At 43.9% G+C, this 72,089-nt stretch overlaps 2 protein-coding genes and 3 pseudogenes across 10 annotated transcripts in view; 4 read left to right on the forward strand and 1 right to left on the reverse strand.

The window, feature by feature from the left end:
* Nucleotides 1-21,730: 21,730 nt before the first annotated feature.
* On the forward strand, nucleotides 21,731-23,138 carry LOC125533184 (phospholipase A1-II 6-like). The gene is made up of 2 exons (XM_048696929.2): nucleotides 21,731-22,348; nucleotides 22,448-23,138. Exons 1-2 carry the CDS (start codon nucleotides 21,731-21,733, stop codon nucleotides 23,084-23,086), a joined length of 1,257 nt encoding a protein of 418 aa, XP_048552886.2. The 3' UTR covers nucleotides 23,087-23,138.
* Nucleotides 23,139-47,439: 24,301 nt separating this feature from the next.
* Nucleotides 47,440-48,414, forward strand: LOC147992846 (uncharacterized; annotated as a pseudogene).
* A 382-nt stretch (nucleotides 48,415-48,796) lies between these two features.
* LOC147992847 (uncharacterized) lies at nucleotides 48,797-50,490 on the forward strand (annotated as a pseudogene).
* Nucleotides 50,491-51,181: 691 nt separating this feature from the next.
* On the forward strand, nucleotides 51,182-53,559 carry LOC147992848 (uncharacterized). Its single transcript, XM_087539155.1, has 6 exons — nucleotides 51,182-51,691; nucleotides 51,849-52,035; nucleotides 52,124-52,247; nucleotides 52,375-52,571; nucleotides 52,688-52,908; nucleotides 53,323-53,559. Exons 1-6 carry the CDS (start codon nucleotides 51,182-51,184, stop codon nucleotides 53,557-53,559), a joined length of 1,476 nt encoding a protein of 491 aa, XP_087395281.1.
* A 17,227-nt stretch (nucleotides 53,560-70,786) lies between these two features.
* LOC147992849 (phospholipase A1-II 7 pseudogene) overlaps nucleotides 70,787-72,089 on the reverse strand; it is a 5,034-nt pseudogene continuing 3,731 nt past the window's right edge. For all 8 annotated transcript variants that reach the window (XR_015609746.1, XR_015609747.1, XR_015609743.1 and 5 more), the window contains one exon: nucleotides 70,787-72,062. The product of XR_015609746.1 is annotated as a phospholipase A1-II 7 pseudogene, transcript variant X3 (transcript). The remainder of the gene's footprint in view (nucleotides 72,063-72,089) is intronic.

Below are 72,089 nucleotides of genomic sequence, written 5' to 3' on the forward strand. Positions count from 1 at the left end.
CATGGATTTCAAGCCAAATGATCAATCTTATGGCCACATTCATGGCATAGTTTGTTCAAATGATCTCATATTGTGCACAAGGGTGCATATTGGAATGGCAAACAATGTTGCCTAAGGAAGTTTTCATTTTCTTTGGACGAAAAAACCATTTTCCATTTTTCGAGTGCCTGAAAGGAGGTTTTTTTGTAAAGGACCTCCCAAATAATTGTTGCAAAATTGGACCAACTCAATTTCATAAAATACTAGGACATATTTAATGCACAATTGACAAAATGGTTGGTTGTAAAAAGGTTTTTTCCACCTCTCGTGAAAAAGGAAAATTCCTGCCGATTCAGGTGGAAGCGGGTCAAATTTGAACTGCAGCTGCCTCATAGTTTGCTCTTTATTTTTTACAAAACTCATTTCTAGGTACATAAGTACCTATTTAATCAGAGAAACACCAAAAAAAATTCCAATATTCAACCACTAGCTAGGAACGGTCATTCCCGCCGTTTTGACCGCATTTTGAAACGGGCATAAAAAATTCAAAAAAAATCAAAAAATTGGGAAACCTTCTCATTGTGTCATCATATGTGACCAATATTTCAGGAAAAATAACAAACTTGTAATATGACAATTATTTAAAAAAAGTGTTCTCAGAAATGAGCTATCATGGGTGAAGATTCATGGATTTCAAGCCAAATGATCAATCTTATGGCCACATTCATGGCATAGTTTGTTCAAATGATCTCATACTGTGCACAAGGGTGCATATTGGAATGGCAAACAATGTTGCCTAAGGAAGTTTTCATTTTCTTTGGACGAAAAAGCCATTTTCCATTTTTCGAGTGCCTGAAAGGAGGTTTTTTTGTGAAGGACCTCCCAAATAATTGTTGCAAAATTGGACCAACTCAATTTTATAAAATACTAGGACATATTTAATGCACAATTGACAAAATGGTTGGTTGTAAAAAGGTTTGTTCCACCTCTTGTGAAAAAGGCAAATTTCCGCCGATTCAGTTGGAAGCGGGTAAAATTTGAACTGCAGCTGCCTCATAGTTTGCTCTTTATTTTTTACAAAAATCATTTCTAGGCACATAAGTACCTATTTAATCAGAGAAACACCAAAAAAATTCCAATATCCAACCACTAGCTAGGAACGGTCATTCCCGCCGTTTTGACCGCATTTTGAAATGGGCATAAAAAATTCAAAAAAATCAAAAAATTGGGAAACCTTCGCATTGTGTCATCATATGTGACCAAGCTTTCAGGAAAAATAACAAACTTGTAATACGACAATTATTTAAAAAAAGTGTTCTCAGAAATGAGCTATCATGGGTGAAGATTCATGGATTTCAAGCCAAATGATCAATCTTATGGCCACATTCATGGCATAGTTTGTTCAAATGATCTCATATTGTGCACAAGCGTGCATATTGGAATGGAAAACAATGTTGCCTAAGGAAGTTTTCATTTCCTTTGGACGAAAAAACCATTTTCCATTTTTTGAGTGCCTGAAAGGAGGTTTTTTTGTGAAGGACCTCCCAAATAATTGTTGCAAAATTGGACCAACTCAATTTTATAAAATACTAGGACATATTTAATGCACAATTGACAAAATGGTTGGTTGTAAAAAGGTTTGTTCCACCTCTCGTCAAAAAGGCAAATTTCCGCCGATTCAACTGGAAGCGGGTCAAATTTGAACTGCAGCTGCCTCATAGTTTGCTCTTTATTTTTTACAAAAATCATTTCTAGGCACATAAGTACCTATTTAATCAGAGAAACACCAAAAAAATTCCAATATTCAACCACTAGCTAGGAACGGTCAGTCCCGCCGTTTTGACCGCATTTTGAAACGGGCATAAAAAATTCAAAAAAAATCAAAAAATTGGGAAACCTTCGCATTGTGTCATCATATGTGACCAAGCTTTCAGGAAAAATAACAAACTTGTAATACGACAATTATTTAAAAAAAGTGTTCTCAGAAATGAGCTATCATGGGTGAAGATTTATGGATTTCAAGCCAAATGATCAATCTTATGGCCACATTAATGGCATAGTTTGTTCAAATCATCTCATATTGTGCACAAGCGTGCATATTGGAATGGCAAACAATGTTGCCTAAGGAAGTTTTCATTTTCTTTGGACGAAAAAACCATTTTCCATTTTTCGAGTGCCTGAAAGGAGGTTTTTTGTGAAGGACCTCCCAAATAATTGTTGCAAAATTGGACCAACTCAATTTTATAAAATACTAGGACATATTTAATGCACAATTGACAAAATGGTTGGTTGTAAAAAGGTTTGTTCCACCTCTCGTCAAAAAGGCAAATATCCGCCGATTCAATTGGAAGCGGGTCAAATTTGAACTGCAGCTGCCTCATAGTTTGCTCTTTATTTTTTACAAAAATCATTTCTAGGCACATAAGTACCTATTTAATCAGAGAAACACGAAAAAAATTCCAATATTCAACCACTAGCTAGGAACGGTCATTCCCGCCGTTTTGACCGCATTTTGAAACGGGCATAAAAAATTCAAAAAAAATCAAAAAATTGGGAAACCTTCGCATTGTGTCATCATATGTGACCAAGCTTTCAGGAAAAATAACAAACTTGTAATACGACAATTATTTAAAAAAAGTGTTCTCAGAAATGAGCTATCATGGGTGAAGATTCATGGATTTCAAGCCAAATGATCAATCTTATGGCCACATTCATGGCATAGTTTGTTCAAATGATCTCATATTGTGCACAAGGGTGCATATTGGAATGGAAAACAATGTTGCCTAAGGAAGTTTTCATTTTCTTTGGACGAAAAAACCATTTTCCATTTTTCGAGTGCCTGAAAGGAGGTTTTTTCGTGAAGGACCTCCCAAATAATTGTTGCAAAATTAGACCAACTCAATTTTATAAAATACTAGGACATATTTAATGCACAATTGACAAAATGGATGGTTGTAAAAAGGTTTGTTCCACCTCTCGTCAAAAAGGTAAATTTCCGCCGATTCAGTTGGAAGCGGGTCAAATTTGAACTGCAGCTACCGCATAGTTTGCTCTTTATTTTTTACAAAAATCATTTCTAGGTACATAAGTACCTATTTAATCAGAGAAACACCAAAAAAATTCCAATATTCAACCACTAGCTAGGAACGGTCATTCCCGCCGTTTTGAACGCATTTTGAAACGGGCATAAAAAATTCAAAAAAAAATCAAAAAATTGGGAAACCTTCGCATTGTGTCATCATATGTGACCAAACTTTCAGGAAAAATAACAAACTTGTAATACGACAATTATTTAAAAAAAGTGTTCTCAGAAATGAGCTATCATGGGTGAAGATTCATGGATTTCAAGCCAAATGATCAATCTTATGGCCACATTCATGGCATAGTTTGTTCAAATGGTCTCATATTGTGCACAAGGGTGCATATTGGAATGGCAAACAATGTTGCCTAAGGAAGTTTTCATTTTCTTTGGACGAAAAAACCATTTTCCATTTTTCGAGTGCCTGAAAGGAGGTTTTTTTTGTGAAGGACCTCCCAAATAATTGTTGCAAAATTGGACCAACTCAATTTTATAAAATACTAGGACATATTTAATGCACAATTGACAAAATGGTTGGTTGTAAAAAGGTTTGTTCCACCTCTCGTGAAAAGGCAAATTTCCGCCGATTCAACTGGAAGCGGGTCAAATTTGAACTGCAGCTGCCTCATAGTTTGCTCTTTATTTTTTACAAAAATCATTTCTAGGCACATAAGTACCTATTTAATCAGAGAAACACCAAAAAAATCCAATATTCAACCACTAGCTAGGAACGGTCACTCCCGCCCTTTTGACCGCATTTTGAAACGGGCATAAAAAATTCAAAAAAAATCAAAAAATTGGGAAACCTTCGCATTGTGTCATCATATGTGACCAAGCTTTCAGGAAAAATAACAAACTTGTAATACGACAATTATTTAAAAAAAGTGTTCTCAGAAATGAGCTATCATGGATGAAGATTCATGGATTTCAAGCCAAATGATCAATCTTATGGCCACATTCATGGCATAGTTTGTTCAAATGATCTCATACTGTGCACAAGGGTGCATATTGGAATGGCAAACAATGTTGCCTAAGGAAGTTTTCATTTTCTTTGGACAAAAAAGCCATTTTCCATTTTTCGAGTGCCTGAAAGGAGGTTTTTTTGTGAAGGACCTCCCAAATAATTGTTGCAAAATTGGACCAACTCAATTTTATAAAATACTAGGACATATTTAATGCACAATTGACAAAATGGTTGGTTGTAAAAAGGTTTGTTCCACCTCTTGTGAAAAAGGCAAATTTCCGCCGATTCAGTTGGAAGCGGGTAAAATTTGAACTGCAGCTGCCTCATAGTTTGCTCTTTATTTTTTACAAAAATCATTTCTAGGCACATAAGTACCTATTTAATCAGAGAAACACCAAAAAAATTCCAATATCCAACCACTAGCTAGGAACGGTCATTCCCGCCGTTTTGACCGCATTTTGAAATGGGCATAAAAAATTCAAAAAAATCAAAAAATTGGGAAACCTTCGCATTGTGTCATCATATGTGACCAAGCTTTCAGGAAAAATAACAAACTTGTAATACGACAATTATTTAAAAAAAGTGTTCTCAGAAATGAGCTATCATGGGTGAAGATTCATGGATTTCAAGCCAAATGATCAATCTTATGGCCACATTCATGGCATAGTTTGTTCAAATGATCTCATATTGTGCACAAGCGTGCATATTGGAATGGAAAACAATGTTGCCTAAGGAAGTTTTCATTTCCTTTGGACGAAAAAACCATTTTCCATTTTTTGAGTGCCTGAAAGGAGGTTTTTTTGTGAAGGACCTCCCAAATAATTGTTGCAAAATTGGACCAACTCAATTTTATAAAATACTAGGACATATTTAATGCACAATTGACAAAATGGTTGGTTGTAAAAAGGTTTGTTCCACCTCTCGTCAAAAAGGCAAATTTCCGCCGATTCAACTGGAAGCGGGTCAAATTTGAACTGCAGCTGCCTCATAGTTTGCTCTTTATTTTTTACAAAAATCATTTCTAGGCACATAAGTACCTATTTAATCAGAGAAACACCAAAAAAATTCCAATATTCAACCACTAGCTAGGAACGGTCAGTCCCGCCGTTTTGACCGCATTTTGAAACGGGCATAAAAAATTCAAAAAAAATCAAAAAATTGGGAAACCTTCGCATTGTGTCATCATATGTGACCAAGCTTTCAGGAAAAATAACAAACTTGTAATACGACAATTATTTAAAAAAAGTGTTCTCAGAAATGAGCTATCATGGGTGAAGATTTATGGATTTCAAGCCAAATGATCAATCTTATGGCCACATTAATGGCATAGTTTGTTCAAATCATCTCATATTGTGCACAAGCGTGCATATTGGAATGGCAAACAATGTTGCCTAAGGAAGTTTTCATTTTCTTTGGACGAAAAAACCATTTTCCATTTTTCGAGTGCCTGAAAGGAGGTTTTTTGTGAAGGACCTCCAAAATAATTGTTGCAAAATTGGACCAACTCAATTTTATAAAATACTAGGACATATTTAATGCACAATTGACAAAATGGTTGGTTGTAAAAAGGTTTGTTCCACCTCTCGTCAAAAAGGCAAATATCCGCCGATTCAATTGGAAGCGGGTCAAATTTGAACTGCAGCTGCCTCATAGTTTGCTCTTTATTTTTTACAAAAATCATTTCTAGGCACATAAGTACCTATTTAATCAGAGAAACACGAAAAAAATTCCAATATTCAACCACTAGCTAGGAACGGTCATTCCCGCCGTTTTGACCGCATTTTGAAACGGGCATAAAAAATTCAAAAAAAATCAAAAAATTGGGAAACCTTCGCATTGTGTCATCATATGTGACCAAGCTTTCAGGAAAAATAACAAACTTGTAATACGACAATTATTTAAAAAAAGTGTTCTCAGAAATGAGCTATCATGGGTGAAGATTCATGGATTTCAAGCCAAATGATCAATCTTATGGCCACATTCATGGCATAGTTTGTTCAAATGATCTCATATTGTGCACAAGGGTGCATATTGGAATGGAAAACAATGTTGCCTAAGGAAGTTTTCATTTTCTTTGGACGAAAAAACCATTTTCCATTTTTCGAGTGCCTGAAAGGAGGTTTTTTTGTGAAGGACCTCCCAAATAATTGTTGCAAAATTAGACCAACTCAATTTTATAAAATACTAGGACATATTTAATGCACAATTGACAAAATGGATGGTTGTAAAAAGGTTTGTTCCACCTCTCGTCAAAAAGGTAAATTTCCGCCGATTCAGTTGGAAGCGGGTCAAATTTGAACTGCAGCTACCGCATAGTTTGCTCTTTATTTTTTACAAAAATCATTTCTAGGTACATAAGTACCTATTTAATCAGAGAAACACCAAAAAAATTCCAATATTCAACCACTAGCTAGGAACGGTCATTCCCGCCGTTTTGAACGCATTTTGAAACGGGCATAAAAAATTCAAAAAAAAATCAAAAAATTGGGAAACCTTCGCATTGTGTCATCATATGTGACCAAACTTTCAGGAAAAATAACAAACTTGTAATACGACAATTATTTAAAAAAAGTGTTCTCAGAAATGAGCTATCATGGGTGAAGATTCATGGATTTCAAGCCAAATGATCAATCTTATGGCCACATTCATGGCATAGTTTGTTCAAATGATCTCATATTGTGCACAAGGGTGCATATTGGAATGGCAAACAATGTTGCCTAAGGAAGTTTTCATTTTCTTTGGACGAAAAAACCATTTTCCATTTTTCGAGTGCCTGAAAGGAGGTTTTTTTGTGAAGGACCTCCCAAATAATTGTTGCAAAATTGGACCAACTCAATTTTATAAAATACTAGGACATATTTAATGCACAATTGACAAAATGGTTGGTTGTAAAAAGGTTTGTTCCACCTCTCGTGAAAAGGCAAATTTCCGCCGATTCAACTGGAAGCGGGTCAAATTTGAACTGCAGCTGCCTCATAGTTTGCTCTTTATTTTTTACAAAAATCATTTCTAGGCACATAAGTACCTATTTAATCAGAGAAACACCAAAAAAATCCAATATTCAACCACTAGCTAGGAACGGTCACTCCCGCCCTTTTGACCGCATTTTGAAACGGGCATAAAAAATTCAAAAAAAATCAAAAAATTGGGAAACCTTCGCATTGTGTCATCATATGTGACCAAGCTTTCAGGAAAAATAACAAACTTGTAATACGACAATTATTTAAAAAAAGTGTTCTCAGAAATGAGCTATCATGGGTGAAGATTCATGGATTTCAAGCCAAATGATCAATCTTATGGCCATATTCATGGCATAGTTTGTTCAAATGATCTCATATTGTGCACAAGGGTGCATATTGGAATGGCAAACAATGTTGCCTAAGGAATTTTTCATTTTCTTTGGACGAAAAAACCATTTTCCATTTTTCGAGTGCCTGAAAGGAGGTTTTTTTTGTGAAGGACCTCCCAAATAATTATTGCAAAATTGGACCAACTCAATTTTATAAAATACTAGGACATATTTAATGCACAATTGACAAAATGGTTGGTTGTAAAAAGGTTTGTTCCACCTCTCGTGAAAAAGGTAAATTTCCGCCGATTCAACTGGAAGGGGGTCAAATTTGAACTGCAGCTGCCTCATAGTTTGCTCTTTATTTTTTACAAAAATCATTTCTAGGCACATAAGTACCTATTTAATCAGAGAAACACCAAAAAAATTCTAATATTCAACCACTAGCTAGGAACGGTCATTCCCGCCGTTTTGACCGCATTTTGAAACGGGCATAAAAAATTCAAAAAAATCAAAAAATTGGGAAACCTTCGCATTGTGTCATCATATGTGACCAAGATTTCAGGAAAAATAACAAACTTGTAATACGACAATTATTTAAAAAAAGTGTTCTCAGAAATGAGCTATCATGGGTGAAGATTCATGGATTTCAAGCCAAATGATCAATCTTATGGCCACATTCATGGCATAGTTTGTTCAAATGATCTCATATTGTGCACAAGGGTGCATATTGGAATGGCAAACAATGTTGCCTAAGGAAGTTTTCATTTTCTTTGGACGAAAAAACCATTTTCCATTTTTCGAGTGCCTGAAAGGAGGTTTTTTTGTGAAGGACCTCCCAAATAATTGTTGCAAAATTGGAACAACTCAATTTCATAAAATACTAGGACATATTTAATGCACAATTGACAAAATGGTTGGTTGTAAAAAGGTTTTTTCCACCTCTCGTGAAAAAGGAAAATTCCCGCCGATTCAGGTGGAAGCGGGTCAAATTTGAACTGCAGCTGCCTCATAGATTGCTCTTTATTTTTTACAAAACTCATTTCTAGGCACATAAGTACCTATTTAATCAGAGAAACACCAAAAAAAATTCCAATATTCAACCACTAGCTAGGAACGGTCATTCCCGCCGTTTTGACCGCATTTTGAAACGGGCATAAAAAATTCAAAAAAAATCAAAAAATTGGGAAACCTTCTCATTGTGTCATCATATGTGACCAAGATTTCAGGAAAAATAACAAACTTGTAATACGACAATTATTTAAAAAAAGTGTTCTCAGAAATGAGCTATCATGGGTGAAGATTCATGGATTTCAAGCCAAATGATCAATCTTATGGCCACATTCATGGCATAGTTTGTTCAAATCATCTCATATTGTGCACAAGGGTGCATATTGGAATGGCAAACAATGTTGCCTAAGGAAGTTTTCATTTTCTTTGGACGAAAAAGCCATTTTCCATTTTTCGAGTGCCTGAAAGGAGGTTTTTTTGTGAAGGACCTCCCAAATAATTGTTGCAAAATTGGACCAACTCAATTTTATAAAATACTAGGACATATTTAATGCACAATTGACAAAATGGTTGGTTGTAAAAAGGTTTGTTCCACCTCTTGTGAAAAAGGCAAATTTCCGCCGATTCAGTTGGAAGCGGGTCAAATTTGAACTGCAGCTGCCTCATAGTTTGCTCTTTATTTTTTACAAAAATCATTTCTAGGCACATAAGTACCTATTTAATCAGAGAAACACCAAAAAAATTCCAATATCCAACCACTAGCTAGGAACGGTCATTCCCGCCGTTTTGACCGCATTTTGAAACGGGCATAAAAAATTCAAAAAAATCAAAAAATTGGGAAACCTTAGCATTGTGTCATCATATGTGACCAAGCTTTCAGGAAAAATAACAAACTTGTAATACGACAATTATTTAAAAAAAGTGTTCTCAGAAATGAGCTATCATGGGTGAAGATTCATGGATTTCAAGCCAAATGATCAATCTTATGGCCACATTCATGGCGTAATTTGTTCAAATGATCTCATATTGTGCACAAGGGTGCATATTGGAATGGAAAACAATGTTGCCTAAGGAAGTTCTCATTTTCTTTGGACGAAAAAACCATTTTCCATTTTTTGAGTGCCTGAAAGGAGGTTTTTTTGTGAAGGACCTCCCAAATAATTGTTGCAAAATTAGACCAACTCAATTTTACAAAATACTAGGACATATTTAATGCACAATTGACAAAATGGTTGGTTGTAAAAAGGTTTGTTCCACCTCTCGTGAAAAAGGCAAATTTCCGCCAATTCAGTTGGAAGCGGGTCAAATTTGAACTGCAGCTACCTCATAGTTTGCTCTTTATTTTTTACAAAAATCATTTCTAGGCACATAAGTACCTATTTAATCAGAGAAACACCAAAAAAATTCCAATATTCAACCACTAGCTAGGAACGGTCATTCCCGCCGTTTTGACCGCATTTTGAAACGGGCATAAAAAATTCAAAAAAAATCAAAAAATTGGGAAACCTTCGCATTGTGTCATCATATGTGACCAAGCTTTCAGGAAAAATAACAAACTTGTAATACGACAATTATTTAAAAAAAGTGTTCTCAGAAATGAGCTATCATGGGTGAAGATTCATGGATTTCAAGCCAAATGATCAATCTTATGGCCACATTCATGGCATAGTTTGTTCAAATGATCTCATATTGTGCACAAGGGTGCATATTGGAATGGAAAACAATGTTGCCTAAGGAAGTTTTCATTTTCTTTGGACGAAAAAACCATTTTCCATTTTTCGAGTGCCTGAAAGGAGGTTTTTTTGTGAAGGACCTCCCAAATAATTGTTGCAAAATTGGACCAACTCAATTTTATAAAATACTAGGACATATTTAATGCACAATTGACAAAATGGTTGGTTGTAAAAAGGTTTGTTCCACCTCTCGTGAAAAAGGCAAATTTCCGCCAATTCAGTTGGAAGCGGGTCAAATTTGAACTGCAGCTACCTCATAGTTTGCTCTTTATTTTTTACAAAAATCATTTCTAGGTACATAAGTACCTATTTAATCAGAGAAACACCAAAAAAATTCCAATATTCAACCACTAGCTAGGAACGGTCGTTCCCGCCGTTTTGACCGCATTTTGAAACGGGCATAAAAAATTCAAAAAAAATCAAAAAATTGGGAAACCTTCGCATTGTGTCATCATATGTGACCAAGCTTTCAGGAAAAATAACAAACTTGTAATACGACAATTATTTAAAAAAAAATGTTCTCAGAAATGAGCTATCATGGGTGAAGATTCATGGATTTCAAGCCAAATGATCAATCTTATGGCCACATTCATGGCATAGTTTGTTCAAATGATCTCATATTGTGCACAAGGGTGCATATTGAAATGAAAAACAATGTTGCCTAAGGAAGTTCTCATTTTCTTTGGACGAAAAAACCATTTTCCATTTTTCGAGTGCCTGAAAGGAGGTTTTTTTGTGAAGGACCTCCCAAATAATTGTTGCAAAATTGGACCAACTCAATTTTATAAAATACTAGGACATATTTAATGCACAATTGACAAAATGGTTGGTTGTAAAAAGGTTTGTTCCACCTCTTGTCAAAAAGGCAAATATCCGCCGATTCAATTGGAAGCGGGTCGAATTTGAACTGCAGCTGCCTCATAGTTTGCTCTTTATTTTTTACAAAAATCATTTCTAGGCACATAAGTACCTATTTAATCAGAGAAACACGAAAAAAATTCCAATATTCAACCACTAGCTAGGAACGGTCATTCCCGCCGTTTTGACCGCATTTTGAAACGGGCATAAAAAATTCAAAAAAAATCAAAAAATTGGGAAACCTTCGCATTGTGTCATCATATGTGACCAAGCTTTCAGGAAAAATAACAAACTTGTAATACGACAATTATTTAAAAAAGTGTTCTCAGAAATGAGCTATCATGGGTGAAGATTCATGGATTTCAAGCCAAATGATCAATCTTATGGCCACATTCATGGCATAGTTTGTTCAAATGATCTCATATTGTGCACAAGGGTGCATATTGGAATGGAAAACAATGTTGCCTAAGGAAGTTTTCATTTTCTTTGGACGAAAAAACCATTTTCCATTTTTCGAGTGCCTGAAAGGAGGTTTTTTTGTGAAGGACCTCCCAAATAATTGTTGCAAAATTGGAACAACTCAATTTTATAAAATACTAGGACATATTTAATGCACAATTGACAAAATGGTTGGTTGTAAAAAGGTTTGTTCCACCTCTCGTCAAAAAGGCAAATTTCCGCCGATTCAGTTGGAAGCGGGTCAAATTTGAACTGCAGCTGCCTCATAGTTTGCTCTTTATTTTTTACAAAAATCATTTCTAGGCACATAAGTACCTATTTAATCAGAGAAACACCAAAAAAATTCCAATATTCAACCACAAGCTAGGAATGGTCATTCCCGCCGTTTTGACCGCATTTTGAAACGGGCATAAAAAATTCAAAAAAAATCAAAAAATTGGGAAACCTTCGCATTGTGTCATCATATGTGACCAAGCTTTCAGGAAAAATAACAAACTAGTAATACGACAATTATTTAAAAAAAGCGTTCTCAGAAATGAGCTATCATGGGTGAAGATTCATGGATTTCAAGCCAAATGATCAATCTTATGGCCACATTCATGGCATAGTTTGTTCAAATGATCACATATTGTGCACAAGCGTGCATATTGGAATGGCAAACAATGTTGCCTAAGGAAGTTTTCATTTTCTTTTGACGAAAAAACCATTTTCCATTTTTCGAGTGCCTGAAAGGAGGTTTTTTTGTGAAGGACCTCCCAAATAATTGTTGCAAAATTGGACCAACTCAATTTTATAAAATACTAGGACATATTTAATGCTCAATTGACAAAATGGTTGGTTGTAAAAACGTTTGTTCCACCTCTCGTCAAAAAGGCAAATTTCCGCCGATTCAGTTGGAAGCGGGTCAAATTTGAACTGCAGCTGCCTCATAGTTTGCTCTTTATTTTTTACAAAAATCATTTCTAGGTACATAAGTACCTATTTAATCAGAGAAACACCAAAAAAATTCCAATATTCAACCACTAGCTAGGAACGGTCGTTCCCGCCGTTTTGACCGCATTTTGAAACGGGCATAAAAAATTCAAAAAAATCAAAAAATTGGGAAACCTACGCATTGTGTCATCATATGTGACCAAGCTTTCAGGAAAAATAACAAACTTGTAATACGACAATTATTTAAAAAAAATGTTCTCAGAAATGAGCTATCATGGGTGAAGATTCATGGATTTCAAGCCAAATGATCAATCTTATGGCCACATTCATGGCATAGTTTGTTCAAATGATCTCATATTGTGCACAAGGGTGCATATTGAAATGGAAAACAATGTTGCCTAAGGAAGTTCTCATTTTCTTTGGACGAAAAAACCATTTTCCATTTTTCGAGTGCCTGAAAGGAGGTTTTTTGTGAAGGACCTCCCAAATAATTGTTGCAAAATTGGACCAACTCAATTTTATAAAATACTAGGACATATTTAATGCACAATTGACAAAATGGTTGGTTGTAAAAAGGTTTGTTCCACCTCTCGTGAAAAAGGCAAATTTCCGCCGATTCAACTGGAAGCTGGTCAAATTTGAACTTCAGCTGCCTCATAGTTTGCTCTTTATTTTTTACAAAAATCATTTCTAGGCACATAAGTACCTATTTAATCAGAGAAACACCAAAAAAATCCAATATTCAACCACTAGCTAGGAACGGTCATTCCCGCCGTTTTGACCGCATTTTGAAACGGGCATAAAAAATTCAAAAAAATCAAAAAATTGGGAAACCTTCGCATTGTGTCATCATATGTGACCAAGCTTTCAGGAAAAATAACAAACTTGTAATACGACAATTATTTAAAAAAAGTGTTCTCAGAAATGAGCTATCATGGGTGAAGATTCATGGATTTAAGCCAAATGATCAATCTTATGGCCACATTCATGGCATAGTTTGTTCAAATGATCTCATATTGTGCACAAGGGTGCATATTGGAATGGAAAACAATGTTGCCTAAGGAAGTTTTCATTTTCTTTGGACGAAAAAACCATTTTCCATTTTTCGAGTGCCTGAAAGGAGGTTTTTTTGTGAAGGACCTCCCAAATAATTGTTGCAAAATTGGACCAACTCAATTTTATAAAATACTAGGACATATTTAATGCACAATTGACAAAATGGTTGGTTGTAAAAAGGTTTGTTCCACCTCTCGTCAAAAAGGCAAATTTCCGCCGATTCAGTTGGAAGCGGGTCAAATTTGAACTGCAGCTGCCTCATAGTTTGCTCTTTATTTTTTACAAAAATCATTTCTAGGCACATAAGTACCTATTTAATCAGAGAAACACCAAAAAAATTCCAATATTCAACCACTAGCTAGGAACGGTCATTCCCGCCGTTTTGACCGCATTTTGAAACGGGCATAAAAAATTCAAAAAAAATCAAAAAATTGGGAAACCTTCGCATTGTGTCATCATATGTGACCAAGCTTTCAGGAAAAATAACAAACTAGTAATACGACAATTATTTAAAAAAAGCGTTCTCAGAAATGAGCTATCATGGGTGAAGATTCATGGATTTCAAGCCAAATGATCAATCTTATGGCCACATTCATGGCATAGTTTGTTCAAATGATCACATATTGTGCACAAGCGTGCATATTGGAATGGCAAACAATGTTGCCTAAGGAAGTTTTCATTTTCTTTGGACGAAAAAACCATTTTCCATTTTTCGAGTGCCTGAAAGGAGGTTTTTTTGTGAAGGACCTCCCAAATAATTGTTGCAAACTTGGACCAACTCAATTTTATAAAATACTAGGACATATTTAATGCACAATTGACAAAATGGTTGGTTGTAAAAAGGTTTGTTCCACCTCTCGTCAAAAAGGCAAATTTCCGCCGATTCAGTTGGAAGCGGGTCAAATTTGAACTGCAGCTGCCTCATAGTTTGCTCTTTATTTTTTACAAAAATCATTTCTAGGTACATAAGTACCTATTTAATCAGAGAAACACCAAAAAAATTCCAATATTCAACCACTAGCTAGGAACGGCCATTCCCGTCGTTTTGACCGCATTTTGAAACGGGCATAAAAAATTCAAAAAAAATCAAAAAAATTGGGAAACCTTCGCATTGTGTCATCATATGTGACCAAGCTTTCAGGAAAAATAACAAACTTGTAATACGACAATTATTTAAAAAAAGTGTTCTCAGAAATGAGCTATCATGGGTGAAGATTTATGGATTTCAAGCCAAATGATCAATCTTATGGCCACATTCATGGCATAGTTTGTTCAAATGATCTCATATTGTGCACAAGGGTGCATATTGGAATGGAAAACAATGTTGCCTAAGGAAGTTTTCATTTTCTTTGGACGAAAAAGCCATTTTCCATTTTTCGAGTGCCTGAAAGGAGGTTTTTTTGTGAAGGACCTCCCAAATAATTGTTGCAAAATTGGACCAACTCAATTTTATAAAATACTAGGACATATTTAATGCACAATTGACAAAATGGTTGGTTGTAAAAAGGTTTGTTCCACCTCTCGTAAAAAAGGCAAATTTCCGCCGATTCAGTTGGAAGCGGGTCAAATTTGAACTGCAGCTGCCTCATAGTTTGCTCTTTATTTTTTACAAAAATCATTTCTAGGTACATAAGTACCTATTTAATCAGAGAAACACCAAAAAAATTCCAATATTAAACCACTAGCTAGGAACGGCCATTCCCGTCGTTTTGACCGCATTTTGAAACGGGCATAAAAAATTCAAAAAAAATCAAAAAATTGGGAAACCTTCGCATTGTGTCATCATATGTGACCAAGCTTTCAGGAAAAATAACAAACTTGTAATACGACAATTATTTAAAAAAAGTGTTCTCAGAAATGAGCTATCATGGGTGAAGATTCATGGATTTCAAGCCAAATGATCAATCTTATGGCCACATTCATGGCATAGTTTGTTCAAATCATCTCATATTGTGCACAAGGGTGCATATTGGAATGGAAAACAATGTTTCCTAAGGAAGATTTCATTTTCTTTGGACGAAAAAGCCATTTTCCATTTTTCGAGTGCCTGAAAGGAGGTTTTTTTGTGAAGGACCTCCCAAATAATTGTTGCAAAATTGGACCAACTCAATTTTATAAAATACTAGGACATATTTAATGCACAATTGACAAAATGGTTGGTTGTAAAAAGGTTTGTTCCACCTCTCGTGAAAAAGGCAAATTTCCGCCGATTCAACTGGAAGGGGGTCAAATTTGAACTGCAGCTGCCTCATAGTTTGCTCTTTATTTTTTACAAAAATCATTTCTAGGCACATAAGTACCTATTTAATCAGAGAAACACCAAAAAAATTCCAATATTCAACCACTAGCTAGGAACGGTCGTTCCCGCCGTTTTGACCGCATTTTGAAACGGGCATAAAAAATTCAAAAAAAATCAAAAAATTGGGAAACCTTCGCATTGTGTCATCATATGTGACCAAGCTTTCAGGAAAAATAACAAACTTGTAATACGACAATTATTAAAAAAAAGTGTTCTCAGAAATGAGCTATCATGGGTGAAGATTCATGGATTTCAAGCCAAATGATCAATCTTATGGCCACATTCATGGCATAGTTTGTTCAAATGATCTCATATTGTGCACAAGGGTGCATATTGGAATGGCAAACAATGTTGCCTAAGGAAGTTTTCATTTTCTTTGGACGAAGAAACCATTTTCCATTTTTCGAGTGCCTCAAAGGAGGTTTTTTTGTGAAGGACCTCCCAAATAATTGTTGCAAAATTGGACCAACTCAATTTTATAAAATACTAGGACATATTTAATGCACAATTGACAAAATGGTTGGTTGTAAAAAGGTTTGTTCCACCTCTCGTCAAAAAGGCAAATTTCCGCCGATTCAGTTGGAAGCAGGTCAAATTTGAACTGCAGCTGCCTCATAGTTTGCTCTTTATTTTTTACAAAAATCATTTCTAGGTACATAAGTACCTATTTAATCAGAGAAACACCAAAAAATTCCAATATTCAACCACTAGCTAGGAACGGTCATTCCCGCCGTTTTGACCGCATTTTGAAACGGGCATAAAAAATTCAAAAAAAATCAAAAAATTGGGAAACCTTCGCATTGTGTTATCATATGTGACCAAGCTTTCAGGAAAAATAACAAACTTGTAATACGACAATTATTTAAAAAAAGTGTTCGCAGAAATGAGCTATCATGGGTGAAGATTCATGGATTTCAAGCCAAATGATCAATCTTATGGCCATATTCATGGCATAGTTTGTTCAAATGATCTCATATTGTGCACAAGGGTGCATATTGGAATGGCAAACAATGTTGCCTAAGGAAGTTTTCATTTTCTTTGGACGAAAAAACCATTTTCCATTTTTCGAGTGCCTGAAAGGAGGTTTTTTTGTGAAGGACCTCCCAAATAATTGTTGCAAAATTGGACCAACTCAATTTTATAAAATACTAGGACATATTTAATGCACAATTGACAAAATGGTTGGTTGTAAAAAGGTTTGTTCCACCTCTCGTCAAAAAGGCAAATTCCCGCCGATTCAGTTGGAAGCGGGTCAAATTCGAACTGCAGCTGCCTCATAGTTTGCTCTTTATTTTTTACAAAAATCATTTCTAGGCACATAAGTACCTATTTAATCAGAGAAACACCAAAAAAATTCCAATATTCAACCACTAGCTAGGAACGGTCATTCCCGCCGTTTTGACCGCATTTTGAAACGGGCATAAAAAATTCAAAAAAAATCAAAAAATTGGGAAACCTTCGCATTGTGTCATCATATGTGACCAAGCTTTCAGGAAAAATAACAAACTTGTAATACAACAATTATTTAAAAAAAGTGTTCTCAGAAATGAGCTATCATGGGTGAAGATTCATGGATTTCAAGTCAAATGATCAATCTTATGGCCACATTCATGGCATAGTTTGTTCAAATGATCTCATATTGTGCACAAGGGTGCATATTGGAATGGAAAACAATGTTGCCTAAGGAAGTTTTCATTTTCTTTGGACGAAAAAACCATTTTCCATTTTTCGAGTGCCTGAAAGGAGGTTTTTTTGTGAAGGACCTCCCAAATAATTGTTGCAAAATTGGACCAAATCATTTTTATAAAATACTAGGACATATTTAATGCACAATTGACAAAATGGTTGGTTGTAAAAAGGTTTGTTCCACCTCTCGTGAAAAAGGCAAATATCCGCCGATTCAGTAGGAAGCGGGTCAAATTTGAACTGCAGCCGCCTCATAGTTTACTATTTATTTTTTCCAAAAATCATTTATAGTTACATAAGTACCTATTTAATCATAAATACATGGTTTTATGGCGATACGTCGAGGTTTGGGCGGTGGCCAAGGCCCCCAACTCTAGAGCGCATAAACTCGCATGCCCGACACGTGGTCACCGCGTGACCGTGGCGTTGCCATGCGTTCTGGGCAGCCTAGGCATGTCTAGTGGGTTGGGCACTTCCTAGGTAGGTTCTAGGAAGAAAATTACAACATAAGATTCTCACGAGGAGACCGATCGATGCTCAAACATGAATTAGCAGTCAAGTGTTTGATTAGCGGTACGGGAAATGCACATGGCCAATGGGCGTGCGTTTTTGCTGAGGATGATCATCTACGAAGAAGAATGTCTTTGCAAATTTTCAGATCAAAAGGAGGATCCTAGGTGGTACTTGCTTTGCAAAGTACCACACTGGACAGAAATATGAATGTTGAAGCTGGGCTCGAAATAATGAATGGATTGAGCTGAAATTTGGTGGAGGATGGTTATTTGGGCATTGGAAAGCACCGTAGAAAATTGATACCATTTGGACATGCCAAAGTGGTACTTCCTTCACAATGCTCTTCTATGGACAGAAACTTGGGAAAACTAGTGAGAGAAATTGAATGAATGAAATGAGCTCAAATTTGGTGTAGGTAAGTTAAATAGGTATGGTTATGCCTTGGTAGATTTTCAGATCATTTGGATAAGCCTAGCTAGTACTTACTTCACAAAGCTTCTCTCAAGGTAGAAACTTTGAAAATTTCCTGAGAAAGATTGACTAGGAAAATGGAGCTGAATATTATCATGTGGCAATGATTTGGGTATGGAAGAGTGCCCAAAGAGTTTGAGATTAATAGGAGGGGTCTAGATAACACTTGCTTTGCAACGTGCCAATTTGGCCATGAAATATAAATTGAACCTGGGCTCACATAGATAATTTTCCTGAGCTGCAATTTGGAGGAGGGTGATAATTTGGGCATATGAAGAAACTGTATAAATTTCATGTCATTTGGATATATAGAAAAGGTACTTCCTTCAAAATGCTTCTAGGTGGACAAAAACTTTGGAAATTTGCCGAGGAAGATTTGCTAGGCAAGTGGAGCTGAATTTTGTCATGTGGTAATGATTTGGATAGGAAAGAGTACCCAAAAATTCCGAGGGCAATCAAGAATATATAAATAGCACTTCCTTCATAAAGTGCTCTCGTGAACAGAATAGGAAAATGAATATTGTTGAATTAGTTTTGAACTAGGCAAGGAAGGATTTTTACATATGTGATGAAGATATGACCCAAAGAATTTATGAGATTTTTTTGGGAATTTTGGGAATGACAGAAATATAGGTTGCTTCACAACCTAGGGCAAAAACTGCCACATGGACATGACACATAGGCAAAACTGATGAGGTGGCGCCTAGTCATAGCAACCCACCACAATTTACAAGGTTATGACCATCTATATTGGTCATGATCAGCTAGAAATAAGGCAGCAGACCAATGCTATCTGCTTTATGACCATTTCGTGTAAGGAAATTACGACCTTTCTGACCAAAATGGTCGTTATAGTTTAGGTTTTGGAGCCCCCCGAACAACTTTTGACCAATTGGTCTGAAATGGTCATAGATCTATGACCAATTCTTCCAGGGTCACTAACAGAAGGTCACAAGTTGACATATTTCTTGTAGTGATTGCTTTTAATATTGTACAAGTTAAGTGGCCGGATAGTGCTTTTAATATTGTACAAGTTAGGTGGCCAGATAGAAGTATTTTCTAGTCAGGGATCCTTTGAGGTAAAAATCTTCCTATGGTTAGCTGCTACTCCCTCCGTCCATGAATAAGTGTATATCTAGTTTTTGTCCTAAGTCAAAGTTTTAAAGTTTTAAAACTTTGACCAACTTTATAGGGGAAAGCAGTAGCATTTATGACACTAAATTAGTATTAATAGATCCGTTTTGAAATGTACTTTCATAATATACCAACTTGAGGTCATATATGTTACTACTCTTTTCTATATAGTTAGTCAAAATTTGAAAAGTTTGACTTAGGATAAAAGCTAGATGTATACTTATTCGTGGACGGGGGGAGTATTATAGTATTTTGACTAAACATCTTTTGATTAGAAGAGACCCGAAAGACAACAATAGTAAGTGCATCTTTTGTGATGTGTTGGAGAATCTAACTATGAGCTAGGTAGATACATCAGGGGAAGGGTTAGGTTCTCTATTCACTTAAATAGATGTGCCCATTTGTGGATCATAACCTTCCCTAGTAATGCAGGTGGCATTTTGTGGATGTTCCTGAACTGGTCCGGTCTATGGAGGACTATGAATACAACTTGTTTTGATCATGTTTAGCCGACTAATGTTGAGTATTCAATTTCACGGTAGATTGATTGTAGAAAACAGACGACAATATCTTTACAACCTGGCACTAACGCTACCAAGGGTGGCATTTGAATTCATCTCCATGTGTATGGGGTGGGTGCCGATGACTAAGTGACTCGGTGTTGGTTGAGGTTGATTTAGATGAATTTTTCGAGGTGGAGATGTCGAAGTGTCATATATACTCTTTTACAAGTCCTTAGTTATAGTTTTGCAACCACGTCTGTGTGATGACCATGTTCTATTTCCCGTGGTTTTGCTGAGTATAATGCCCCAGTCATAGCCACCAATCCTGGCTATTACGTCTAGCAGGATCTAGACTGACCCCACATACTAATAATAGTCTTTTTACGCACTTTGTCCTCACTTGTGCGCATCCAAGATCAACTTTCGGTCGGTCACCCATCCTCAAATCGCTCTAAGTCAAGCACACTTAACTTTGGAGTTCTTTGCGAATGAGCTCCCCAAAAATAAGGAATTCCTTATTGATATGAATAGTCTATGAGGAATGCCACGTCCACGTAAATTTTTACATTCGTTTACGTGCTTGTATGACTTGGCAATATTTGATTGGAACACGGGGGAGGGGGCCCACCCCCTGAAATTAGGGGGGTGGAGGGAGAGAATCAGAGGAAGATTGCGTAAGGCAACACGTAACAATTCGTAGGTGTAGGATTATCGATAGTCTATCATTTCTATTAAGCCAGACTCTTACATTGATGGTGTGCGTGGTTAAAAGTTGGAACGGTGTTGCGAGATGGTGAATGTAACCCTATTGACTTTGGTTTCATCTGAAGTGAAATCAGGAGCACTGAGTTCCTTAGTTAAAAATAAAGGCTTTTGAATTTCTCATATCAATTGTCTCATCTAGAGCTTTACAAGCTTGTCTAAACTCTTGTACCTGAAATTCATGGAATTTAAAAATTCGTTTTTATTTCTCATCCCAAATTGTAAAACAAAAATCATTAAGATTTCTTAATTCTTTCAAAATTTGAATTTTCCTCTACGACAAAATGTGTGGGTACCATTCATGAAATTAAATCTCCTGGGAAATTGCCGCTATAGCTCTGTTATAGCTGCTGGGGAGCCTCCACGTGACGCTATGGCCGCTGCCAAATGCTTCAGAAATCCCACTAAAACGGCTCAAAATTCAACAATAACCGACAAATATCTCCCCTCCTTGGATGTCAAAGTGCCCGCGAGAACCGAGATTGCCCACTATAGCGTTGCTATAACTGCGGAGAGAAGCCGCCTCGAAATCATTTCTCCCGCGATTAAAAACTTTTGTACCATGCCACGGCTGATTGTTCGCTTACATTGCAGACAAGATTTTTGTTTCTTAATTTCGTGAGTTGTATGCGCATGCAAATCATGAGTTTGCGAACCTACGGGCTACGGCTGAACCTAGAAGACAAGATTATGTTTTTTACCCCCCGGCACAAGTTTGTGTTAGAAATCATGAAATGTCGCTAACCGAATTCATGATGAACCCAAACAAGATGCCTATGCATGCCGCTCGCATGGCTTTCCAGCTCTCATCTTCGTCTCCGATCGTGGTATGCAGTTGCGCACGAATCAATGCGCGCTTGCGACATGGTGCTCCCATATCGAAATGTCACGCCGTGCAAGCAAGATGCAATGATTGCCGCCGTTGCCGCCTCCGTGTATAAACACCGACCAACAGAGCAAGCAGCCGCACAGAGCTAAGCTAGATCGAGCCAGAGAAAGAGATGGACATATCGGAGCAAGGGCGCATCGTCGGACCGATCACGGCGACGGCGGCGGCGAGTTGGAAGGAGCTCCACGGCGAGCGGTCGTGGGACGGGCTGTTGCGGCCGCTGGACCTGGACCTGAGGCGCACGTTGATCTGGTACGGTGAGATGGCGCAGGCAACGTACGACGCGTTCAACCACGAGAGGCACTCGCCGCACGCCGGACTCTCGAGGTTCGGCAGGAAGCGCTTCTTCGAGCGCGTGATGCTGCCGGGCCACGCCGCCGCGTACCGGGTCACCAGGTTCCTGTACGCCACGTCCTCCGCCCCCGCCGCTCCGGCCGCCGCGTTCGTGAGGAGCCGCCATCCGCGGCACCGGTGCAAGGAGTCCAACTGGATCGGGTACGTCGCGGTGACCACGGATGCGGGGAAGGCGGTGCTCGGGCGCCGGGACGTGGTCGTCGCGTGGCGCGGCACGATCCAGGCGCTGGAGTGGGTCGACGACCTCGAGTTCTCCATGGTGCATCCCAAGGGCATCCTTGGCGACGCCGATGCCATGGTGCACCGTGGCTGGTTCTCCATCTACACCTCCAACGACCCGGCCTCCACCCACAACAAGGAAAGCGCGAGAAGCCAGGTAATCTTGTGACTATATAAAGTCTAAACGGCATCATTGTCACGTTTACAGTATACTGTTCAGTGTTGAGCTCACCTGCAGCTTCATGCTGGATGCCAGGTGCTGGCCGAGGTGCGGAAGCTGGTAGACATGTACAAGGACGAGGAGGTGAGCATCACGGTGACCGGGCACAGCCTCGGAGCGGCGCTGGCTACCCTGAACGCCTTCGACATCGTCGAAAACGGCTACAACTGCACGGTCTCGGCGACGTTCCCCGTCACGGCGTTTGCGTTCGCCAGCCCGCGCGTGGGCGGCGCCGGATTCAAGAAGCGGTTCGACGCCGCGGCCGTGGCCGTCGGCCTCCGCGTCCTGCGCGTCCGCAACGCCCGGGACATCGTACCCAGGTACCCGGCGCTGCTGTACCACGACGTGGGCTCCGAACTGGCCATCGACACCGGCGCGTCGCCGTACCTGAGGGCGACCGGGGACAGGCGCGTGTGGCACAACCTGGAGTGCTACCTGCACGGTGTGGCGGGCGCGCCGACGGCGGCCGGAGGAGCGTTCGAGCTCGTGGTGGAACGGGACGTGGCCCTTGTGAACAAGTTGTACGATGCGCTGAGAGAGGAGCACGGGGTGCCTGCGGGGTGGTGGGTGCCGTGGAACAAGGGCATGGTGAAGGGGGACGACGGACGCTGGAGGCTGGTGGACTGCGAAGACGAGGATGGGGAGGACGCCGTCGTGCCGCCGGTGAACAAGTGAAGTGGACGCCTCCATATCAGGGTCGCGTCATGCATGCATGCACCAAAGTCAGTTGATTGTTAGTCTCTCCCAATATAAGTCGTTTTAGCAAGCTATAAAACGACCTATATATTGAAACAGAGGAAGTTTTTTTTTTGTTTCGTATTCGGGATGTCTATTATCTGGAGTATTATTTGGAAGCTTCGTAGTAAATTATACTCCCTCCGTCCCATAATATAAGAACACTTTTTACACTAGTGTAGTGTAAAAAACGTTCTTATATTATGGGACAGAGGGAGTAATTATGTTTTAATTGTGGGATTATAGCCCAGGACTTAATGTAATGTTATAATCTCTCAGTGTTTTAAAAGAAAAAGTCTGAGTACTTAATGTGGTAATGTGTTTTTTTAGGGAAAATGTGTTTTCTTTCAAGCAGTTACTTAAGAAATACTGCCTTTGTAACTTAATATACGATGTTTTTTGACACTAACATCTTATATTAAGTTGTGGAGGGACTACTATTATAGTAAGTACATTATAATTTTCCAATACACTAGCAGTATATGTCAATTCTTTTTTTTTTCGAAACCGAGGCAAAAGATTTGCCTCGTATATTAATTAAGGGAGAATAGAGTTTGAAATACACCTCGTAACTGAAAAAAACAAAAGAGTGTTACTCTCCCGGTATGATGTTGCCCAATTTTTTCGCCCCGGCGGTTACCCAAAGGATGGCCTCGGTCTTGATGTTGTTGAGCAAAACAGTTGGAGGCATACTCTTTTTATGGGTATGACATAATAGGACAAATGTGCATTGGGCACACCGAGCCCGTGTTCAACACAACATGTTCAAAGTTGAACTCATTTCGATATGAACCACACTTTTAAAATTTTGCAAAGAAAAATACTTTAGGGGTTTATCCTGTTCTAGAGTAAAACATAATGTTTCAATGCATGTCAATACAATTCCATTTGATTTGACATGCCAATTTTATAAACTTGTAAAAACAAATATTGCCTCCAATTCAAATTAATCGACACAACTTTAGTATCTTTAGTAAAAAAATAGTTTTGTCACCGTCTTTTTTGGTTGTTTAGTGTACCATTTTGTCTCGGTATGTAGCAATAAAGGATGCACACGCAGATCTTCAACACAATGGACAGTGTAGAAAAACATTTTTCTCTTGGAAGCGACACCCTTTGAAACATATTCTTCGCGAGGCTGAGGAAAAACTTATTTGTATTTAATATCTTATACGGATTAAGGAACTTTGCCCCACCCGATACCATTCACATGAGAACTGTGAACAACACATGTTTGTGCTTCCTTCTTTCTCACGGAATGCTTCTATTGTACATGCATTTCGCTATTCCTGATTCCAGTCGTGATTCTTCGATGTTGTAAATTTGAATTGTAGAATGCGCTATGAGCTGAGACCACACGGGCAAGCACTTGTCAATTGTACTATGAACGATCCAGAACTCACGACATGCGTCGAACTTGTCATTTATGCGGTGACTGTCACTACGTGGGCTGCGGCAATTACAAATAAGAAAGAAATCACGGGACTCATTCCATGGGACCCATGCACGAAAGAAATTACTGCAATGAACATTGTGCAATGAACTACTTTGGCTAGACCGAACAACTAGATCCCGCCACCGACAAGCTATGTAAAGATTAATGTCGACGCTGCGGTTTAAAGTGGGGAGTTCGGCTCAGTGGGGACAATATGTCGAGACCAAGCCTGGATGTTCATTGGAGCTTCAACTTTGTTCTTCCCTCGCATAGTTGATCCATCTACCCTCGAGGCACTTGCAACTCGGGAGGCGTTAGCTCTTGCAGATGACACCTAGTCTCAACGGATCTTCGTGGCCTCGGACTGCAAGACAGTAGTTGATGCTATCAGAAGTGAAAGTGCGCCTCCTTACAACACGGTGATTAATGAGATTAAAGATCATATGTCTATTTTTCATTCTTGTATCATTAGGCACGAGTTTCGAACCACGAATGTTTAGGCTCACAATCTCGCTAAGTATGGTCTTACTTTGGAGTTGGCTGCCATGTGTTGTTAGGCCAACCCGGGAACCTTCTTTTCGTCCCTATACATGTGGTGACAACATAATAAAGTTTAGTGGTGTCGTCTAAAAAAAATGAACCATCGAGAACTCACGGTGTGCGTAGAACTTGCCAATTTATGCGGTGATTGTCACTACGTGGGCTGCAGCAAAGTGAACATATTCTTGTAATAGTTTGTACTTGCAAAAAAAGGGAGTTGGATTTTTGTTCATCGGATAATTTGTTCTAATGGTTTGCCATTCTTGGTGTGCCTCCACGTGATTTTTACAAAGCTAATGTTTCTATTATAATCAATATTGTTCCCTTTACGACAAAATTTTGGTTCCTAAGATCATAAAAAATTCTTCCGTCGAACAATATGTTTGCGCCGCACCACAAAGCATACACTTCATTCAGTCAAAAGGAATGTCCCAGTAGCACAAAACCCATGTTCATGTCACATAAAAATGCATCCCAGGAAAACTATAATTTTTGAATGAGTCTTCCCTGACGCATACGCTTCCATCAGTCGAGATGAATGCTTCCACGCATTGGGCCAAGCCATGCTACTGCAGTAAAAAAACGTTGCATCTAAAAACATGATAATTGCACTGTTTTTCTTGAAACAGTCACAATTAACCAGAATATATATTAAAATATATTCTCTGAAGCGGTTTACTAATAAGAAAGAAATCACGGGATTCAATCCATGGGACCCATGCACCCATTATTCACAGAAGCAGTGGGTATCAGAAAATAAATCATAGCTGAGTATTAAATTACCAACCACTTGATAAGCGTGGTAAAAGCAATCTTGAAAAAAAAGTATTAAATTACCAACAGACCCATGCTAGAATCGGACGATCAGCATGATTTTAATGATTCTAATGCTACGTTAATCGACTGGTATGATAGGAAGCAATATATCAGTAGCCTGATCCCTAATGCTCCCTATATACGGAATATATTTGAATCTTCGGAAATACTACAATACACACGCGATGATTACCTATCACCTCCTCTCCCTTCCACGATCATCAGGCAATACCGGCGGCCACGGCAACTCGTGCGGGTACGCTGGCCCTTCATAGTTGTTTCTATCGTGCTCGCATTCTACCCTCATTGTGTCAAGCTCGATGGAGAACATCCACTTCTCCTTTGGTCTCACTAGGACGTATTTGGAATTTGCCGTGAGAATGGTGGCGCCTTGCTGAAAAAATCCTTCCTCACGACCTGGTAACTCGACAGTCGCCTCCTGCAGCCCCAGGGCCTTTTCCAGCACCCACTCGTCTTCTCCAGTTCCTTGATGGCGCCGGCGTGCAAAGACCTTGAGCTCGTTGCTCATCAGGCAGACGATGCACAAGACGCTGTCCTCACCGGCGACGACCCAAGTGGTACGGCCATCTTCATTATACAATCCCCATATGTTGTCTGGGAACTTGACAAGGGAGTAGTGCGGCATCGCTATGACGCTATCTCCTGTCCCTCCTCCCACTCCGCTTCAGCGTCGCTGGAGCACATCGCCACCGTCCGCCCTTTTCCATAACAGCTGCACCTAGTCACCTCGTCTCATCTCAAGATCTTTCATTGCGAGTTGCGAGATCAATTAACGCCTCCCCGCCAAAGGAACTGAGCTAAAGCGATCTAAATTGGGAGATTGGAGGTACGGAAGAGCGCCGCCGTGTTGTTCTCTTGCTCGGGCGAGATTCAATCGTCCTCTTGGGGTTCCACACATGCTGAAGTCCCTTAATATACACAGCACTTCGGCACTCTAGATCGAGACTCCTAATACTTCAAAGCCAAGGAACGGAAGCATTGTGCCCTCCTTCTTTGTTTCTGGGAGTATCGAGGGACCGAGGCAGCAAGACGATTTGTGTTAGACGCCGGCGACGGGTACTTCGTACCGGAGCGGAGTAGAAAAGCCGCAGAGCTACAGGCATCGTACAACAGCAGCAGGCCAATCGAGGAAGGAGACCCACGCAACAAGATGAAGGACGTAAAAAAAACAATCTATCTTTTTTGTTTTGTGGAAAAACTTCCAATCTATTCATCTTCAATCATGGCAGTACAACAAACACCAGAAATAATAAAAATTACACCCAAATTCGTAGAACAACTAGCGACGACTACAAACACTGAAGCGAGCCGAAGGCGCGCCGCCGTCATCTCCCCTCCCTCGCCGGAGTCGGACAAAACTTGTTGTAGTAGACAGTCGGGAAGTCGTCGTACTAAGGCCCCATAGAACCAGCGCAACGCACAACAACCGCCGCCAATGAAGAGTAGCGTAGATCAAAAGGATCCAACCTGAAAACACATGAACGTAGACGAACTACGACCAGATCCGAGCAAATCCACCAAAGACAGATCCGCCGGAGACACATCTCCACACGCCCACCGACGATGCTAGACACACCATCGGGACAGGGGCTAGGCGGGGAGAATCTTATTCCATCTTCAGGGAGCCGCCGCCGTCTCGTCTTCCTGAGCAGGGCACAAACCCTACCAAAACGTGAAAAAATAACTGAAAACAGTGCCCTCCCGCCGACAAGGGCCGAGATCCACTGCGCCGCCATGGCCCTAAGGCCACCGGAGACGAGGCGGACCGACGGCGGCACTAGCGGGAGGCAGGGAAACCCTAGACTTTTCTTGGGGAAGAGGCTCTGTTCAAAAAAAATCTATCTTAATTGAAGGTTCACTAGTAGAAAACAGGGCTTTGGTTCGAGCCTGCCAAGCCCATTAGTCCCGGTTCAGTCAAGAACCGGGACCCCTGGGGGGCATACGTCCCGGTTCGTGCGCGCAGGGGCCCGGTCGGGCCTCGGGAGGCATTTGTCCCGGTTTATGTGGACCCATTTATCTCGGTTCTAGGCACAAATCGGGACTAATGGCCCGGTTCGTGCCTAGAACCGGGACAGAAGGGGGGCCTTTAGTCCCGGTTCCAGCCACGAACCGGGACAAATGAGTTGCCTATATATACCCCCACACCGGCGAGCAGAGAAGTCCATACTGCTCTGTTTTTTTGGCCGGCGAGGGGAGGGCATTTGGGTGCTCTAGCTCACCTCCTATGCACATGAGGTGTTCGATGAAATGCCCGAGCCACGCTTGCTAAGTTTTCTCCTCTCGAAGCTCGACCTCCGAACTCCATTTTTCCCGAGATTTGTCCAGATTTAGCAGTCCGTCACGCCCCGTCCCCGTCTTCACCGCCGTCGATCGCCCGCGCCGATCTCGTCGCCGGCACCACCGTGGTGAGCCTCTTGTTCTTAACTACTTTCTGAAAGAAAAAAATTCTTACTTTAGATAGATACTTGTCTATTTTCTTACTTTTGACACACATATTATATATAATGTACGCAGACGAACCGACAATGGATGTACGGTGACATACACACCTCCGAGTACAATAAGGGCCTGCATAATTTTCTCGAAGTGGCTGAGTGAGGGAGTCCTGGATTAGGGGGTCCTCGGATAGCCGGACTATATACTTTGCCGGACTGTTGGACTATGAAGATACAAGATTGAAGACTTCGTCCCGTGTCCGGGTGGGACTCTCCTTTTCATGGAAGGCAAACTTGGCAATTCGGATATGTAGATCTCCTTCTTTGTAACCGACTCTGTGTAACCCTAGCCCCCTCCGATGTCTATATAAATCAGAGGGTTTAGTCCGTAGGACAACAACAATCAGAATCATAGGCTAGCTTCTAGGGTTTAGCCTCTACAATCTCGTGGTAGATCAACTCTTGTAATACTCATATCATCAAGATCAATCAAGCAGGAAGTAGGGTATTACCTCCATTGAGAGGGCCCGAACCTGGGTAAACACCGTGTCCCCTGCCTCCTGTTACCATCCGCCTTAGACGCACAGTTCGGGACCCCATACCCGAGATCCGCCGGTTTTGACACCGACATTGGTGCTTTCATTGAGAGTTCCACTGTGCCGTCACGATAAGGCTTGATGGCTCGTCTTGTTGTCAAGGACAACATTACCTCGGGGGAGCCCTGGCTATAGGCCAAACTCTCCGACTAGGCGGCTTCGTCATGACCGCCCCTCCGGCCGTCACGCCGACGATGACTTCTCGGGTCATCAAAAACAGCCTCCACATCGGCTCGGTATTCGCAGAGCTCTCTTCTCTGAACGAGATCTTGGATCGCATCGCCGCCCTGGGAGTCACAACGGACTATGATCGGATCGGGCTTAAACCCGACCTAAGGGAGATTAACTCTCCGCCGGTCACCCATCAGATAGCGGTGGTGGAGGAGCAGTGTAGCAATTCTTCCTCTATTTTGAGGACAAATTATGTCCGGATTCCCGAGCTCTCCGAGCCGGATACCCGTCCACGGGAGGACATGGCCCAAGCTTTGAACCTAGAATCAGACAGCGGGCCAGAACTATCGGGCAACATCCTGGAGTCCGAACTGCCAAGCTCGGAAACCCCTCCGCCTCTGGGTCTCAGATCGGGTCAGGGTTTGGACCTAAATCTACCCACCCACCCAGATTCAAGTGATCTTTCCCACATTAGATAAGAGCCCCAAGAGACAGTACATCACTATTGGGCCAGATTCCTCATTGTAATGAGCAAGGTCAAGGACTGTCGCGAGGAAGACGCAATTTCATTCTTTTGCAAAAATTGCATGGACAAGGGAATTCTCAACGCCATAAGTCGCCGTGACATAGCACACTTTGCCGACTTGGCGGCCATAGTACGGAAGTACTGTGCGATGGAAAGCGCCTGGAAAACCCAAACAAATTTCTAGGACCCTCCGGCTCTCACTAAACCCCCTGTCCGAACTAAAAGGGTGTACCGTCGTAAGTCACCTGATCCAACTACAAAGAAGCAAAAACCCACTACATGGCATAGAACTGTATTGGAGGGATGGCTCAATGAGCCATGCAAAATTCACAGTACAATAGATACCATGCCAACACATAGTCTTAGAGCATGTTGGATACTCCGACAGGTGGCCAAGAGTGGCGAGGATATCCTAATCAACAATATGGCAGAGCACCATCAGGTGGAAAACAACAATACCGTATTGACAGTCTTCGAGACCTTCGCCTCAAATAAGAGGCGCAAACGAACACTCCGCAGCCTTGCCGAAGTCTGCCACGTTGCAACAATAAATCCATGGAACGACACGACCATAACCTTCAACGCCAGTGACGAACCTCAATTCCGAACAGCCCGAGCACCCAGTGACGAACGCCAGTGACGAACGCTTTGGTCCTTAGTCTAATTGTGGACGGCTTCCGGCTTACTAAAGTGCTCATGGACGGTGGCAGCGGATTAAACCTCATATATGAGGAAAGTCTTAGAAAAATGGAAATAGACAAGAGCCGCATTGAGCAAAGCAACATGACCTTCAGAGGAATCATCCCTAGCCGGGAGGCACGATGTGCAGGAAAAATCACACTAGATGTGGTATTCGGTACACCGGAGAATTATAGGCTCGAAGAAATCATATTCCAAGTGGCCCCGTTCAGTAGCGGATACCACGCCCTTTTAGGGCGGGAAGCATTCACGATCTTCCAAGTTATACCCCATTACGGGTACATGAAGCTCAAAATGCCCGGGCCCAATGGAATCATCACTCTGGCTAGTGATCCGGACATAGCACTCCGCGCCGAAAATAAAACCGCCGCACTAGCCCTCGAGGCGTTATCCGAAGCCCTCGCGGCCGAAGAACTAACTGCGCTGCGCTCCATGGTGGACAGGGACGACGTGATACTCGACAAAAGACCTAAGTCCACCTCTTTTAAACCAGCGGACGAAATAGTCAAATTCCAGGTCCACCCAACGGACCCTACCAAAACAGCATCCATCGGGGCACATCTAAACCCCACAACAGACGCAGCACTGCGGGAGTTATTGCGTGAAAATTGGGACATCTTCGCCTGGCATCCTTCAGACATGCTAGGAATCCCATGCAGGCTGGCCGAGCATAGCCTTAACATCCTAAAGGGGTTCAAGCCGGTCAAGCAGACTCTTCGGCGTTTCTCTGAGCCTAAGCGACAAGCCATGGGAGAAGAGCTAGCCAAGTTACTCGAGGCCGGATTCATTAGAGAAATAAAACATTCAGACTGGCTAGCAAACCTGGTGATGGTACCAAAGAAGGACAAATCATGGCGCATGTGTGTCAATTTCAAGGACCTTAACAAGGCTTGCCCCAAGGATCCCTTCCCCCTCCCCTGCATCGATCAAATTATCGATGCTACCGCAGGACACGACTCATTGTGCTTCCTCGACGCATACTCTGCATACCATCAAATTAAGATGGAGGAGCCCGATCAAGCCGCAACGACATTCATCACTCCATACGGCCCCTTATGTTTCAACACGATGCCTTTTGGGCTGAAAAACACCGGTGCAACCTATCAACGCATGATTCATACATGCCTGGAAACACAAATCGGCAAAACAGTGGAGGCATACGTAGACGATGTGGTCATTAAAACAAGACACGTCGAATCCTTAATAGACGACTTGAGGCTCACATTCGACAACCTCCGAACATATGACATTAAGCTCAATCTGGAAAAATGTGTTTTTGGCGTGCCCGCCGGAAAGCTCTTGGGCTTCATCGTCTCCAATAGAGGAATTGAAGCAAATCCGGCTAAAATCCGAGCTTTGTCACAGTTGGCTATCCCAACAGACCTCAAGCAAATGCAGAAGTTAACTGGATGCGTGGCTGCCTTAAGCCGCTTCATCTCCCGATTAGGAGAAAAGGCACTACCTCTTTACCGCCTTCTTCGACGCACCCAACACTTCGAGTGGACGGATGCGGCCATGGCCGGATTGGAAGAAATAAAGGCCGTATTGGCCACCAACCCAATCTTGGCCGCGCCAAATGTCGGCGAACCAATGCTGTTATACATAGCGGCAACACACCAAGTTGTAAGCGCAGTGCTCGTCGTCGAACGAGAGACGGACGGACATAAGTTCCCGCTTCAAAAGCCGGTATACTACGTATCCACCGTCCTCACTCCATGCAAATCACGGTACCCACATTACCAAAAGATAGCATACGCGGTCTTCATGGCATTCTGAAAACTACGACACTACTTTCAAGAGTGTTCAATCACGGTGGCCTCCGAAGTACCACTCAACGACATAATAAATAACCGCGATGCCACGGGCCAGATTGCTAAATGGGCTATCGAGCTCCTCCCGTTCGACATAACATATAAACCACAGCTGGCCATTAAGTCGCAGGTACTGGCTGATTTCATCGCCGAATGGACAGAAGCCGAACTTCCTAAAGAGTACGGCGCGTGCTCCAATTGGATCATGCACTTTGACGGCTCTAAGATGCTTGCTGGTCTGGGGGCAGGCGTCGTCCTAACATCCCCCACCGGAGATACAATCCAGTACGTACTCCAAATATTGTACACAGACTCCAACAGTGCAGCAGAATATGAGGCCCTGTTGCATGGTCTCCGGATGGCAGTCTCCATGGGCATTCAATGCCTTGAGGTGCTGGGGGATTCAAACCTCGCAATATCTCAAATAAACGGGGACTTTGACGCCAAGGACCCAAAAATGGCGGCTTACCGCAATGCCGTCCTCAAAATGTCAGCTCGGCTCGACGGCCTCGAATTCCACCATGTGGTTCGAGAAAACAATCAAGCGGCGGATATCCTCGCCCGCATCGGCGCTAAGCGTGACCCTGTCCCACCTAATATCTTCTTGGAAAGGCTGTTTAAGCCATCCGTGGTGTGGGATGGGGAGTCCGGCAGTAACAGTCCGGATCTGGCCACAACACCAGACCCCGAACACTCTAACGTAATCGGGGGCTCTGCCACCGAAATAATACCTTCGGCCCACGTGATTATGGTCGTCATCGCCCCATTGACAGAACCCTTCTTGGCTTATCAAACTAGGCAAGAACTCCCTGATGACCCAAACGAGGTACGTTGCATTGTGCGGCGGTCTAAAGCCTACAAGGTCCACGAGGGAGAGCTTTATAAGAAAAGCGCTACCGGAGTACTTCAAAGGTGCATCTCCGAAGAGGAAGGACGCCAACTTTTGGCAGAAATTCATGCTAGACTTGGCGGCCACCACGCCGCTGCTCGGGCCCTTGTAAGCAAGGCCTTCCGTACAGGTTTTTACTGGCCGGCAGCCCGAGCGGACGCAGAGGACCTCGTTTAACGTTGCGTCGGCTGCCAGCTTTTTGCAAACCAAAGCCACATGCCGCCTACCGCTCTCCAAACAATCCCCATTACTTGGCCCTTTGCGGTCTGGGGGCTTGATATGGAAGCCATAAGAAAAAATACCTCTTGGTTATGGTGGATAAATTCACCAAATGGATAGAGGCCAAACCAGTTAAAACGGCTGAGTCTAGACCAGTGATAGACTTCATATCCGGGGTTGTACACCTTACGGTGTCCCCCACAACATCATCACCGATAACGGCTCGAACTTTACAGCCGACGATGTAAAAACTTGGTGCAGCAAAATGGGCATTAAGCTCGATTACGTCTCTGTCTATCACCCGCAAACTAACGGTCAAGTCGAGCGAGCAAATGGTCTTATCATGAGCGGCATTAAACCCAGATTAGTGCGATCCTTGAAGGAATCAGACACGCACTGGGTGGAGGAGCTTGACTCCATACTATGGGGGCTGCGGACCATGCCAAATCGCACTACCGGATACACAACGTTCTTTATGGTGTACGGCGCAGAGGCGGTATTGCCCTGCGACATTATTCATGACTCACCTCGAGTGCGCATGTATGAAGAGAAAGAAGCCGAGCTTGATCGACAGGACAGTTTGGACGCCCTGGAAGAGGAGCGTGACGAGGCAAAAGCCCTGAGGGAGTCCTGGATTAGGGGGTGTCCGGATGGCCGGACTATACCTTCGGTCGGACTCCTGGACTATGAAGATACAAGATTGAAGACTTCGTCCCATGTCCGGAAGGGACTTTCCTTGGCGTGGAAGGCAAGCTTGGCGATATGGATATGTAGATCTCCTACCATTGTAACCGACTCTGTGTAACCCTAGCCCTCTCCGGTGTCTATATAAACCGGAGAGTTTTAGTCCGTAGGACGAACAACAATCATACCATAGGCTAGCTTCTAGGGTTTAGCCTCTCTGATCTCGTGGTAGATCTACTCTTGTACTACCCATATCATCAATATTAATCAAGCAGGACGTAGGGTTTTACCTCCATCAAGAGGGCCCGAACCTGGGTAAAACATCATGTCCCCTACCTCCTGTTACCATCCGACCTAGACGCACAGTTCGGGACCCCCTACCCGAGATCCGCCGGTTTTGACACCGACATTGGTGCTTTCATTGAGAGTTCCTCTGTGTCGTCACTTTTAGGCCCGATGGCTTCTCCGATCATCAACAGCAATGCGATCCAGGGTGAGACTTTTCTCTCTGGACAGATCTTCGTATTCGGCGGCTTTGCACTGCGGGCCAATTCACTTGATCATCTGGAGCAGATCGAAAGCTACGCCCCTGGCCATCACGTCAGATTTGGAAGTTTGAAGTACACGGCCGATATCCGAGGAGACTTGATCTTCGACTGATTCGAGCCACAGCCGAGCGCGCCGCACTGTCATGATGGGAATGATTTAGCTCTGCCGCCGAACAGTGCCCTGGAGGCCGCACCTGTGTCCGCTCCGACCCCTAGCTCGGAGCCGATCACACCAACCGAGGATGGGTGGTTAGACACCGCCTCGGAGCTGCAATTTCTACGGCGATCGAGCCGAACACCAGCCCTATTCTCTGCGAAGCCCGTGACTCCAAGGAGCCGGACTCCTCTCCAGACTCCGAGCCCACCGCACCCCGATCGATCGAACCCGATTGGGCGCCGATCATGGAGTTCACCGCCGCGGACATCTTTCAGCACTTGCCCTTCGGCGATATTCTGAAGTCACTAAAGTCTCTCTCTTTGTTAGGAGAGCCCTGGCCGGACTATGGTCGGCAAGGTTGGGATGCGGATGATGAAGAAATTCAAAGCCCACCCACCACCCACTTCGTAGCCATTGTCGATGATTTAACCGACATGCTCGACTTCGACTCCGAAGACATCGACGGTATGGACGCCGATGCAGGAGACGATCAAGAACCAGCGCCTATAGGGCACTGGAAAGCCACCTCGTCGTATGATATATACATGGTGGACACCCCAAAAGAAGGCAATGGCGATGGAACAGCGGAGGATGACCCCTCCAAGAAGCAGCCTAAGCGCCGGCGTCAGCGGCGCCGCTCTAAATCCCGTCAAAACAAAAACGGTGATTCCGGCACGAGGGATAATAACACCCCGGACAGTGCCGAAGACAACCACCTCCAGCAAGATTCAGCACAGGAGGATAGAGAAGCCAACCCTCATGAGAGAGCGGCAGACAGAGAGGTCGAGGACGATAATTATATGCCTCCCTCCGAAGAAGAGGAAAGCCTCGACGACGACGAATTTTTAGTGCCGGAGGATCCTGTCGAACAAGAGCGTTTCAAACGCAGGCTTATGGCCACTGCGAGCAGCCTCAAGAAAAAACTGCAACAACTTAGAGCTGATCAAGATTTGCTAGCCGACAGATGGACTGAAGTCCTTGCGGCCGAAGAGTATGAACTCGAACGCCCCTCCAAGAGCTACCCAAAGCGCAGGTTGCTACCCCAATTAGAGGAGGAAGCACCTAAACCTACATCACCAACGCATGATGCGGCCGACCGGCCACCCCGTGGCCGCGACAGAGAGGCCTCTCGGCCCTCCACTCAAGCTGCACCCCGGCGCCGCTCAAAAACTACCAAGGCATGGGAAAATGCGCCAGACCTGCGAGATATATTGGAGGATAAGGCAAGGCAAACAAGATCGATCTACGGATCACGTGGGCGCCCCACGGCACGAGACGGTACTCGTCACGCCGGATACAGTAAATCCGGCCGGGCCGAACACAGTAGACAAAGCTCGTTTGAGCTGTGTCGTGATGTAGCCCAATACAGAGGCGCCACACACCCACTATGCTTCACAGATGAAGTAATGGATCATCAAATCCCCAAGGGTTTCAAACCCGTGAACATCGAATCATACGATGGCACAACAGATCCTGCGGTATGGACCGAGGACTATCTCCTTCATATCCACATGGCCCGCGGTGATGACCTACACGCCATCAAATACCTCCCACTCAAGCTTAAAGGACCAGCCCAGCATTGGCTTAACAGCTTGCCAGCAGAATCAATTGGTTGTTGGGAGGACCTGGAAGCTGCATTCCTCGACAATTTCCAGGGCACTTATGTGCGACCACCAGACGCCGATGACCTAAGCCACATAGTTCAGCAGCTAGAGGAATCGGCCAGACAATTCTGGACATGGTTCCTAACCAAGAAAAATCAAATCGTCGACTGTCCGGACGCAGAGGCCCTAGCAACCTTCAAGCATAACATCCGCGATGAGTGGCTTGCACGACACCTAGGACAGGAAAAGCCGAAATCTATGGCAGCCCTCACGACACTTATGACCCGCTTTTGCGCGGGAGAAGACAGCTGGCTAGCTCGCAGCAATAACATGACCAAGAGCCCTGGTAATTCGGATACCAAGGACAGCAGTGGCAGGTCGCGTCGCAACAAGCAAAAGCGCCGCATTAACGGCGACAATGCTGAGGATACGGCAGTTAACGCCGGATTCAGAGGCTCTAAACCCGGTCAGCGGAAAAAGCCATTCAAAAGAAATACTCCGGGCTCGTCCAGTTTGGACCGAATACTCGACCGCTCATGCCAGATACATGGCACCCCCGAAAAACCAGCCAATCACACCAACAGGGATTGTTGGGTGTTCAAGCAGGCAGGCAAGTTAAATGCCGAAAGCAGAGACAGGGGGCTGCATAGCGATGACGAGGAGGAGCCCCGGCCGCCGAACAACAGTGGACAGAAAGGTTTTCCCCCACAAGTGCGGACGGTGAACATGATATACGCAACCCACGTCCCCAAGAGGGAGCGGAAGCATGTGCAAAGGGACGTATACGTGATGGAGCCAGTCGCCCCAAAGTTCAACCCATGGTCTTCCCGCCCGATCACTTTTGATCGAAGGGACCACCCCACTAGCATCCATCATGGCGGATTTGCCGCATTGGTTCTAGACCCAATTATTGATGGATTTCACCTCACTAGAGTCCTTATGGATGATGGCAGCAGCCTGAACCTGCTTTATCAGGATATAGTGCGGAAAATGGGCATCGATCCCTCGAGGATTAAACCCACCAGAACGACCTTTAAAGGTGTCATACCAGGTGTAGAAGCCAACTGTACAGGCTCAGTTACACTTGAAGTGGTCTTCGGATCTCCGGATAATTTCCGAAGCGAGGATTTAATCTTTGACATAGTCCCGTTCTGCAGTGGCTATCACGCCCTGCTCGGGCGAACCGCATTTGCCAAGTTCAATGCGGTGCCGCACTACGCATACCTCAAGCTCAAGATGCCAGGCCCTCGAGGCGTCATCACGGTCAATGGAAACACTGAACGCTCTCTCCGAACGGAGGAGCATACGGCGGCTATCGCAGCGGAAGTACAAAGCAGCCTCTCAAGGCAATTCTCCAGTCCGGCCATTAAACGTCCGGACACCGTCAAGCGCGCCTGGAGTAACCTACAACAAGACCGCCTAGCATGTTCCGAGCAAGCGTAGCAATGCGGCCCCAACCCCAGCCCTCGCGAACTTGCGAAACCAGTGTTGCGCGTACATAACTACGCTCTAGAAATACCATGGGCACAGGGGGAGGGGCACCATCACGGCACGCTCGAAACGCGGCTTAAACCGCACTAGGGGCTGCCGATTTCTTAATTTTCTCTTATTTTCAGAACTCCATTCTTCGGAAGGCTTGTCCGGCAGTACAATTGCCGCACAAACGATACAACCAGGGAAGCAGAAAGCTACGCCGCATAGGATGGAGATGGCTTCTAGGCCTTTTGGATTGATGATTGGTAGACATATTTTTGAATTTGGCATCCCCGGTAGTTCCGGATCTGTCCACAGCAGTAGTGAGCCGCCGTTCCCCGTCTGGAGCGGTACTACCGCTCTTCGAGCACGGCACTACCGCTCCAGCGGTACTGCCGCGGTGGGGTCGCAGTACTACCGCTGGATGCCCAATTCCACTATTTCCTACCACTCTTTGATCTGTGTTGTCTTGTTTGGAGGCTTATGCTCTTTCTTTCGTGTTGTTTCTTCTACTCGTGTGTTTGGTTCCACGTGATGAACATCCTGAGCAGCAAGTCCGCCGTGTCAACCCCGAACGTGCAACGTCCAAGTTCTACCGCACCTCTAAGACAACGGCGGCCTCTTCAAGTGCTCCGCCAAGTGTTCCGCCTCAAATGAAGAAGATGAGTGCGTCCAAGCCCACGCCAAGGGCCAAGTTTGTGACAGAGATGTATGACAAGGAATTGGGAGAAGCGTCGGTGCAACCCCTATGAGGTCGAGCAAGAGCCTGCCTTGGTCACCCGCTTGTTCTGGATCCGCTTTCAGTATGTTGTCTACTTTGATGTGATCAAGGACAAATAGAACCTTTTTGTTGACGTTCGCTCCATCGACGTTGCCTTTATGGAGAAGGATCCGGACTACTTTGGGGAGGCACTTCAGATGTGCTCTCAGTTGAACATCCTCAGGATCATGCAGTTCAACGAGGATTTTGATGCAGATTTAGTGGCTCAGTTTTATGCCACCGTTCATCTTGGGACCGATGCGGACAGGACTCTGACCTGGATGACAAATGGCAGGCTGCTTACTGTCAAGTGGAAGGTCTTCATGGAGCTTCTTGAAGTTGAGGATCAAGGTCTTGAGAACCCAGTTGGCTTTCGCCCTCATCGCAATACTACCTCCACTCACAAGCAATCTCTTTGGCCATACTATACCATGAAGGTTAACCAAGTGACTAAGAAGGAGACCTATGAGCTGCCATCATTTCTGGATATTCTCCATCGCATCTTCAGGGAGACACTCTTCCCTCGCATCGGCAACTTGGATATGGTACACTCTTGTGGACATGCCTCTTTTCTGTCAACATGAGAAGGAAGAAAACTCTGGAGACTCTTTGGATATCTCTCATGTCATGTGGTATGAGTTGGTTTCCGCCGTCTCTGGGCGCAAGTGCCCAATCTATGGACCGTTTATCATGTTGCTCATTGAGAAGGCCCGGGAGCGTGTGTATCCGAGGGTGGTGCTGGAGACTGGAGATCTAGTTTCTCATGAGATCAAGCGTCTGAGGAAGAAGGAGAACTGGGGCACAACTGCTCCGAGTTCTGGCGTTCCGCCTGAAGCTGCTAACATGGAGACCGAGGCTGATGCTGATGATGATGATGACTATGAGCCATCTGGAGCAGAACCCTCTTGGGCAAAGAAGCTCAAGCGCAAGATGAAGAAACTCTTCTGCATGGAGTCTCACGGTCAGTACATGACTCATGTGGCTCACAAGCAGGCCAGGAGTCGTCACAAGAGCTCATGCGTCAGTTGGGTGCGACCGTTGCCAGCGGATCTGATGGCAAGATCACTGATGAGGAGGAGTGGATTCAGCAGCACTGTCCGTGGACCGACTCAGACAACGAGCAGTTTCCGACCGATGACGGCGGTGCAGACGATCTCGCTGGGATATGATGTTCGAGATCCTCAGTTGGCTATCACTTGGAGCCGTAGCTTCGCTCTTTGCCTTTTTGGTGTCTCGATGCCAAAGGAGGAGAGAGTTTAGGGATTTGTGCCTTTGTTTGAGTTGCGAGCTTGTGTTTGTGTGGCGTGGTTGTCTTGCCTGTCTTTCTCGTGTTTGAACCTTTCGTGTGTTGGTTTGAGTGTGCTCGTGAGTCTTTCTGTCATATGGTGTAAGACATATGCACTCTATCGCATCGTTTTGAGCTTAAGTTATCTTGTGCTAGTTATGCTTTGCTCTTATCTTATCCTGCTTAGTGTTAGCCTTATTCGTTGCAAGATATGCTATGTCTATAAAATATATGGGGGGGTGTTGATCCTAGTATGTGTGCAGTGCAGTCCAAAGCACTTTCATAAGATAGCACACATCTAGGGGGAGCCCATCTATATTTTAGAGATGTGGGGTTTGCTTATGTCATATATTTTTTCCCTTTGTGCAAATCCCGTATTGTCATCAATCCACCAAAAAGGGGGAGATTATTAGGGCATATTTATCCCTAAGGTGTTTTGGTGATTGATGACAATGCTTTTGCAGACTAATCATGTGCTTTGAGCTTTTAAGGGATTCATCCTTTGGAACGAGACGATTCTTTACCCTCGGAGTTTGTTATTCAAGACGGTGTAGCTCTTTCGTTTCTAGTTTTGTGGTCTTGTCTCGTAGGAGTCTCCGTACTATCAAGAGGGGGTCCGCTTTGGTAAGGCTTGGGTGGAATCTTCACGTATACTTCCTTTTCGCACCCTCTGAGCCTTCCCGCGTCGATGGAGATCTCTTTTCTTGCGTTTTAAGCATGCTGTGGTCCAAGCGGTAGTACCGTGGTACCCAGCGGTAGTACCGCAGTACCCAGCGGTAGTACCGCTTGTGGGTTCTCAGCCACAGTACCGCGGTACCCAGCGGTAGTACTGCTTGTTGGTTCACAGCCGCAGTACTGCTACGGTACAGGGCTCCTACTACGTCGACTCGAGGGGGTCGCCTCTCGTGTCGGGTTGTGCGGCACTTCGCAGTGGCAGTAGAAACGGTAGTACCGCTTGAGAGCGGTAGTACCACCCTACCACCGCAGCAGTGCCGCACTGGGCATGGTTCCTGCTCTTTCTTCAAGCCCTCCCAGACTGCACGGTTGTACCGCGAGGGGGAGCGGTAGTACCATTGGGTCCAGCGGTAGTACCGCTGCCACCTGCGGTAGTACCGCCCTCTGCGGGACTGTTTTGGGGGTAATGGTTGGATGGTTTCTCTTGTATAAAAGGGGGTCCTCTTCTTCTTCGTTGACTTACCTCTTCCCCCAAAAGCTCCATTAATGCTCCAAGCTCCATTTTCGCCCGATCTCTCTCCCTAGCAAATCAAACTTGTTGATTTGCTCGGGATTGGTTGAGAAGGCCCCGATCCACACTTCCACCAAAAGAAATTTAATTCCCCCCACTAATCCCTAGCGGATCTTGTTACTCTTGGGTGTTTGAGCACCCTAGATGGTTGAGGTCACCACGGAGCCATATTCCATTGTGGTGAAGCTTCGTGGTATTGTTGGGAGCCTCCGATTAAGTTGTGGAGATTGCCCCAAGCTTGTTTGTAAAGGTCTGGTCGCCGCCTATAAGGGCACCAATAGTGGAATCACGACACCTCGCATTGTGTGAGGGCGTGAGGAGAATACAGTGGCCCTAGTGGCTTCTTGGGGAGCATTGTGCCTCCACACCGCTCCAAAGGAGACGTACTTCCTTTCAAAAGTAAGGAACTTCGGTAACACATCCTCGTCTCCACCGGCTCCACTCTTGGTTATCTCGTACCTTTACTTGTGCAAGCTTATTTGTGTTATTTCCCTAGCTTGCTTGTGTGCTTGTTGTTGTTGCATCATATAGGTTACTCACCTAGTTGCATGTCTAGACAACCTACTTTGATGCAAAGTTTAATTTGGTAAAGAGAAGTTAAAAATTGTTAGTTGCCTATTCACCCCCCCTCTAGTCAACCATATCGATCCTTTCAGCGTAGTACTTTTTTCGATAACTAATAGATTTTTTGCAATAAGTATGTGAGTTCTTTATGACTAATGTTGAGTCAATGGATTATACACACTCTCACCCTTCCACCATTGCTAGCCTCTCTAGTACCGCACAACTTTCGCCGGTACCATAAACCCACCATATACCTTCCTCAAAACGGCCACCATACCTACCTATTATGGCATTTCCATAGCCATTTCGAGATATATTGCCATGCAACTTTCCACCGTTCCGTTTGTTATGACACGCTTCATCATTGTCATATTGCTTTGCATGATCATGTAGTTGACATCGTATTTGTGGCAAAGCCACCGTTCATAATTCTTTCATACATGTCACTCATGAGTCATTGCATATCCTGGTACACCGCCGAAGGCATTCACATAGAGTCATATTTTAGTTCTAAGAATTGAGTTGTAAGTAAATAAAGTGTGATGATCATCATTATTAGAGCATTGTCCCAAGTGAGGAAAGGATGATGGAGACTATAATTCCCCCACAAGTCGGGATGAGACTCCAGACGAAAAAAAGAGGCCATAAAAAAGACAAGAGAAGGCCCCAAAAAATGAGAGAAAAAGAGAGAAGGGACAATGTTACTATCCTTTTTCCACACATGTGCTTCAAAGTAGCACCATGATCTTCATGATAGAGAGTCTCTTATGTTATCACTTTCATATACTAGTGGGAATTTTACATTATAGAACTTGGCTTGTATATTCCAATGATGGGCTTCCTCAAAATGCCCTAGGTCTTCGTGAGCGAGCAAGTTGGATGCACACCCACTTAGTTTCTTTTTGAGCTTTCATACACTTATAGCTCTAGTGCATCCGTTGCATGGCAATCCCTACTCACTCACATTGATATCTATTGATGGGCATCTCCATAGCCCATTGATACACCTAGTTGATGTGAGACTATCTTCTCCTTTTTGTCTTCTCCACAACCACCATTCTATTCCACATATAGTGTTATGTCCATGGCTCACGCTCATGTATTGCATGAAGATTGAAAAAGTTTGAGAACATCAAAAGTATGAAACAATTGCTTGGCTTGTCATCGGGGTTGTGCATGATTTAAATACTTTGTGTGGTGAAGATAGAGCATAGCCAGACTATATGATTTTGTAGGAATAACTTTCTTTGCCCATGTTATTTTGAGAAGACATAATTGCTTAGTTATTATGCTTGAAGTATTATTATTTTTATGTCAATATTAAAATTTTGTCTTGAATCTTTTGGATCTGAACATTCATGCCACAACAAAGAAAATTACATTAAATACGCTAGGTAGCATTCCACATCAAAAATTCTGTTTTTATCATTTACCTACTCGAGGACGAGCAGCAATTACGCTTGCGGATGCTTGATACGTCTCCAACGTATCTATAATTTTTTATTGTTCCATGCTATTATATTATATGTTTTGGATGTTAATGGGCTTTATTTTACACTTCCATGTTATTTTTGGGACTAACCTACTAACCCAAAGCCCAGTGCAAATTGCTGTTTTTTTGCCTATTTGAGTGTTTCGCAGAAAAGGAATATCAAACAGAATCCAAACGGAACGAAACCTTCGGGAGAGTTATTTTTGGAACAAACATGATCCATAGGACTTGGAGTGGACGTCAAAAAACAAACGAGGAGTCCACGAGGCAGGGGGCGCGCCTACCCCCCTGGGCGTGCCCTCCCCCCTCGTGGCTCAACCGGCCTACTTCTTCCTCCTATATATACTCATATACCCTGAAAACATCCAGGAGCACCAGGAAACCCTATTTTCACCGCCGCAACCTTCTGTACACAAGAGATCCCATCTAGGGGCCTTTTCCGGAGCTCCACCGGAGGGGGCTACGATTATGGAGGGCCTCTACATCAACTCCATGGCCTCTCCGGTGATGTGTGAGTAGTTTACTTCAGACCTTCGGGTCCATAGTTATTAGCTAGATGGCGTCTTCTCTCTCTTTGGATCTCAGTACAAAGTTCTCCTCAATCTTCTTGGAGATCTATTCGATGTAACTCTTTTTGTGGTGTGTTTGTTGAGATCCGATGAATTGTGGGTTTATGATCAAGTCTATCTATGAACAATATTTGATTCTTCTCTGAAATCTTTTATGTATGATTGGTTATCTTTGCAAGTCTCTTCAAATTATCAGTTTGGTTTGGCCTACTAGATTGATCTTTCTTGCAATGGGAGAAGTGCTTAGCTTTGGGTTCAATCTTGCGGTGCTCAATCCCAGTGACAGAAAGGGAAACGACACGTATTGTATTGTTGCCATCGAGGATAAAAAGATGGGGTTTATATCATATTGCTTGAGTTTATCCCTCTACATCATGTCATAGTGATGTGCATTACCGAGAGGGCCCAGAGATACCTCTCCAATATACGGAGTGACAAATCCTAATCTCAATCTATGCCAACTCAACAAACACCATCAAAGACACATGTAGAGCATCTTTATAATCACCCAGTTACGTTGTGACGTTTGATAGCACATAAGGTGTTCCTCTGGTATTTGGGAGTTGCATAATCTCATAGTCAGAGGAACATGTATAAGTCATGAAGAAAGCAATAGCAATAAATTAAACGATCATAGTGCTAAGCTAACAGATGGGTCTTGTCCATCACATCATTCTCTAATGATGTGATCCCGTTCATCAAATGACAACACATGTCTATGGCTAGGAAACTTAACCATCTTTGATTAACGAGCTAGTCTAGTAGAGGCATACTAGGGACACTCTGTTTGTCTATGTATTCACACATGTACTAAGTTTCCGGTTAATATATTTCTAGCATGAATAATAAACATTTATCATGATATAAAGAAATATAAATAACAACTTTATTATTGCCTCTAGGGCATATTTCCTTCAAGTTCTTCAACGTGAGCGTTGCACGCGTAGGTTGGTGACCCGTCACCATGCACCACCACGGGGCCACCCGCCGCTGAGTTGCAGGTGCAAGCGAACTCCTCTGAGGGCGCTGGGAGCGTCCCCATCCTCTGCAGCTTCGACTGCATCTAGGCCATTATTGACAACAGATCTGCTACGCGCTCCGTGTCTTCCTACACGACGCCCACGACGCAGAGGTGATGTCTTTGTTTCCCTTCTCCTCGCCAAGGCTCTCACTCGCCGCCGCCGACACCTATCTGCTACTGCCCTGAGCAATGGGTGCACGCCCGCCACAGTGACAGATGGGGACATGATCACTACGGAGAGGGTGCTACCATGGGAGGGCAAATGAGCTAGGTGGAGGGGCGCCCCATTGACGGGGAAGGCGGCAGGAGGAGGAGGAGCGCGACTACCAAAGGGCACTCGCCGCTTGTTGACGACGTGCTCGCGCTCGAGAATGAGGGGGTTGGGATAGATAGAGGGGGAGGGGGAATAGAGGAAGAAAATTCACCTTACACATAAAAACTGCCAACTAAGCACTAACAGATGGATCCCACCTATCATAAACACACTCAAATAACCCTAATCCATCAATTAGAGCTATCTACAAAGACTTTACTTTAGGCAGGGTGTTTTCAGCCAAAAATTATAGAAGTGTCCCTCAATGTGGTGGGTTCTTGCAATTAGCTCTCCTCCTGAGCATTATGTGTCCGACTTCCGTTGTATGGGGTTTGACCAAGGTTGTCAGAATCGCGATCCTATTATACGATTTTACGACTTTACGATCCAAACTAACCCCTATGATTCTACGATTTTAGTTCATAGAATCTACGTTTCTACGATCCTGATAGTGAAGATTCTATGATTTGCGATCCTACCATCAGAGCTCCGAACCGATTCAAAATCACGATTCTGAGAACCTTGGGTTTGACCCTTAGCTTATTTAATATTTTTTAACACAATACAAACACAGACGCTCAAACGTATGCATATACACTTCCCCATATGAACATGCACAGACACCCTACCTCTATGAGCACTTTTAGAGACTGAGCCGGCATATCTTCTTGAGATTGATGAAATCATCACACGCGCATCCGTAGTCAACGAGAACGTCTCCTCCCATTAAACGAGCATCGCCGAAAAACCTGAAATAAATTCAGGGAAATGCGAGAACCACCAAGTCTAGAACTTGAACCCTATTGGGCTGATTTCCACCACAATGAATATAACTATCTATGACGAGTTTTACTAGACCTACGTAAATATTCTTACTGAACTTACAAATGAGCTGACCTGGCCTAATTTGGTTGAAAGGAAAAGAGGCCTAGGCCCACCCTGTAGAATTCAGGAGGGGTGATTGGCTGAGGAAGCTAAATATAAGTGTAAACTAATATATAATCTTTTAGATCACTACATAATCTTATATTAGTTTAAAGAAGGAGTAGAGCTTTTACGTGGCAGGTTATGTGTAGCATTTTTTTTATTTGAGCTAGGCTCAGTTTGCACCCTCAGCTTATTTATAATGTGTTAGTTTGCTTTATATAATGTGTTGGTCTATTTAGAGTGAGAGCTTGGTTACCTGATCGGTCTGGTTTTATACTACTCCCTTCATTCCTAAATATTCGTCTTTCTAGAGATTTCAACAAATGACTACATACGAAGCAAAATGAGTGAATCTACACTTTAAAATATGTCTATATACATCCGTATATGGTAGCCCATTTGAAATCTCTAAAAATATAAATATTTAGGAACGGAGGGAGTATATGTGAAAAGAAAAGGCGTGGCTAGATCTCAGTCGATTAAGAATTAAACAAGTCTCAGGCTGTGTTTGGTTGGACAGATTGTCCCAACTTCTGCTTTTTAGAAGCTAAAAGTTAACCAAAGGGATAAATTATCGAAGTAGCTTCTAATAATCTGTAGCTTTTACGTAGTATAAATTTCGCAGCTGGGGTACCCCCAACTTTTACAGCTTCTAAACCAATCACTTTCAGCTGTCCCCATAATAATTGATGGTATTTACCCACCAATGCCACTCCCAAGTCATACCTGTTCGATCTCTTCTTCTCAACTCTCGCAGGAGGCATGAACGAAGCAACATACCACAAGAACTAGGGTTGGCCGCCGCCGCCGCCCCTGCCGCCACCGCCCGCCAACGCCGCCGGCTCTGGCGATCCTCCACCGCTGCCTGCTCCGGCGAACCTCCGCTGCCGCCCGCTCCATTCCAAGGTAGAATTTCTACAACCTCCTCCCTCCTCCATGCTCCTCCCTTCCCTTACTGTTACCGGCGGCCCAGCTCAGGCCGGCCGTCCTCGCCGGCGCACCGGCCACTCCTAGTACCCCCAAGTCCCTCCTCCCTCCTCCCTCGTCCCCACTTTCTCCATCCTTCGCCCCTTTCAGCACTATCCTGCTCGCCCCTTCCGGCCCACCTGTTCCTGGCGGCCTAGGTCCGGCCGGCCGACCGGCCTCATTCCTCCTAGCCCTCTCCCCAATTCCCTGCTCCCTCCCCCTCTCTCCTTCCTCCTCACCCTCCCTGTTTAGGTTTCCTTTGAATTTTTTGCACAATTTTATTTCTGTAATGTTTAATTGCTTGTATACATGATATGTACAGAAGTTGAACATGCTATACCTATTCTTTTGTTTGATGTATAAGCTTGTATGACATGCCATCTAAAAAGACAACAAACAACATTCACAAAAAATTCTTGTACATAGATATTATCTTTGCTACTTGTACATACTATTTGAGTACTTGCTGTTATTATGTAATGCATTGTTCTTGATACGTGCTTTTCTCATATTGCTTTATTGAAGTATGACTGAGAAGGCGGTGTGGGATGATGCTCATCTCAAGAAACTCATTGAAATATTGAGAGAAGAGGTTGAAAAAGGGAATAGGCCATTAGGTTATTTAAACAAGAAGGGTTGGGAAAACGTTTTGGAGAAATGGGAAGCTAGAACGGGAAAGAAGTATCCCAAGGATAAATTCAAGAACAAGTGGGATGCCATAAAAAATGAGTACACTTGGTTCATGGAGTTGAAAAATGAAGCAACTGGGCTTGGATGGGATGATGCAAAGAGAACCGTTGATTGCTATAAAGAATGGTGGGATGAACATATCAAGGTAGGACTAGCCATTTTGTTTTTCATCTGGCATGGTTCTATATGACTGCATTATCTCACTTGTACATTAAAATCCATTTCAGAGATGTCAAGAGAGTACAGGAAAGAAATGCAATCATATGAAGTTCAAAAAACAGGGACCAAAGCACCTTGAAGATTTGCACATCATATTTGACAAAGTACATGTTACTGGGGCTAGTGCTTCTTGTGCTGGAGATATATCTTCGGATGAATCAAGTGATGATAATGCGGTTCCTTTCGAGAAACCCGATGATAGTGCTGAAATGAAGTTGGCATCTTCGAAGAAACCAAAACCAAGCAAGAAGCGCAAGCAACCTTCTAACGCAAATGAGGAGAAGGAAGAGAAGACTCCATTCTTACGATTGTACAAGCAGACATGCGAGAAAATAGAAAGTGGAGTGGAGAAGATAACTTCAAGTGTTGAAGCATCATCTGCTCCTCTCACAAACCATGTCCCACCATTTCAGAAGTAATGAAGATGGTCAAAGAATGTGGTGTGAAGGAAAAAACTGCTCTCATGCACACAACCCTCACTCTTATAGTGAAGCCCGAGTTTAGGGAAATCTTCAATGTTCTTGAAACAAAAGAAGGGAGGTTTGATTTTTTGGAGAGGGAGCATGAGAAGGAGATGTTGAAGCACGTGTAGTGAATCATATTTTTTTATGTTATAGACCTATATTTGCTTTCATTGTGGATCAAATTTGGTTATTTGTGGACCATATTTGCTTTCGTTGTGGATGTAATTGCTTTTGTCGTGGACCATTTTGCTTATGTTGGTTTACCATATTTATGTTGTGAGAAATATTTACTCATGTTGTTTACCATATTTATGTTGTGAGAAATATGTGCTCGTGTTGTTTGACCTTACTTATGTTGTGAGAAATATTTGCTCGTGTTGTTTACTATATTTATGTTGTTTGCTTGTGTTGTTTTACAATATTTATGTTGCAAGAAATAACTGCTCGTGTAGTCTGATCATATTTATGTGATGACCATGAATATTTTAACATTTTTATATTGTTATGTAGATGGACGCAAGAATGGAAGAAGTGGCCATAAAGGGACAGGAGGGAATGAAACTTCTAGCTGAACTTGCGAATCAGGCTGCTATCATGGGAAACCCAGGTAACCTCTATGTTGAGCGATACTTGAACAAAACATACAGAGTGCCTCAGCAAACAGGACTTCAATGGGTCATGGAGTGTTACAGTCGACCTAGATACTTTTATAAAATGTTTCGAATGGGCACTGATGTTTTCATGGCACTTCATGATTTGCTTGTCTCTGCATATGGTTTGACGTCAACCACTAATGTTTCATCAATTGAGTCACTGGCCATGTTCTTATGGATTGTTGGAGGCCCTCAATCATTTGCTCAAGCTGAGAACCGTTTTGTACGATCACTTTGGACAGTTCATACAAAGTTTAAGGAAGTTTTGTTATGTTTGCGCAAGTTAGCGAAAGATAACATCAAACCAACAGATCCTACTTTTAGGCATGAGCATGAAAAGATTAAGGAAGAGCGTTTCTGGCCTCATTTCAAAGGCGCTATTGGTGCCATAGATGGATCACATGTGCCAGTTTCAGTGCCTGCAGATGATGCGGTTAACCATAGATGTCGACATGGTTTCACATCTCAGAATGTGCTTGCAGTATGTGACTTTGACATGAGGTTTACCTTTGTGGTTGCAGGTTGGCCGGGTTGTGCACATGATACAAGGGTCTTGAATCATGCATTAGCACACTTCCCTTCATTTCCTATACCACCCAAAGGTATAATGTAGTAACTGATGTCATCATTAATTATATTCTTATGTGTGACGCTAACTTGGTGTTCTTTTTCAGGGAAATACTATCTTGTCGACTCTGGGTATCCAAACCGAACGGGATACCTTGCTCCTTTTAAGGGGAGTACATACCATCTGCCAGAATTTCGCCTTCGCCGTCATCGTCCACCTGAAGGGAAGTACGAGTTGTTTAACTTTTCACATTCATCCCTTTGAAATGTCGTTGAGCGTGCTTTCGGGGTACTCAAGCAGAAATGGCGCATCTTGAAAGGGGTCCCAAGTTTCTCACCTCGTACACAGAAGCATACCATCATTGCTTGCATGGCATTGCACAATTTCATTCGTGATAGCAAGTTGAGTGACAAAGTTTTTGATAAATGTGATGCCGATGATGAGTATGTACCTCTAGTGCTACGAAAGGAGGTGGCACCAACACAGGCGGATCCCGTTGAAGAAGAGGAGAACGAAGATAGCATGAACAATATTCGTAGTAGGATAGCTGATGCTTGTCTTGCGATGGCAAGATAAGTTAGTTATGTCGATGAAGGTCATCATCATGTGAACCATATGTGTTTTCTCTATGCTCCACATCTTCCATAATAATATTATGGTGTAACTATCTGTTTGGATATATGAAACATCAAACCATACTCGTTAAATTGCATATGTGTTACCTATGAATCATCTTAATTGTCATAATTTTCCTTTGCAAAATGGACGTTCAATTGCCTCCCATATATGTATCACTGCTCTACGGTCATCTAGGAATTTAACATATTTCACTATGGCCTAAGGGGCATTACAGAACATTCACAGTCAAATCTACAGTTTCACAGTTGTTTCAGCCAAACGACTTCCAGCTTTTCCACAGCGGAAAGTTCACAGCAGCTTTTTCACAGCTCACAGCTCACAGCAGCTTTTACAGAATCTGCAGCTCAACCAAACACAGCCTCAGTCAAGTGACATAGTATATAAAAAAGAAAAAGAAAAAAATTGTACCAATGTCCATGCAAAATCAAAGAAATATAGCATCAACTAAGACATAATAAAGTCTCAGTCGACTGAGACTTAACAAAACTTTTTTAAAGCACTTGGAAAACCATCAACGGAGTTGCTAAATCTGAGTCAATGCTACATCCATGGGATCTTATATGGAGATCCGTGAAAAAAATTATTTTTATTTTTCCTTTTCTTTCTTACATGTATGTTATGTTACTTGATTTAGACTTGGTTAAGTCTCAATCAACTGAGATCTAGCCACACCCAATGTTGCTTCAGATAATCACCACGCGCGCGTGCTTTTGCTACTCTGCAAATGCAAATGCATAAGCATACGCGTCCCAGTCCATTTTACCCGATATGCATCAGACGGCTACGAACTGATCGCCCCTCAAACCGCCGGCGCCTTCCCGCCGTCTCCTCCAACCGTCGGCACGTGATGCAAAACGTGGGCGTGCGCGAACCGCCACGCCCACTCCAACCGTCCCGTCCCTTGGCGCCGCATATATACCTACTCTGCGCGCTGTAACTGCACACCGCACATACCCAGTCCACGACACCGCCACCATCCCGCCGGCGACTTCACGCACGTACGTCTCCATTCGCCACTCCATCGATCGATCCTCCATGGCCGGCGAGCCCTACACCGAGGACGAGGTCACCCGCTTTCTCAAGCATGACCCGACCGTCCCGGCCGCTGAGCAACAGCCGCCGGCGGCTCACGTCGACGTCCAGGCGGACGTTCAGCCCATCGTCTGTGATGAGCGGATGATGGCCGACACGCTGTCGGCGTCGGCGATGCAACTCGAACTCCAGGAGGCGCCTCCCATGGTCGGCGTGCGGCACCCTCCACCGGAGGCGCCGATGCCACTCTATTATCAAACGATGCCTGGCGAATCGATGGGGACGATGCCACTCCACCCTGGCGATCACATGGTGAACGAGTTGATGCCGGTAGTGCAACAAAAGCTTGGCGAATCGCCGGCAATAACACCGCCACTTTTTGAAGGCCAGGGCCAGCACATGGTGGGCGAGTCACCGTCGGCGATGGCACTCCCTCATCAGCAGATGCTGAGCGACACGCCTGCCACAATGCCACGCCATCCTCACTCTCACATGATCAACGAGTTGTTGCAGGTATTGGAACAAAGGCTTGGCGAAACGACGGCAGCAATGCCGCAAGATGACGGACATGGCGAGCACATGATGGGCGAGCCGTCGGTAAGGATTCCACTCCAGTACCAACAGATGATGGTGGATCATCCGCCCGTGGCCTACGGCTTCACGGACCTAGACGGCGATCTGGGTCTCCATGGGCTTTTCCTGGAAAACGAAGAACACCTCCCGGCCGGGCGGCAATGGCGTCACTGGCATGCCGGAACCGCCCGCGGTGCCTTCAGTCGTGCCGCTGGCACCAGCGCCAGAGCAACAACCATCATGCCAAGACTGTCATGTCGTCCAACTGGCCAGGAGCCACAACGGTAAGTATGTGGAAACCCTACCTACGTTATACAGTAGTTTCAATCAATCGCTATGCATGATCCTTACCTGTGATATATTTTTCTGCAGCGGCGATAGGAATGGTGACGACCTTGTCTCTGCACCTCACGTCCGACGGAACATATACGCACACAGTCCTCGAAATCACCGGCGCCCAAGGGCCAAACTCCGGCAGCCAACTAATATACGAGAGGTAAATGTGTCTAGAACACTTGTGTGCGTGTGCACTCGTGCTACATGCAATCAATGGCATCCCCAGATTGATATATATATAGGAGTAGTTTACCACAATAGAATGTTGTTTTTTCTCTTTGTTTCAGCCTGCGTGACTGCGCGCAAGAGGATGTGGCTAGAATTGTTGACTCCTTGATTGGGACGATGAGGAGCATAGTCGGCCCGGTGGAAGAGGTCATCATCGCCGAGAGCGGAGCAGCCGCAGACGCAGAGGTAGCCATGAGCTCTGGCATGGTGGACGCGGCCGGTCCGTCCAGCGCGCCAGAGATGGACACGCTGCGCGGTACATTTTCTATCTTAATCTCTACCACCTCCGTTAATCGTCAGTATATTAACCAATCTGTGCACACATGTTTAGTGACACTAGTCTAAATTTCCTCCACGCATCGATTCGTGCAGCTGCACCGGTTGTGCCACCGCCTCCACGGACCCAAAGGCAGTGGCCGCAGCAACCGGCGAGGGTGTTGAGCCCTGCGGAGCAAGAGGACGAGGAGACCCGGCAGTACTTACAGCACGTCCGAGAGCAGGTCGAGAAGGAGATGAGCTCGCTGCCGCTCGCGCTCAAGCGATTCTGCCGCGACACAAAAAATCCAGACAAACGCAGCCTGATCTTACGCCGGGTAATGAAGTTATTTTAGACTGCACTTGTCATTTTGGGCTGGTTATGTAATTCCGACTAATGATCCTATGTAGAGTACTTCATCATTCATTTATATTGCTGAAATCACTTCGGTACCCAACAGGGAAAAGGTGATTATATGGATATAATTCCCTAATCATATAATCAACTAATACATTAAGAATATGTAAAATAGAAAACGGCTGATTTCCCCTCTAGGGTGTCATTTCCATGGCAAATACTATGTGTTATTAAACAAGGAGTAAATAGGATTGTTTACAACACTTTTGTTAGTGATGATCACCATCGTACTTAAACTTATGGTATTGGTCAATATTATTTTACGCATATTATACTTATTTATATATTCAATTGATAATGATTTATTTCATGTGTCATTTGGGTTTTGATGTAGATAAAACAACTCAATAACAAGATCAAAGACTCTCCGAAGGAGGGCTGGGGTGTGGGGAGTGAATTGACCAAGATCAGAAGGTGGGTGGATGGTTTAGTGACAGAGAAAACGCGGCTGTACGCTACTCTTGTGGAGCTGATGGAGAAGGAAGGCAAAAGCTGCCATGTTGTCCCTCCCCGCCGAGACGACGATGAAACCGGTGGCAGTGGCGGCGCCGCTGGTGCTGCTGTGTCATAAGATTGTAGTATATGTAATGTAATCGTATGTAGTGGGACATTTTACTTATATTTCACCGATGTTTGCATGGTGTGCTCTGTTTATTTATGTAATAAACATATATATATATATATATATATATATATATATATATTTGTTGGTATGGTTGTCACTTGCTAGGTATGTAGAATCGAACAATTTGTGTAATAAACATATATGTTGTTAGTGTGGTTGTAAAATAATTAGGTAGGTACGCAGAACATTCAAGCGTTGGATGTATTGTAGGCCATGCAATGGCATAAAAGTGCATGCCTAGCAAAGTTTAGATGTTCGTTTGGAGGGTACAACACATTCACTGGCTCTTCGGATAAATCTGATCAGAAGAGGTATGAAGTTGGATGATGTGAAATGTCTATTTTGTGGTAGGGCTGACGAATATGATGGCCACTTATTTGTCAAGTGCAAAGTTGTGCAGATGAACTAGAGAGGTCTTGACCTTGAGGAGAGTCGGCAGAAGTTGGAAAATATTGGATCATCACATCAAATGCTAGACCAGATTTGGTCTCTTGATGAGAGAAGAGTGACGATACTCACCTTCTGGTGGCAATGGTGGTCCATGAGGAACAAGCTCCGGGAAGGAGAACTTCCAACGAGTGTTGACTAGCTGATACAGAGCACGAAATCTCACACCATAGAGTATCTTGCGAAGTTCAGTCCCAAGGAGAAGAGGATAGCAAACAAATGGGCGCCGCTTGGATAGAACATGATCAAGCTGCACTACTGGGCTCTTCACCGAGAACCAAATCACGGTCACTTGGAAATGCGAAGTACGCTGAAAGGGAGACTCGGCAATAGCTGCCGCATTGCAAACACAGGTATTTGCCAATACAATGCGAAAAAAATACTCGCCAAATGATCTGTTTGCCGAAGCCAAGCGGTGACCACACAGCAGAGTGGAGCCACGTGGCAAGCCTGGAAGTGATTAACGGCTCGGTGACGGTGGCACTTCTTTGCCAGGAGCCCGTGACTTGGCTCTCCGCAAAGCGTTGTTTCCTTGCCTTATTGATTTGGACTTTTTCATCTATGTGGGAGCCGAGTTTAGTCCCACCTTGCTAAAGGATGAGCGTCAAGACCAGTTTAAATATGATAGTCCAGATGTAGTAAGCTTCGATCTTCCTTACACTGTCGTAAAGAAGGTGGACTATTACTATGAATATTCACATGTTCCTGGCAGAGAAGAATCATAGTGACGGTCCATCTTCCTAATGATGCATGACAGCGCTTTTTATTAATTCAATTAATTGTTTTCGTCTGTGTGACATTCAATGATCCATGGACTTTTTAAATCAATGGTTTGTGAAAGAAGTGCGGGTCACATGGCCACTGTAGGGTGTGGTAAAAGTTTCGATGTGTTTTGAATAAGCCTCATCAGAGGTTGCTTGTAAACTACACCATCTTCGAGTTAGTCTTTAGGTATCGAGAGGGAACGTGTCCGGTTTATGAAGGAAGTGCGGGTCTTGTTGCTTTGTTAGCCTCGAAATTTCACATGCCCTCAAAGGAGGCCATTGCATGACACGTCTCAAGCCCCCGTAACCATAATGCAATATTTGACATTTATTGCACTGGTAGGGTTTTAGCGCCGGAAAAATACAGATCTGCAATGTACGTGGCACATGAAATCATGCCCAAAAATGAAACGGAAAATCCTATGTGATGTCTTTGTGACATGAGTAGGCCCCACTACTGGGGGTGAAATTACCTCAAGGACATGCCTGATCCAACTGTTTAAATCCTAGAAAAATCTTACGATGCCGAAAATCCTCAGGAGCTGGCATGGTGTCATCACACGGTCCCTATAGGGTGTGGTAAAAGTCTGGGCTCGTTTCGAATAATCCTCATTTGATATCGCTTGTAAACTACACCATCTCTGAGCTAGTCTACGATGAAATGGTATGCGATGTACAGTGGTAGGTGTACAAGAGTCTATGGTTTACGGTCCGCATAAGGCAGCTCGTACGATTCGTTCAATAATACTCCCTCCTTTCAAGAATAAAAGGTAAATTGATTTCTGTGCAAGTCAACCCTTTGAATGTTTGACCAAGATTATAGAATAAAATAACAACATCTGAAATACTTAATACTCCCTCCGTCCCAAAATTTTGTTTTAGATTTTTCTAAATACGGATGTATCAAGTCACGTTTTAGTACTCCCTCCGTTTTTATTTACTCTGCATATTAGGTTTGACTGAAGTCAAACTTTGTAAAGTTTGACCAAGTTTATAGAAAAATATATAAAGATTTGCCATAACAAATCTATATGATGTGAAAGTACATTAAATAACGAATCTAATTGTATTGATTTGTTATCGTATATGTTAATATTTTTCTTTATAAATTTTGTCAAAGTTTACAAAGCTTGACTTTGACCAAAGCTAATATGCGGACTAAATAAAAACGGAGGGAGTATTAGGTACATCCGTATCTAGACAAATCTAAGACAAGAATTTTGGGACAGAGGGAGTAGATAAAGTATGAAACTACTTTTCATGATGAACCAACAGATATAAATTTCGTATTGTGGATATTGATATATTTTTGTAAAAACTTGGTCAAACATGCACTCATTTGACTTTTGAAAAAACAAATACACCTTATATAACGGAACGGAGGGAGTAGTGAGGAGGAAGAGAATCATTATAATCAGTATGTACTTGATCAAAAGAGAAATGTTGAATTAGGCAATGGTGCACGCTCGCTTATTGGGCCGAGTGGATTGAAGAACTTGATAATCCTTTTTCAGTTCGTCCTAATTGTGGTGTTGTTTTTACTATGTGGTCGTATATAGACATGCATTGACCACTTTGTTGTTTATTGAGATGGCACTTGTGCTAAATAATTACTTCTGTGACTCCATACAAAGCTTGTATGAACCATATATAATGCCTTCTTCGTGAGTTAGTTGCTATGTGTGTGATCCATATATAATATACAAAGTTGTCTAAGTGGATATTCTTTTTATTTCTATTTTTGCTGGAGGTTCACATGAAAAAGAGGCAAAAACTCTGGTGACGGTGCATATTAGCCGAGAGCTACACTCGGCAGAACATTGTTGAAAGTACCTTTTCTAAGAACTGCGCTCGGCAGAAGGAGTGTTGCTGGAGCTGCTCGTTTTAGTAAGCCAAGGGTTTCTGGCACTTGACAATGTGCAAGAGTTTTCTGAGTGTTGGTTCTTCGCAAAGACTTGACGAGGCCAACAGCTGTGAACTCATTTTATTTTGCCGAGACATGTTGTTTGGCTCTCGGCAAACTGTTTGCCGAGTGCCCGACATTTGGTTCTCGACAAAGTTATGTTTTCCTAAGAGGTGTACGTCGGGTACTCTTTGCCAAGAACTATTCTCGTCAAAGGTTTTCCGAGTTTATTTGGCCCTTTGCCGAGTATTTCTGGCACTCGGCTTAGGGTGTAACTCCAGTAGTGTTGAATCTTGACAGTGCTTTTACTTCCATGATCTCATTTGCAAGATGGGGCGTTGTCGCTAGAGATGTGACCCATGCCCGTGACAGGAGATGCAACAACCACCACCATCATCCACCGTCATCATCATCCATCTCCATCTCCTTGGAATTCAGAACTCTTTGTGGATCATTATGTGTATTACTAGTTTGTTTTGTCCATTCTTACCACCGCAATTCATATGATGTTTGTCATTCCCATGTGCAATTAGGCCCCCTAGTTCTCTGGGATATAGATGAACCTTGGTATGTATAGGTGCTTAAAACGTTAATAAGGACATTAGATCCTCTGTTGAATGTTTGGTTTAATAGCATCCGTGAATGTTGTGAAGGTGTCCCACTCATCATTTCTGCCACGAGGCCACGAAGCATAGTATTGTCGTTGTAAAGGTTAGGATGTCGAGGTAATTAGGGGTGACACTAAAAGTCTCCATTCTCCTCATTTGCAACTGATAGGGAAATAACAGAGAACCCTTGGCGAGGCCGCGTCCACTAGTAGAAAAAGGGTCAAACGTGAAGCACATTAGTGTCGGTTTGTATTTGAGTCGGCACTAATGTATACATTAGTGCCGGTTCCAACGGCTAGCCGGGCCGCTTTCATTAGTACCGGTTCGTGGCGAACCTTTAGCACCGGTTCGTGCCATGAACCGGTACTAATGAGAGTGGTGGCAGGATATTGTCAGACTGGGGCCCCTCCAGCCCCTTTAGTACCGGTTCTTGGCACGAACCAGTAATAAAGGTCGTCCTACATAAACCCTTCGTCCACCCGAGCTCGCTCTGTTCTTCCCCTTTCCCCTCTCCTCTCTCTGTTCTTCCCTTCTTCCTCTCGAGCTCATCACACATTTTGCCCAAAATTTGTCAAGATTTGAAGACCCCCATCCATTAAAATGATCACAAAGGTTAGCAACTTTGTCCTTTCATCTCTCGTTGCTAGATTAGCTCTTGTAATGCTTTATATAGTGATTAATTTGTGAGTTTAGTAATTTGGGAGGATATATATATGTGCTAGTATTTGATTTATATGCAATTTGAGGTCAAAAATAACACTTAGTTTGCATATATAGGTGTGGTTTACTTAGTGCCTTCTAAATCTCCGTCGTAACCACCGTCGATCGCCCGCACCGTCCCGTCGCCGGCACCACCTTGTGGTGAGCCTCTTGTTCATGAAATTTTATGTAAAAATTGATGTTTGTGTGATTTGGATATATAGTTACTCGTATAATTATCTTACTCGTACGTTGTTTGTTATACATATAGTGCCATGGTTTTGATATCCGTCCCCGTCGGCCCTCGTCCTTGTTATGATTCAGATATGGTATATATATTCTCTTTTCAAACTAGTTGCATTTCGTGTTTATGACAAATTATGCCCATCAAGTTGACATACAAATTTTTTCTAGGAGGTATGTGAACCGGAAATTCCAACTGACCCTATTGTCGAGAGGTTAAATTTAGTTGAAAGAGAAAACGAGTACTTGAAAAAAAATTGAAAAGAATTGAGGGGGAGAAGATGGAATTGGAGTTGCATGTTGCCGATGTCGTCGATGATCACAAGATCAAGATGGAGAAAATGCGCTTGAAGATTAGAAAGATTAGAAAATATGCCATCGATAGTGAGGCTTGGTATCATTATGCTGTTGGATCCATTGTTACCTTAGTTGCGATCTTGATCGCATTTGTTGTTGCATTTAAATGCTTTAGCTAGAGAGTTATTTGTTTGTTGCATTTAAGTGTTGTATGAACTTTATGTATGAACTTGTATTAATTTGGTCTATTCGGTGTTGTGTAATGAAGATGAGCCGGCAATGGATGTACGATGACCGATGCTCTCCCCAGTTCGTTGAGGGCGTGCATACTTTTCTGCTTGCGGCTGAGGCAAACAAGCGTCCGGATGGTTTTATGCCTTGTCCATGTGCTGGCTGTAAGAATGGTCACAATTACTCTACGTTAAGAACCATTCACGTCCACCTGTTTAAGTCCGGTTTCATGCCCCACTATAATGTTTGGACCAAGCACGGAGAAAGAGGGGTTATGATGGAAGACAATGAAGAAGAAGAGGACGACGATAGCTATCCTGGCCATGGGTTCCCTGAATACGATGATACAACAATGGGGGAAGAAGCTGAGCCGGTAATGCGGGAAGAAGCTGAGCCGGCAATGCGGGAAGAAGCTGAAGAAGAGGCATCATATGAGCCCGTTGATGATCTAGGTCGGGCCATTGCCGATGCAAAGAGAAACTGCGCAAGTGATTTGGAGAAGAAGAAGTTGCAGCGCATATTAGAGGATCACAAAAAATTGTTGTACCCGAATTGCGTAGGTGACAAGAAAAAGCTGGGCACCACACTGGAATTGCTGCAATGGAAGGCAGAGAATGGTGTATCTGATAAGGGATTTGGAAAGTTGCTGGTAATGATAAAGGATATGCTTCCAAAGGACAACGAATTGCCCGAGAGTACGTACGAAGCAAAGAAGGTTGTCTGCCCTCTAGGGTTAGAGGTGCAGAAGATACATGCATGCCCTAATGATTGCATCCTCTACCGCGGTGAGTACAAGGATTTGAACGCTTGCCCGGTATGTGGTGCATTGCGCTATAAGATCAGCCGCGATGACCCTGGTGATGTCGAAGGCGAGCACCCCAGGAAGAAGATTCCTGCCAAGGTGATGTGGTATGCTCCTATAATACCACGGTTGAAACGTTTGTTCCAAAACAAAGAGCATGCCAAGGCGATGCGATGGCACAGAGAAGACCGTAAGAAAGACGGAAAGTTGAGAGTACCCGCTGACGGGTCGCAGTGGAGAAAAATCGAAAGAAAATACGGGAAGGAGTTTGCAGATGACGCAAGGAGCGTATGGTTTGGTCTAAGCGCAGATGGCATTAATCCTTTTGGGGAGTAGAGCAGCAACCATAGCACCTGGCCTGTGACTCTATGTTTGTATAACCTTCCTCCTTGGTTGTGCATGAAGCGGAAGTTCATTATGATGTCAGTGCTCATCCAAGGCCCTAAGCAACCCGGCAACGACATTGATGTGTACCTAAGGCCATTAGTTGAAGAACTCTTACAACTGTGGAATGGAACAGGTGTACGTGCGTGGGATGAGCACGTGGGAGAAGAATTTGACCTAAAGGCGTTGCTGTTCGTGACCATCAATGATTGGCCTGCTCTCAGTAACCTTTCAGGACAGACAAACAAGGGATACAGCGCATGCACGCACTGTTCGGACGATACCAACAGTATATATTTGGCTAATTGTAAGAAGAATGTGTACCTGGGACATCATCGATTTCTTCCGAGCAGGCATCCCGTAAGAAAGAAAGGCAAGCATTTCAAAGGTGAGGCGGATCACCAGACGAAGCCTCGCCACCGTACTGGTGCTGATGTACATGATATGGTCAAGGATTTGAAGGTGGTCTTTGGAAAGGGTCCTGGTGGACAACCTGTTCCGAATGACGCTGACGGACGCGCACCCATGTGGAAAAAAGAAATCTATATTTTGGGACCTGCCCTATTGGAAAGACCTAGAGGTCCGCTCCGCAATCGACGTGATGCACGTGACGAAGAATCTTTGTGTGACCCTGCTTGGCTTCTTGGGCTTGTATGGGAAGACAAAAGATACACCTGAGGCACGAGAGGACCAGCAACATATGAACGAAAAAGACGGCATACATCAGGGTCATGCAAGCTACGCTCTTACCAAAGAAGAGAAGGAAATCTTCTTTGAATGCCTGCTCAGTATTAAGGTACCGTCTGGCTTCTCATCGAATATAAAGGGAATAATAAACATGGCAGAGAAAAAGTTTCAGAACCTAAAGTCTCATGACTGCCACGTAATTATGACGCAACTGCTTCCGGTTGCATTGAGGGGGCTTCTACCGGAAAACGTTCGATTAGCCATTGTGAAGCTATGTGCATTTCTCAATGCAATCTCTCAGAAGGTAATCGATCCAGAAATCATATCAAGGTTAGAGAATGATTTGGTGCAATGTCTTGTCAGTTTCGAGTTGGTGTTCCCACCATCCTTCTTCAACATCATGACGCACGTCCTAGTTCACCTATGCGAAGAGATTAACGTTTTGGGTCCTGTATTTCTACATAATATGTTCCCCTTTGAGAGGTTCATGGGAGTCTTAAAGAAATATGTTCATAACCGTGCTAGGCCAGAAGGAAGCATCTCCAAGGGCCGTCAAAATGAGGAGGTCATTGAGTTTTGTATTGACTTTATTCCTGACCTTAAGCCGATTGGTGTTCCTGAATCGCGGCATAAGGGCACACTGGATGGAAAAGGCACGCTAGGAGGGGAACAAATAATATGTATGGACGGACATTCTCTCACTGAAGCACACTACACAGTTCTACAGAATTACGCCTTGGTGGCTCCATATATGGATGAACACAAGAATTTGCTATGCTCCAAACACCCGGAGCGGTCTGATGACTGGATTACACGTGAACAAACCAGGAGTTTCGCCAGCTGGTTGCAGACACGTACCATGCATGACACCTCTATTGAAGATGACCTGTACTTGCTGTCCCAGTTACCATCTTCGAATATAATGACTTTCAAAGGGTACGAGATAAATGGTAATACATTTTACACGATCGCCCAAGATAAGAAGAGCACCAACCAAAATAGTGGTGTCCGCTTTGATGCAGAAACCAAGACAGGAAAGGAAACATATTATGGTTATATACAGGACATATGGGCACTTGACTATCGACGTGGTTTGAAGGTCCCTTTGTTTCGGTGCAAATGGGTCAATATGACACGAGGCGGGGTAACGGAAGACCCGCAGTACGGAATGACAACAGTGGATCTCAACAATCTTGCGTATGCAGACGAACCATTCGTCCTAGCCAATGATGTGGCACAGGTTTTCTATGTGAAGGACATGTCTACCAAGCCAAGAAAAAGAAAAGATAAGAAAGCGAATGCATCGTACGATGAGCCAAAGAGGCACATAGTTCTTTCTGGGAAGAGAAACATCGTGGGAGTGGATGACAAGACAAACAAGTCAGAAAATTATGAAAAGTTTGATGAAATTGCTCCATTCACAGTGAATATTGACCCGAGCATCCCGTTAAATGATGAAGATTTTCCATGGTTACGGCGCAAAGGGACACACGCGAAGAAAAAGTTTCACACCCAAAGATCTGGGATGTGATCGGCTTCACTATCATCACTTTCTTCTGTGTTTCACATCGAGAAGAGAATCTCTGTAATAGTTAGGGTAGTTAATTATGTGTTTTGGCATTTGAAACGCGAAGAAATTTTATGTGCAAACAAATTCTTTCATGCCTTTACTAATTTTTAAAGTTAAGTTATTCACAAACTAGTGATTCACACTAATTTCAAATAATTCAAAATTTAAACTATTCAAATTTGAAAACTACGGGCACTAACAGAAAGTTTGTAATTTTTTATACCTAAAGCAAAAATATTCACAAAGAAACTCTAAATACACAAAAAAACAACTCAAAAATAAATAAAACAAAAAAATAAAAATAAAAAGCCCGCCTACTAGGCCAGAGCGGCCTGCATACGACTAGAAACACAACCTGTTGTTGGGCCAGGATGCAGGCCCGCAAAGGCCCAGTAGGCCAACAGGGCAGCACAGAACATGTAGGCCCAGTAGGCCTGCTTCGGAGAGGAGCTCGAGAGAGCTACCGCACGGGGGTTTATAAACCAGTGCGGTCGCCCCTCGGCTAGCGAGGTGGGACTAAACTTGCGCACCGCACCTGCGCCAGCGCACCCCCTTTAGTACCGGTTCGTGGCACCAACCGGTACTAAAGGGGGGCCTTTAGTATCGGTTGGAGCCACCAACCAGTACTAAAGGGGGTGCGGTTCCCGCCGCTTGGCCTGGCCAAAACAGGCCTTTAGTACCGGTTGGTGGCTCCAACCGGTACTAAAGGTGCCTTCTATATATACAACACTTACGAAAATTTTATTCTTCCTCTGTTTCTTCCTCTGTTTCCCCATTGAAGCACCGCCCGCGCGCCCCGATCGATCGACGCCATCGCTATCGCCGCCCACGTCCCCGTCGCCGCCCCCGTCCCCGTCGCCGCCCCGGGCCCGTCCCCGTCGCGCCGTCCCCGCGTCACGCCCCGGCCCGTCGCCGCCCCCGGCCATCGCCTCGCCGTCACCGTCGCCCCGCTGTGAGCTCTCCCCCTCTAACCCCTCTCCCTCGCCCCCGGCGGCCACCATGGGCGCCGCCCCTCCCCGAGCCCATACACACACACACAAGCATGATGAACACACACACACACACGTACATATGTATGAATTAATGCATGTATATATTAGTATATACGTATTTTGTATGTTTAATTAGTTTAGATTTTTTAGATTATTATTTTTCACTAGTATATATGTATGAATGCATGTTAGATGGATATAATTAGTGTTTAATTATTATGGAAATTTTTTATATAATGTTGTTTTTCAGTTTTTTAATGGATGTATAAAAGTTGTGTTTTCTGTTTTTAGTGTTAGATGCTTAATTAGTATGAAATAGCATATAGAATTTTGACATATGCAATGATAGCATAATTAGTGTTATATAGAAATGTTAGAAATTTTAGTTATCAAAATCCAATCATTAAAAAAATGTTACTTTTTGCGGGCATATAGCTAGTATTTGTTCTCGACGATGCCCGGCCCGCATCCTCGCCGTCGACCCGTCCGCGACGACGTCCGACTGACCCATGTCCGGGATTGGGCTCCGCCGGGCTGGCACTGGGAGGTGCTGCCTGGAGGGGCGCGCCGCTTGATGAGGAACCCGGCCCCGGGTCCCGTCGTCGACCCTGATCTCGTTTGGTGGCGTTCGCGTGGGCCAGTTTCGGTGCGGAGGGAGCCGGCCCCGCCGGAGGTGGTACGTCGCCGTGTCAGGGAGGAGGACGAGCACGTCCATCGCTACATGGTTGCATTAGAGGGCGGCAGGTTCTCCAATACCTGGCAGTTTCTTCAGGGATCTCACTTCAGCTATGATCCTGTGAGGGTTCCTTCTCTTTGGGTGTCCACCGCCCGCGCCGCAGGAACCGCGAGTGTCCTAGATTCTTCTGTAGTATTTGATCTTTAATTAGCTACCTAGCCAGTGATGTACTATTCAATATTATATATTATTCGAGACGATGTATTCGAGATTATATCTATTATTTGAGACGATGTATTCGAGATTATATTTATTATTCGAGACGATGTATTCGAGATTATATCTATTATTCGAGACGATGTATTCGAGATTATATCTATTATTCGAGACGATGTAATTTGAATACTAAATTATTTTATATTTTTTTGGCATAGTTAAATAAAAGCTATGGCGGATAATACCGACAGAGAGGGAGAACAGACCATGTTCGATATAATACGCGGGCCAGATGATGATCAGAATGAAGAAGATTATGACGGCTCCGAATTTCTAAACAACACCGGAGAGGGTGATATGATATTCGATCACGACGACCGAATTGATGAAGTCATGAACTACGATTATGACAATGACGAAGAACATGTTGATCCTGAAACAACAAAGACCGGCGAGGTATATATATTTATATAAGCAGGCATCTGGTGATCATCACATGTTTTAAATGAGTTGAAGATATATTAACGAATCGATCTTTCTTCTTTCAGCCATCCGGATCAAGCAAATCTTCAGGCAACAGGACGAAACGAGGCCCGAACAAAAAGTTGAAGGAGGGCGTAAAGTATAATATCGAGGCAATCAAACCTAATGGCGAACCATTAGCGCCTAAGAAGATTGCGGACAAGTTCGTTCGTCAGTGCGGAGTTATTGTGAAGGACCAACTCCTGATCTCCCTTCAAGAATGGAGAGAGCCAGCAAAGCCACGTCCAGATCTTACTTTTGTCGACGACAGACAAAAAAGTCTGCTTTGGGATACTCTCATGGAACATTTCACCCTACCAGATCATTTCACAGAAGCAGATGTGCAGAAAGTCAATGACGCTGCTCTTAGGAAGATGGCGGTTGCATTCAAGAACCACAAGAATCGTGAATGGGACAAGTACGTCAAGGGAGGAAGGAAGACTCCAGTATTCGAGGGAACACTAGAGAATCAAAGTGCTCATTGGGATGATTTCGTGAAATTCAAGGATTCAGAATTAGCTAAGGAACGGTCGAGAATAAACAAGAAGAATGCCGAAAAAAAGGATAAGTTTCATAAGCTGGGGCCAGGTGGCTACGCGGTGGCAATGCCTAAGTGGGATAAGTCTGAGAAAGAGATGGAGGATGCAGGTGTCACTCCGGTTACTAAGAGCTGGCCCACCAGGTGCAGCACTTGGTTCTATGCGCATGGGGGGGAGTTGGACCCGAAGATAGGCAAAGTTTCGACGAAGGCATGTTTGAACGGAGCCGACGATAATATACTTGTTGCAATAGAAGAGGCTCGAACGGGAGTGTTCCAGCCCAACAGAGAGAACGACGAGCTTACGCGTGCCCTGGGAAATCCCGAACACCCGGGAAGAACACGAGGCAGGGGCGCTATTCCGTGGTATGAGGGGTTTTCGGACTGGAACGCCGACTACAGAACCCGTGCGAGAAGGAAGATTGTGGAGGAGAAGCAGAGGAAGATGGAGGAGGAGAAGAGGAAGCTGGACTATGAACGCCTTCAAGGCCTAGAATTAGCGCACGCGGACTTGGTAGTCAAATTCCAGTGGCAGCAGGAGCAGATCGACTCACTTAGCCAGCAAAGGGGGTCTCAACAGCTGCAGCAGCTAGCGGATGATCCAGCATTGGATACCACCGCCCCATCCATGCCGAGAAGCAGCGTGGGTTCTGCCCCGTTTGACGCAATGCTGGATAGATACCCCGTGGATGACATCACGGAGAACACTAACTGCGAGCTACACTTCAAAATTAAGAACATATCCTTGAAGGTGGCGGACGGCGTTGCTTATACAAATTCCCCCGATGCAACCTTCCATTGCAACCCGATTCCAGCAGGCTATGCTCGTGTCGTGGTTGATGAGATGGTGGACCAATATTCGGGGCTAGAGCTTGACATTCCTGGAGGTGACGAGGAGCACACACTCGGAGATGCCAAACATCGTATCATCCTATGGAGAAAGGATTGCATCATCTTTCGAAGGCCACCGACACCGCGTCACCCGACTCCTCGTCGAAGTCCGCCACCGAGTCAGCAGACTCCCGCTCCTCCAAGTCCACCAACGCATGAGGCCACTCCTCCTCCTCCAAGTCCGGCAAAGTGTCAGGCCACTCCTCCAAGTCCGACACAGCGTCAGACGTCCACTCCTCCTCCAAGTCCGGCACAACCTCAGGCCACTCCTCCTCCAAGTTCGACACAGCTTCAGGCCACTCCTCCTCGTCCAACTCAGCCCCATCAGCCGTCTCCACCGCCTCAGCAATCGCAGAAGAGACACCCCGCAGCTATGGTGCGTAGCGGTATGAGTCGAGGTCATAGTACAGGAAGTACAGGCGGAGGCAAGCGATATAAATATGGTCCAAACCTCACTACTCCTCTTCCTGAGAGGGCTTACGACAGGACCGAGGAGCAAACCAATGCCATAGTGCGGGCAGAAGTCGACGCCCATTTTGGACCGAAACCGCCACCGCCGCCAAGGGAGAAAGTGCCTGTGGAAGTAGTTGACCACTTCATTCGTATGGCTCAACCACCAGCTCCTAAGCCTGTTGACACAGACTATGAGCGCCACATCAGGAAGTTACATCGACAACGTCTACAGAAGGAGGCGAGCTCGAGCTCGAGCAAACAACAAGCAGCTGTCAAAAAATGCGGGAAAACCGTTGCCCAGCTGGGAGAACAGGCGGTGCAATCGATCCCCCCGCTTGTTGTGCCGCCAACAACACGTGACAGTACGCGGGCCCAATATTATTGTGGGCAAACAGTTTACGTTCCCGAGGTGGGCGATGTGGTAATAACCCAGGAGCATATAATGCAGGCTGAAACTCTCAACATCACTGTTGGACAACTCCTCGAGATCGAGGACATGCCTGTGCTTACAGAGGAGGAAATAAAACGGAAATATGCCCAGGGCCAACCTTTGGTCAAGCCAGAAGAGGTCAAGAAGCTCCCAACGAGAATGTATGAATTGCATCAATGGTACATGGACATTACCAAGAGATCCGATCGAGAGTCCCTCATGGTGCAAGTCAAGAAGGATCATTACTACCATCAGAAACCTGTGACCGTTGAGTATTGTGAACTGTTTCAGTTATACAATCAAGACGCACTCGACAAATCTATCGTCAGTTGCTATTGTCTGCAAGTGATTTCTTTCTGTAATTTAAGTCTCAAGCTAGCTGTAGTGATCCTTTTGATCAATCATTACCTGTAATTATCCTCACTATATTTTTTTCTGTGGTATTATGCAGGATGAAGATGTATGAATTGAGAAAAGGTGGACGCTATGGTATTGGGTTCATTGACCCAAACACCGTTAATGAATACACATGGAAAATAAACAAGCATCATGAAAAGCAGGTGAGGACAGCATGCTAGAGTTCTTGAAGCGCCTCAAATACAATGAAGATATACTACTTCCTTACAACTTCCAGTGAGTCACACTTTCTTGTACTACAAATTATCTGTTTTTGCCTACTAGCTAGCTACATGTTTTTGCTTACATATGCCCGCTTAACTAAGACATGCGAACGTGTGTGCATACAGATTTCACTGGATTTTGTGTATCATTAAAGTTGACGCCAGAACAGTTGAAATACTGGACTCACTACTCAAAGCAAATAGTGACTATAACATCTTGTTTGGGATAGTCAACAGGTAATTTCAATCATTATTAACTATATATCTCGGCCTATTTAGTTCGTCATTTCATGATATGAACTATTTAATAACCCCTTTATTCATTTTCTTTGTCGGCGGGCAGGGCTTGGGCAAGGTTCATCGGCGTCACGGAAGGCGAATGGAAACGACAGCTGAAATGGTTTCGACCCAAGGTAAGTAATTAAGTAGTACTAGCTAGCTAGTTAGCTGCCATCTCTTTAATTATCATGCTTGATTAATTATTATCTGATCAAATTAAATTCCATTCTCGTAATAAAGGCCCTAAAGCAGGCGCAGGGGACTGATCTGTGTGCATTCTGCGTTTGCGAGAACATTCGCATGATGACGTCCAAAAGGAGCAGATCTCAAAGACAGGAATGGGTACGCTTGTCAGAACACTATTCACAATTTTTACACCATTATCGATATCTAGTCACACAACTAATACACATGCATATTGATCTCCTTCTTAACAATTCAAAGAGGTGCGGGACAAGCTCCTAGAAACGGAGCGCGTAGAAGCACTTCAAGAGGAAATAGTGGGATTTTTGCTCGACCAGGTCATAAATCCGAAGGGAGAATACTATTACCCGCTACCGCCCCCATCGACCAGGTCATGAATCACTTCCAATTGTCATCGTGCTCCGAAGGCACCAATTAGGGTAATGCCACTGGCTCCGAAGGCAACATGCATATGTAGGAGAAATTGTATATAGCTATACATGTGTGTATGTGTGAATTAATATGATGGTTTGTGAGACACTGATGATATATATATGATTGGTTCTACTAGAAATTCTATTATATATATATATGCATAACGTGTACAATGTGTAGTATCGTAAAATACCAGCAAATGAAAAAGAATTAAAATGAAAAATACAAAATTAAATGAAAAAGAAATCATAAAACCAAAAACCCCCCAAACATTTTAGTACCGGTTGGTGTTACCAACCGGTACTAAAGGGCTCCCGGCCCCCGGAGCTGGCTCGTGCCACGTGGTTGCCCTTTAGCACCGGTTCATGCTGAACCGGTACTAAAGGGGGGGGGGCCTTTAGTGCCCACACTTTAGTGCCGATTATGGAACCGGCACTAAAAGGCCTTACGAACCGGTGCTATTGCCCGGTTCTGCACTAGTGGTCCATGAGGAAACCCTTAATTATCGTAGTGATAACCTGCATGGGGAAGATACGGTGATGACATGTGTCTTATGAAGTCTACCTGGAGTAGCACATATTTTGTATCTGGATCCACCCAAATCAAACGTCAAATGTGGCTCAAGTATCCAACTAGTACTATGCTAGTGCATAAGTCAGAATAGACACGTACTGATTAGAATTTCACCTCTCTGAGAATCAATTCTCTGCTAGTTCCAGCATGTTACTTGTTCCGCTGCTCTCATTTATTTCTGTTGATGCTATTTTCTTTTCGTTCACAACCTACTCAAAATCTTTATTCACTCCTGCCCTTATTTTTCTTTGAGTTAACCATTGAATAACAATGGCAATGAATGTATGGTGGGGGTCACAGTATCCTGGGACGCAGGCGCAGCCGACTATAGGAAGACCGACTACTCTTGTCTTGGTGATGGCCGATTGCAGGACCATGTCTGTTAGGGCATATACGATCCGACTGTAGCCACTTGGCCTACTGGTGAAAATACCTTGGTTGCCGATGCCTTGGGATGTACATGAGGAGGGTGGGACTTCCTATGAGTTCAGCGAAACCAACAACTGGTCCATGATCTGGCACATCCAAGTCCCCTCAAAGCTCAAGATGTTTCTATGGTGACTAGCCCGGCAGTCAATGCCAACCGGGACTGTGTTGGAGCATCGTCACATGGCAACAGAAAATACTTGCCTGCTCTGTGGAGCCGTGGACACATGGAAACATGCACTGATTTCATGTCCTATGTCTACAAGTGTATGGGCGCTGGCACCTGAGGAGTTGGTGCACCACATGCTAGAGCGAGGAGAGGAGAACCCAAAGGATTGGCTGTTTCCAATACATGAGATATTAACAAAGGAGCTATTTGATCGCTTGGTGGTTTCATTTTGGGCGATATGGGGAGTCGGGCGGAAGGCCATCCATGAGAACATCTTTCAACCACCCCACTCGTTGAATAGTTTCATATCTAGCTACTTGGGTGAGCTGCAGGTTATCAATGCCAAAACTCATGCTGTGACGGCGCAGAGAACGTTGAGCCCAAGGAGGTGGTGGCTGCCCCCAATGGCGGGCAATGCCAAGATGAACGTCGATGCGGCTGTGTCTAGGCAGGGATTCAGGTCTATTGGGGTGATATGCAGAGATCATGAAGGTATGTTCATCGGTGCTTCGACTTTTGGCTTCAGAAACATTGTAGATCCACCGACCCTTGAAGCTCTAGCCATTAGAGAAGCTCTGGCACTGGCAGACGATCTATATTTGCGGTGGATTGAAGTTGCGTCGGATTGCAAAGTGGTGGTGGAAGATTTACAGAAGGACAATTCTGTGAGCTATGGTGCAATTGTTCATGAAATTATAGCCCATTCTTCAACTTTTGATTTGTGTAGTTTTAGACATGAATTTAGGAGCTCCAACTATGAAGCTCGCAACTTAGCGAGGCATGCATTATCTCTCGGTGGTGGCCGCCGTGTCTGGTTAGGCCATCCCGGGAACCTACCTTCCGTCCCTGTAAACATTGTGACGAATTAATAAAGCCTCGCGACGTTGTCTTGAAAAAAAAATAACAGCAAACATTTCAGTAAAATTAAAGTATTGGTGTTATTGGTACCAAACTAAACTTGGAACACGTTATGCTCACAAGTGATCACAAGCTTTCTGATAAATCTGATTTTCTTAATATGGAAGGACATACAATTACACATATTATTATTATTATTATTATTATTATTATTATTATTATTATTATATCGTTCAACTAAAATATATTATTACTGTATATGTCGGTTTAGTATATCTTGTATAAGTAAATTTTAAAACCATTTTTATTTGACGTAAAACTAAGCATGTCGGCATTAGTTGTATGTGGCATTGGCATGTGGCAGCACATACACACTTCTCAATCAGGTCTCCTCGAAGTCTCTGAGCTTCCAGTGACCATCGGAGTCCCTCACCATGGACTTGTTGTTGATAACATGCCAGTTGGGCGGCACTGGATACTTATCCTTGAGCGCGTCAGCACCCTTGTTCACCAGGGCCACGTCGCGGTCCACCTCAAGTTTGAACCCTCCGCCGGCACCCTGGAACCCGGCCACGCCGTGCAGGTAGCACTCGAGGTTGTGGCGCGTCTGCACAGTGCCCGGCTGCTTCAGGTATGGCGACCGGCCAGTGTCCACGAGCAGCACCGCCGTCGCCGCATCCACGTACCCGATCGGCAGGTATAGGGGCACCACGTCGCCGGCGTTCCTCATATGAAGCGCACGGAGGTCTGGGAACGAAGCGAAGGCCGACTTGAAGCTGTCGTTGCCTACGTACGGGCTCGCGAAGAGGATCGCCGTCACTGGGCACGGAGGCTGCTGCTGTGCCGAGGAGGGCGGCACGTTCACGCCGTGGGAGACCATGTCGACTGCGTTGAGGGTCGCCAGCGACGCGCCAAGGCTGTGGCCCGTGACGGTGACTAGCAGCTGGGGGGCGCCCGTGGCGCGCCGCCTGAGCGGTAGCTCGGCGGTGCTAGCTGGGTAAGCGCCCCTTCAGCTAGTTTGTTCAGCTCTTGTTAGCACATACACGTGCCAGATATCATCAACTATACGAACTTAATTACAAATTCATTTGAATAACTTCAGATATCACTGATGCAAAAGTCAAGTAGTATGACAATCTAGAAGTCATGGCAAAAAAATATTGGTTTCAATTGAAGCAACACCCACGCTTCCAAGAAGGCAAGATCATAAAGCAACACGTATGTAGCAGCTACCAACCTTTGCGCCATCGCGGGCCTCCACCTTGCCCCTGCCTTGAATATGAGCACCGGCATTGGTGCCAGCGCCGCCTTGTCGAGCACCCCTTCACTGGTCCTCTTCCTTGTCGGCCCGGCCGCCATGCCGGATCCATCCTGCATGGTGCACAGGTATATCACGCAATCCTCCCCAACCTTCTTGGTGCCGCCACGCACTCTGCCCTGAATCTGGACACCAGCATGGCAGCCAGCGACACCTTGTCAAGCCCCGTCCGCTGGTCCTCTTCCTCATCGGCCGCGTGCCGTGCCGGGTCCCATCCGATGCACACCGTCCCTCCCTGCATCGCACATACAAGTAGTTCAGG

The sequence above is a fragment of the Triticum urartu genome, chromosome 1A (genome assembly GCF_056163025.1).
Source record: "Triticum urartu cultivar PI428250 chromosome 1A, HENAU_Tu73, whole genome shotgun sequence".
Taxonomy (NCBI): domain Eukaryota; kingdom Viridiplantae; phylum Streptophyta; class Magnoliopsida; order Poales; family Poaceae; genus Triticum; species Triticum urartu.

Bases quoted from the DNA above. Each gene is read 5' to 3' on its own strand.
- LOC125533184 (XM_048696929.2), top strand. From the start codon at position 21,731: ATGGACATATCGGAGCAAGGGCGCATCGTCGGACCGATCACGGCGACG. The intron at 22,349-22,447 runs GTAATCTTGTGA...GCTGGATGCCAG, and splicing joins AGGAAAGCGCGAGAAGCCAG to GTGCTGGCCGAGGTGCGGAA.
- LOC147992848 (XM_087539155.1), top strand. From the start codon at position 51,182: ATGGCCGGCGAGCCCTACACCGAGGACGAGGTCACCCGCTTTCTCAAG. The intron at 52,036-52,123 runs GTAAGTATGTGG...ATTTTTCTGCAG, and splicing joins ACTGGCCAGGAGCCACAACG to CGGCGATAGGAATGGTGACG. The intron at 52,248-52,374 runs GTAAATGTGTCT...TCTTTGTTTCAG, and splicing joins AGCCAACTAATATACGAGAG to CCTGCGTGACTGCGCGCAAG.